Source organism: Oreochromis aureus, linkage group 1, assembly GCF_013358895.1.
Source record: "Oreochromis aureus strain Israel breed Guangdong linkage group 1, ZZ_aureus, whole genome shotgun sequence".
Classification (NCBI taxonomy): domain Eukaryota; kingdom Metazoa; phylum Chordata; class Actinopteri; order Cichliformes; family Cichlidae; genus Oreochromis; species Oreochromis aureus.
Window position 1 is genome coordinate 1,536,046 of NC_052942.1, and position 72,089 is coordinate 1,608,134.

At 42.6% G+C, this 72,089-nt stretch overlaps 2 protein-coding genes across 2 annotated transcripts in view; both read left to right on the forward strand.

The window, feature by feature from the left end:
* The first annotated feature begins 7,910 nt into the window (after positions 1–7,910).
* On the forward strand, positions 7,911–58,131 carry LOC116326348 (nuclear receptor ROR-alpha A-like). The gene is made up of 11 exons (XM_039618551.1): positions 7,911–8,020; positions 30,460–30,545; positions 33,765–33,906; positions 37,464–37,720; positions 37,806–38,004; positions 51,370–51,491; positions 51,874–52,006; positions 52,195–52,302; positions 53,815–53,925; positions 54,071–54,183; positions 57,064–58,131. Exons 1-11 carry the CDS (start codon positions 7,993–7,995, stop codon positions 57,226–57,228), a joined length of 1,464 nt encoding a protein of 487 aa, XP_039474485.1. The 5' UTR covers positions 7,911–7,992; the 3' UTR covers positions 57,229–58,131.
* A 10,308-nt stretch (positions 58,132–68,439) lies between these two features.
* Positions 68,440–72,089, forward strand: part of LOC120442294 — a 4,924-nt gene continuing 1,274 nt past the window's right edge. Inside the window, exons 1-2 of the mRNA XM_039618603.1 lie at positions 68,440–68,770; positions 69,728–72,089. The exon at positions 69,728–72,089 is cut by the window's right edge and continues 1,274 nt beyond it. The gene's annotated coding sequence lies outside the window, so the exon portion shown is untranslated. The remainder of the gene's footprint in view (positions 68,771–69,727) is intronic.

Here is a 72,089-nt window from a genome sequence, read left to right on the forward strand (position 1 = left end):
AGCGCCAGGTAGCATAGACAAGCTCTGGTAACAGAAAAAGAAGCATCCCATCCACAGTTCCATGCAGCCGCCCCCTACCACCATTTCATACGCTGCTGGAAACCAGTCACTACTTCCATGCTCTGCCGCCCCTCCATTGCTGTTTATCTCAGATAGGCACCAGGAAGCCAGTTTTTCTGTTTTCTATCCCTGCTTCACAAAGTGCAGAAGCAACACTTTTGGCACTGGGTTGCCAGTTCCTCTCTTCTCTATGCTTCATTATCAAAATGTAGCAGCAAACCTTTCTGGCACCGGGTTGCCAGCTCCTCTGCAATCTATCTATTATTTGCAAAAAACTACAATAAACATTACTGGCACCGGGTTGCCAGTTTATTGCTCTACTATCCCTTCTTTGCAATATGCAACAGCAAACTTTTCTGGCACTGGAATGGCAGTTTCTCTCTCCTCTATCGGTCCTTTGCATCATGGTATGTAGTAGTATGAATTGGCTTGGAGGAGGTCATTCACATTTTCCAGAACTGTCCACCGGACCAGATTGGAGTCTTTGCTGGTCCATTTTTGGTCTAGTCTATGTCTTAGTAATTATTCCCATGTCCTGTTTTGGTTTGGTAAATGTCTTTGCTCATGGGTTCCTCTCTTGATGGTTTCCACCTTTGTCTTGTCTCCATTGGTGTCTGTTTTCCCTCCTTTGTGATTTCCTGTCCCTCCTTCATTGCTTTCATTTGTGGACAGTGTGTCCTGGGTGTGTCAATAGGTATGTTTCTTCCATTGTCTGATGGCCATTCATCTGTTTTTCCTCCCATGCTAACAGTGTATGTATCTGAGTTCATCCTCTTCTGCTTAGTTTGGTTTTGTATGTTTCTCATATTGACTCTGGGTTTTTAACTTGTGTTGCTTAATTTAATAATCTTCTTTTTTAAAGACGTTAGGAACTTCTTTGAAAAAAAGTGCTGAGCAGAATTTTGGATACACAATCCATCCATTGCCTGAAAATGTTCAAAGGATTGATTTGTGATATCTTCAAAGGCTTAGCTTTTTTTCCTAGAACCTTCTTAAATGTTCAGTGGTGTTGAAGTTGGGTAACTGTGTATGAAAGTCCATGACTAGCAGGACTCCTTGGTCCTCTTTGGTCTTCAAGTAGTTCTCAGATCTTTGAGGTGTGTTTTGGCTCATTATCTTGCTGTAGTATGAATTTTTCTCCATAAAGATGAAAACTGTTGGTGGTTTTAGTTTTCTGAAAACCTGTGAACACGATAACTTGAGAAGGATGCCACCTAGGATTTTGAAATTGATAATGTAATGTTTGAATCTCAGGAGATCAAATTTTCTGGAAATCTTGTGAATGTGAGGCAGCACTAGCAATAACTTAATTAAGAAAATCTCAACATTCATGTCAGTTTTATTGTGAATTGTGTGTGTAATATATGAACCGGTTTTAAGACAAATAAGACGTGCTAGTCCTTTGTTCTCTGCACTCCAAACCCGAGTTTGGTGGATAGCTTTAGACTGGTGCTGCTGGAAGCCTGGATGTAACTGGCTGACAGATTTCTGCTGAAGCTGCGTCTCTCAGCGGTTTCTTGCTGCGTCGTCCTCTGTTATCTTCCTCTTTGCTTAGTTTTTGTTGTTCGTTCTGTCTGTCTTTGCATTGTGCTCTCTTCCTTCCTTTTCATGTCTCTCCTACCTCTTGTTTCTTTGAACTGTTTGTTTTGTCAACCACAGCGATGGAGGGCGGCAGCACGACACCACACGACTGTGTGCTTTTTTCTTTGTCACGTTCCTCTGCGTCTCTCCTGAAAGGGAAAAGTGTTTTTTTTTTTCTTTGCAGCAATACAACTCTAAATCCAACTCCAACAGAACATGAACTCCACCATCTTTTCTGCTAATCACTTTCAGGGCTTTTGTGCCTTTATTTTCATTTCTTTATTTTATTATTCTGTTTTTTCTTTGTGTTATTTCCTGTCTCTATTATGTCATTTTCCACGTCGTTGTGGACAAATGCGTCATTTTTTTCTCTGTTTGTTTCAAATGAAAAACTGTGATTGGGTGTTCTTTTGTGTTTGTTTGACATAATCTTGCTATTTTTAGGCATTATTCTGCATCTCATTTGTCTCTTTGTGATGTATCTGTCTCTGCACTGCTGCTGATCTAATGCCAGGGTTTCATTACCAAAAACTATCTGAACTAATTGACCTGCGACATGACAGTTTTTTTTTCTTTTTAAATTATGTTGTTTTCTTCAATTTGACCTAACGATAGCAGTGCAGTCTCACTGCTATAATGACCAAAATGCAAAGATAGCACAATAATGAGAAAGCCCGTTTAGTAACTTATTGGGAGAACCAATAAGTTATTAAACGGGAGAACCAGTCAAACATCTCTGGCATGTGGTAAAAAGTGAAACTGGCAGCATTAATCTGCAGCTGAGAAATCGGTAAAAATGATGCACCACGGTTATGTTGACATCTCAAAGGAAACTTTCCAACGTCTCAGTTAGAGCTGAGGCTGTTTGAGAGGAAAAAGGGGGCCCCATTTCATTTTAGCTGTTATTTTTAAGAGATCTGATAAACCCAGTTATTCCCATCTAAGTGAAACCTCCCGCCTCACCAGGAAGCCAAATGGAAGAAAATATGTGAATATAAATAAATAAAACCAAAATATTTACTTATTTTATTTAATTTAATTTATGTGCCCTTATTTTTAATAGTGTAAGAGACTCTGCTGCATTTTGTAGTCATTTTGTGCTCATGCTGGTTTGTGTGTGTGAGAGGTGGAGAGGAGGGGAATGATGCAACACTAAAAATGACTTAAAATTATACTCGGCGTAGAATCTGGCTTCCTTCTTCAGTGTTTCTCGAGTGTTCAGTTAAGGCTTGGTGTAAAAGCCTGTTCGTTTCCATACACTCTCCTGTTTTAATGTCCAACTGTACAACATTAAAAATCATGTTTGTACTGCAACGAATTTTTGAATCGTTGACTTTGGAATCAGTCTGGATTACCTCACTGACGTTACTGTTTAGTATTTCAGATTGCAACATTATAATTATCATATTGATCAGCACCATAATGCCATTGCTTTACCAGCGAATAACTGGTTAGGTCAAATAAAAACTGCTCTAAAAGTGTGACTGGAGGCATTTAAAAGCATCTCTTCTTGAGATTTTATTTTTTCTTTGCTGGATCAGCACCTCACAGGTGGTACAAGACTACTAGACTGCCTGACTACGGTCTACCTGATATTCCTGTGCTGGTGTTGTTCATGCGTCATCATAATGTTTGTCCAGGGTCAACATTGCAACTGGCCTCTCACCTCGTTGCGATGTCATATCTTTGGAATGTGGAAGAAGGAGAAAAAACATGTCTTTGTTTATGTAAAACTCTCTTCTGGAACAAGTGCTCAGCATTTCAGGGGGTTTTAAAAAAAAGTTCTTATTAAGTATTATCAAGTTAGGTTTGCTATTAACCAAATTTAGGTTACTCATGTTCTTTTGCTAGTAATAGTTTTTCATAGCTTTAGCTAACTTCTTGGCTAATGCTAAGTGCTTATACAATGTGATTGGTCAGTTGCAATGTTGATTCTGGACAAACATCATGATGACGACGTAAAGAACAACACCAAAATAAGAATATCAGATGGTGCTGACTACAATAATGTTGCAGATTGGTCATTTTGTTTGATTTTGTGTCCCTTTGTGGTAACTTTGTGACTTCCGGCGCCGCTCCGAGCTGGCAGCCAGTATCAGCAGCTCCGACCTGACCGTCCTTTTTTTCTCTTTAATATATGTTTCTTTTTGTTTTTGTGTTTATTGTTTTTGTTTTTCTATTGTGGAGTGCTGTCCCTCACAATGGAGCTCAGAAATCTATGGGCAATGGTACTCTTTATTACATTTTTTACAGCGTCTTTGTCCGGAGAGCGCGTGGAGGTCCGACCTCCCATTGTTTACAGCAGGGATCAGCTGTTAGCCCTCGGAGCCTCCGCTGCCCTGCCTACCGCCGAGCGCAGTGTTGCCAACTTAGCGACTTTGTCGCTATATTTAGCGAGTTTTCAGACCCCCTAGCGACTTTTTTTCTATAAAAGTCGCTAAAAAGACGGAAAGCGCAGCGTATAGCTTTTACTCTCAACAAGCAGCGGTGCTGTAACGCAGATCAGTTCTTCTTTAATCTTTTACTCTTATGCTGTTTTGTGGATCACAAGGTTTAAAACTACTTATAAACACACACAAACACAAAGTAACTCCACCAGAGTGCCTATTTCGGTCACTTTTGCCGGTCCAAGCCCGGGTAAAGGAGCAGGGTTGGAATTGTGACATTAAAAAAACAATAATTGCTAAAAGAAATTTAATTTGTAGTTCTAAATAAACTCTAAATGCATTTAGGACGTTTTTACTCACTTTATGTCTCTTCCACGGTGTTATCTCTCTCCAACAACATAGGTTACAATTATATTAGCGTGACCAATTATGCAAATTAGGTGATGACGTCATTTAGCGACTTCTAGCGACTTTTAGGACAGCCAATAGCGATTTTCCTTACTGAGGAGTTGGCAACACTGGCCGAGCGAGCCAACATCCCCTGCGAGGTGAGGAGGAAGAGATGCGGTACTCGGGCCGGGATCGGGCGTCGCAGTAAAGTTAGGAGGTACCGGCCAGCGATCCCATCTATTATTATGGGGAATGTGAGATCTCCCCCCAATAAAGTAGACGAACTGGCGGCTCTTACCCGACATCAGAGGAGCTACAGGGAGTGCAGCCTGATGTGCTTCACAGAGTCGTGGCTAACTGCGCTAACTCCGGACTCACACGTAAACATGGATGGTTTTCATCAACAACGGAGAGTGGTAAGAAGAGAGGAGGGGGTCTGGCTGTGTTTGTGAACGATAGATGGTGTAACTCTGGGCATTTATCTATCAAAGAGACGCTATGCTGTAAGGACATCGAGCTGCTAGCGGTTAGCATAAGACCGTACTATCTACCGCGAGAGTTTACACACGTGATTATGATAGCTGTGCATGTCCCGCCCTCTGCTAGCGCTGCAGCAGCCTGTGAGGTCCTGCACACTGTAACCAGCAGACTCCAAACGCAGCACCCTCAGGCCCTTTTCCTGATCTCTGGGGACTTTAATCACATCTCCCTGTCCTCCACTCTCCCCACCTTCACCCAGTATGTCACCTGCCACACCAGAGACAATAAAACATTGGACTTATTGTATGCCAACACCAAGGAGGCATACAGCTCATCACCTCTCCCTCCCCTGGGGGGCTCAGATCACAACCTGGTTCATCTCCAGCCTGTGTATAAACCTCTAGTACACAGAGAACCAGTTGTGAAACGCACAGTAAGGAAATGGTCGGCAGAGACTGAAGAGGCCCTGAGGGACTGTTTCCATTCTACTGTGTGGGACAACCTCTGCAGCCCCCTGGAGGATGACCTCAACAGCATCACAGACTGCATTACAGATTACATGAACTTCTGTGTGGACAACACCGTACCCATCATAAAGGTACGGTGTTTTTCTAACAACAAGCCATGGATAAATCCTGAAATTAAGGCTCTCCTCAAGGAGAAGAAGAGAGTCTTTAGATCTGGAGACAAACAGGAGCTGAGAGTTGTTCAGAAGAAGCTGAAATGGAAGATAAGGCAGGGAAAGGAAAACTACAGGAGGAAGATGGAAGAGCAGCTGCAACAGGACAACATCAGAGGGGTTTGGAACAGCCTGAAGACAATCTCAGGACAAAAACCAACCCCCAGGCTGCAGGAGACTTGGGGTGGGTGAATGACCTAAATAAATATTTTAATAGGTTTGATCAACCACCCACCCTCCCACAGCATCGCCCCCCTGCTGCAATCTCCTTCATCTTCAGGGACTGCCTGTCCTTCATCTCAGGACTTCACACCTCTCAGCTTCACACTTCCCAGCTCACAGTCATTACACCCACCCCGGCTTCTGTGGACTCCAACATACACCCCTCCCCAAAATCCACTCTTTCTATCTCAGCACTTCAAGTGAGGAACGAGCTTCGCAAGATCAAGGTGCGGAAGGCTGCAGGTCCAGATGGCGTCAGCTCCAGGCTCCTGAGATGCTGCACAGATGAACTGTGTGGCATCCTAGGTTATCTGTTCAAGCTGAGCCTGTCACTGGGGAAAGTACCACAGCTGTGGAAGACCTCCTGTGTGGTACCGGTACCAAAGACCTCCCATCCCAAGGACCTCAGCAGCTACAGGCCGGTAGCCCTGACATTGCATCTGATGAAGACCCTCAAGAGGTTGGTTCTAAACCATCTGCGCCCCCTGGTGAGGTCTTCATTGGATCCCCTGCAGTTTGCTTACCAGCCTGGCATTGGGGTGGAGGACGCCATCATCTACCTCCTGCACCGAGCTCTGACTCACCTGGAGAAGGCTGGAAGCACTGTGAAGATCACGTTCTTTGATTTCTCCAGTGCTTTCAACACCATCCAGCCACGACTTCTGAGAGACAAGCGGAGTTATCCGGAGTGGACCACCACATGTCCCAGTGGATACTGGACTACCTCACAGAACGCCCACAGTATGTGAGGTCACAGGGCTGTGTCTCTGACACGCTGGTCTGCAGTACGGGGGCCCCACAGGGAACTGTGCTGGCACCGTTCCTCTTCACCCTCTACACTGCAGACTTCTCCATCAACTCCCCACGCTGCCACCTACAGAAGTTCTCTGACCACTCTGCCATAGTCGGCCTCATCACAGGTGAGGACGACTCAGAGTACAGACAGTGGACTCTGGACTTTGTAGACTGGTGCCAGCAGAACCACCTGCTGATCAACACTGGGAAAACCAAGGAGTTGGTGGTGGACTTCCGGAGACGCAGACCCACCACACCGACACCGGTGAACATCCAGGGAGTGGACATTGAGATAGTGGACTCTTATAGGTACCTGGGTGTTCACCTGAATAATAAACTGGACTGGAGCCACAACACTGATGCTCTTTACAGGAAGGGTCAGAGCAGACTCTACCTGCTGAGGCGGCTGAGGTCATTTGGAGTACAGGGCGCTTTTAAAGACCTTCTATGACTCTGTGGTGGCATCTGTCATTTTTACAGTGTGGTATGTTGGAGCAGCAGTTTATCGGCAGCTGAGAGGAAGAGGTTGGATAAACTCATCAGGAAGGCCAGCTCTGTTCTGGGATGCACCCTGGACCCAATGCAGGTGGTGGGAGACAGAAGGACTCTGGCCAAAATAACATCTCTGATGGACAGAGTCTCCCACCCCATGCATGTAAATGTTGCTGAACTGCAGAGCTCCTTCAGTGACAGACTGCTGCATCCTCGATGCATGAAGGAGCGTTTCTGCAGGTCCTTCCTCCCTGCAGCTGTCACACTGTACAATCAGAACTGCTCCCAACAATCATAGATGTTTACATCAGCGCTGTAACTGCAATAAGTTAATCAATCGATTCGCACTACAACCTGATTTGCCTCTTATCTGTAGTTATTTATATTTAATTTAATAACTGTACAGTACTGTTTATAGTAACCATTGTCCTTAATGTAAATATGTAAGAAAAATTGTGTATGTTTCTGTTCTGTGTCCTGTGTACTGTTTGTTTGTATATGTGTCTTTCTGGCTGCTGTTACAACCAAATTTCCCCTTGTGGGACAATTAAAGGATTATTCTATTCTATTCTATTCTATTCTATTCTATTCTATTCTATTTCTTTGGTGTCATTTTGCGTTCCTTCTCATCAGTGGTTCATATTTTTGTGTTGGTTTTTTTGGTGGTTTTATATAATTTTGAGCTCGTACTCTCACGGTGTCTTAAAAGTGTCCTCTCATTGGCTGAAAGCTGTGTCAATAAGAGGGGCAGGTAAGTGATGGGGCGGGGCCAGATCGATGACGTTGCAGTCACATGTACCCTCATGCTGTGCCGAGCAGCCGGAGGATGACAGTGCTGAGAGAGCTGCCGCTGGTCTCACACAGGGAGCGGTGTTACTGTTTTCTCCACGAGCCTGGATTATAACTATGTATTTTGTCATTTCTGCCATGAAAGGTGAGTCTAAAAAGTGTGTGTGTCATTTTACTTTGGGTTTAGAGTTTTCTTTCAGCGCTTCAACGTGATTGTTGGTCCACGGAGAAGCTCCACTCTGCTTTTTGTTTTGCACGGTTTCCCTGGTTTGTGTGCGCTCATCCTCACCGAGCTGTCAGCGCTGCTCTACATGTGTTGTTGTGTCTGATAACTGTTGGAGCGCAGAAACGCAACACCCTCACTGATCGTGGAACTGCTATTTTGGGAAATGTGAGTCAAGTTAGTGGGACTTTAAAGGATGGGAGGTGAAGGATGAGGCGGACAGCAGACGGGGTGTGCGTGAAAGTTGACGATATGGTCCTGAGATGCGCTCCGTGTAAATGAAAGTTGCGGGGAGGAGGAACTATTTCTTTTTTAAAGCTTGTGGCATTGCTCCAGGTTTCTCCATGTGCTTTTGTTTGTGGAGCGCTTTGCTTCACATCGAAATGGAAAAGAAAATCGAGGTGTGGGCAGGGGCGGACTACAAGATGGTGTGTTCCTGGGCGGTCGCGCACAAAAGCCCCCCAACCAACTTAGACTTGCTGGATGTGCATGTTCTCCTCTGTTAGATAAAAATGAGACAGAGTTAAAAAGCTCCACTATATTTGTGGCTCTGTCTCATGACCAAAGCCCAAGTTTATGTATGCAGTATACATTCTGAAACATTTGGATGGCTGATGGGCATGCTGGGAAATCCACTGCTTATATTTCCTGACTTGTGTTTTTGTCAAGAACTGAAAGGCTGTTCCGACTTATATGCTGAAAATATGCAGTCATACGTATGTATGTGTGGACTTGTGTGTGTTTGATTTATGTAGAAATTAGTCCAGTGGAAACAGTTATTGAATGAGTTACTCAATGAATGAGTGTGCTTGTTTGGTACAATCCCCCGTCCACTCAGCCTGTGAGGACCTGTGGTTTATGGGCTTCGCTCATCTGTTCCATGCTTACAGACTTTACACTCGTCTTCAGGTTACAATAGCAAGGCTCAATCTGTAGCCGAGTAGTCGATTCAGTGTGAGCTTATAGCATAAACTTAGATAAATGTGTCCATTCGCCTGACCTCTGACTGCAGTTGTTGTCCATGGTACTGATCAGAAGCTGGAAAGATGCTGTTGGTATTATTGATTATTGCTATAAGATATTATTTTTCAGTTTCTCTGTGTGTGTGTGTGTGTGTGTGTGTGTGTGTGGATGTGTGTGAGAGAGAGAGTAAGTGAGTTAGCAATGTAACAATAAGGGCTCAAAACAATGATCTGCCCTGGGGTTGATCACAGACGTGTTAAGCTGGTGGCACACTCCGGTCTCATTTTACATATTACAGGGTTGTTTTTGTTCCACTTGTAGTGGTCAGTCATCTAATTTGATATAATTTAGCAAAACTGTGGTTTGTTTGTTTTTTTTCCCTTTTAGTTCTTTGCTTTATTTCTTGTGTAGAGATGTAACAATGCTTATATTCTGACATTATACACGGTATAAAAATGAAGTGCCTTAAACCTGCATTCTGTTTAATGGTTACTGGAAGGCCAAACCCTGTGGTTGCACTTTGGGTGTATAGAGGTTTATGGGAAATGGACCTTCAGTTCCCTTGCTTTGTGTGTTTCGGGTCTCAGTGAATCAAAAATGAAGTGCACTTTGTAAATTACTTTGGTCTTCTGAATGCAGAGTGAAATATCTTGCTACAGGCTTCAGCACTTTTACTGTGGTAAAAGTTTTCCCATCAAATACAAACTCCGGAGGTCTGGCTGATCACTTCTTCCCCACTGAGAGCGAGACCTAGAGCCGCACTGCCCTTTGTAAGGAGATTTGTGGGGTAAATTCCCTGAAGGGTTGTTGAACTGGAAGTGCAAACTCAGGTCTTTCATAATCTTTTAAAAAGCCTCTATCTGCAGAGTTCATCTAGAGTTTAGCTTCAAGCTAAATTTTTAAACCCAGCTGTTGATGTCACTGTGATGCGTCGGCGCTTCTGATACGAGGCCAGACTGTCATGTTTAATGTGTCTGCATTAAGCCATGCAGACATGATTCTTTAATTGAGTTCAAACTGTCAGTGCTTTAGTCTGCCCAGCAGATTCAAAACAGTCATTTTTCTTTATTTCTTGAATGATTTGAAACGCACGCCTACATTTGGCTTTAATCATCATTCGTGTAGCCAACACCCAGGTGCTTCTCCTTTAGTAAGAAACTTTGCAGTTGTTCAAGCTGATTTTTATTTTCTTGATAATTGCAAAGTGTGTGTGTGTGTGTGTGGTTTAATGCTGTCTGTTCCAGATTGCCAATCTGTGAGAAAACACTGCAGGAGGCATTTAGCCAGCCTGTTATGTCAGAGGATTACAACAGCCAGGAGATTATTTAACTGTTTCTTAGGGGGAGGGGGAGTGTGGTGACATCACTGGTGACATTGTGATCAAAAAGTGCGCGCAGTTGTTTACATAAACAGAAAAGACAGACAAAAGTATCATATTTAAAACAGTTGGGAAATATTGTAGATTATGGCAGAAAGCATTTTTAGATTCTGCACAACAATTCTAATCTCAGCGATTTAAAAAAAAAAAAAAGAAGAAGAAGAAGATGCTTGGGCTCCTCGCTGATTTCCCAAAAGGGCTCCAGTGGATGGATCCGCATGTTGATTTCCTTGAACTTCAAATATAAATTATGATAAAAATAACAAAGTGCTGTCTGGTAGCTGGAGCTCGATGTGACTCTTAGCCCGTGTATCCTACACTGCTGTTGTCAGCAGGTCCAATTGTGGCCTGTACCCGGCTCAGGCTACACATCTCAGGAAACCTGCGCTGTACGCATGCAGGGAGTGATTTAGAGCTGCGAACGAGGTGACAGACCCTTCGTGATCCAGAACAGAAGACTTTTAATAGCTTTTAGTTCCTCTTGATAGATCTAGTTGGCCAAAGACTTTTTTGTTTTCAAATGGTAAATGGCCTGTATTTGTATAGTGCTTTACTAGTCCCTAAGGACCCCAAAGCGCTTTACACAGCCAGTCATCCACCCATTCACACACTGGTGATGGTAAGCTACGTTGTAGCCAGAGCCACCCTGGGGCGCACTGACAGAGGCGAGGCTGCCGGACACTGGCGCCACCGGGCCCTCTGACCACCACCAGTAGGGAACGGGTGAAGTGTCTTGCCCAAGGACACAACGACCGAGACTGTCCGAGCCGGGGCTCGAACCTGGTAACCTTCCGATTACAAGGCGAACTCCCAACTCTTGAGCCACGATCGCCCCGTCATCTCGTCATCTTTTCAGTCATCTTTTTCTGTTGGAAGCCAGAATGGAAATTTCAGTTCAGTCCCATTAATTCATCAGCCGTAGCTCCAAGCGCACGTCAGATGAAATTACATGGACCTGATGATGTCATTGTTTCTGACCCAGCAACGTGTTACACAAACTCGTTAGCAACATTTTGTGAATGCACCACATGACTCTGCTGCATGTGCTGCACACTCAAACTGTCTCTGCATTCATGTGCAGGATACATTAACTATTAAAATACCTATGAGGACAGTGCTGGCTGTCTGATGTGTTGGTCTGGCAGGAGATTTGTTAGAGATATCCAGGAGTTATCCATGAGCACATGACTGAGTCTTAGGAACTGTCAGCTGTCATTTATAAATCAGCATGCTACAACTGACCCTGAATTATGCTCTGCGCTGTATGAATCAGCCTGTAGCAGAATATAGGACTGATGTAGTTTTTCAGGAGTGCGATAACCATAAGTAACCATAAGTTACTGTCCATTACAGTTTGGCCTTGTGTATAAATGGCAGCTGCCTGTTTTATATTTCCTGTAGGAAATAGTTGTCTTTTTTCTTAAGACATAGAATGAATTCATCCAGTTTTCTGGTGGATCCAAGTCTGGCCTGGATTTTTCACTTTGCATTTAGTAGCAGCTTTTTCCCCCCAAACAACTAAGTTGGTCACAGTAAATGATAAAACGTCACAAAAACAAAACACGTTTTGTGATGAAAATAATCCTTCAGTAAAGCAGAATGTAAAACCACGCATCCATTTTAACAGAAGACAAAGCAGAAGGGCTTTTTATTAACCACCAAACAAACCTTGACACATTTCTGAGGCTGAGCGGCGTCTGCTCAGCCCTCCTCTCTCCTGCTGCTTTGATCCAGTGTCTGAGAAACGCTATTTTTTTTCTTTCTTTAGAGCTCAGTTTCAGATAATTTATCCATTAGGGATTTGTTTTGCTCAGGCTTTAGCATTTTTGGAGTAAACAGCAGTGGCTCTTGTGATATTCTTTCTCGCTCATTAGCCTTCACTTAGTGCTGCTATCTTGCTAATTACACATTATACTGTGGTATCTGTACAGTAAGCAAATGCAGCATCCCGAGGGAAAACTCTGGAAGTTCATCTGGATTCCTGGTTCAAAGTGAAAGTAAGATATTTGTTGTGTACTGTTAAATAAAGTAAAAAAGCAGTGCAGCGTTAGAGGAGGTGTGGGGAAAAAGAAAACGATTTCTTCCAAAAATATATTTGAATTTTGTGTGTTTGATTTTCTTTCTGTTTTTCTGTTTTTAACCTTTTTGTATAATTCTGATATTTTTATTTGCTTTTTTGTTTTTTAGACATTTTTTTTTTGCTATTTTCAGTCTGAGAAGAAGGAGCATTTCAAATTAATAATTTAAAAATGAAATCTTCTTTCATGTTTATTTATTACTAAACTGTTCATTTTAATTTTTAATTTTTGTATGTTTTCCCCCCATTGTTAAAATTTTCCATGTTTATAGTTATTTGGGCATTATTTCACATGGTTCCCTTTTCTCTGTTTTCAAAAAAAAGGGTTAAATATCTTTTTTCTTCATTGTGTCTGCATGACAGTGACAGACACCGGGTCATTGTGGCTTCTCATGTGCAGAAATGTGGCTTCTGTCGGTTCATTTAAGGCCCCTGTATGAACCAGTGCAGTCCAAATCAGCAGTGAGGTCTTTGAAACAGAAATGTGGATGGTTATGCATGCGGAGGTGAAGCAGAGACCAGCGGTTTGGCGATTAGTGTGCCGACCTGCTAGAGAGGTGACTAATCGAACCACCAACTGTGGCTGATGAACAAGCTGCTGCTTCATCTGCTCACAGCCTGAATGGGCGTGTTGGTGCTCCATGTGTGGCGCCATATGTCTGCCGTTTTTACATCCACTCTGAGAATTTGGAAGCTGGACGAGGAGATTAAAGAACGGAGCCTGTTAGCAACGTCTGAGCAAGAGCAGTTGAGGCGAGATCTTGGGTCCTCCTGTGAGTGAGCATAGCCTTTGCAGTGTGGTGGACTGGGGACGAAACTCACGCTGGCAGCAGCTGCATTTCATCTGTCACTCACGTGACAGGTTCCCGAATGATCAGGATGAAATAGCCTTTATGTGACCTTGGGTTTGAATAAAATTACAGAGTGATAATTATCATGATATTGATTTTTACCCTGCAGTTTAAGTTGACCTTTGGTTTTGATAAGTAAGCTGTGACAACGTGCCACCCCCACCTTCTTCTTCTCACTCTTTACATCAGTAACCCTCGGAGGAAATTGTTTTAATGACTCATCAGCTGTCATAGATGCAGCCATCAAACTTTCACAAAGCTTTAATGTTTGTCAGCGTCTGCTCAAGTGTCTGCCTTGAAAACACCCGTCAACCTGCAGAGCATGTGGCAAAGCCTCTGTTTGTGAATCGGTTTAAGCAGTACAGAGTTAGACCTGTGTATGAAGCTCCCTCAGAGAGAGCTCAGCTTCTGCTTCACCCTTTTTTTACCCTTCATCTTCTCTGCTCCTCTCAGATAAAACAGTGTTCATGCTCTCTCTCATCCTTAGTGCAGTCTAAGCGAGAAGAGATTTCTGACAACATTTCACCAAATACCAAGGTGGAAGGAGGAAGACGAGGTCTGACTCCTAACACTCGTAACAGCAACAAATGAATTGAGAGACCAACATTTGTGCATTTCTAATCAATCTTCCAATGGGATGATGATCAAGGATTAGGGTTGTGTTGATGGGTGATGAAATCTGGGATACATTATGTTTAAAGTGATAGCCATGTTTTCCTAATAATGGAAGAAGTCCCCACTGACTTTGTTATTAGATTCAGATCTAAATCTGCCTGACTATGGTTTCATGTCAGCAAGCATGAATATGACCAGTGCTGTTGACACAGACGTGTTTGGGCAAGTTCGTGTGGTGTTTGTGCGCTCTTTGAAATGAATTTGAGTGCATGAAACAATTATACTGAAACCAGAAGAGTCATGTTTCTGTCTAATGTTTTGATTTTGGAAGTCCCAAGTACCGTATTTATGAAGAAATGCTATTCAGCTGTTTGTTTTACTGAATGTTTTACTGAATGTCCTGTTCCTGCTCAAACACAGTGGTGTTTCTGACTAGCTTATCTGCTTAGCAATTTAATTAAAAAGTTTTAGATTACATTCTTTTTTCCATAGTATAATCTTCATGTGCTTCATCCGAAGCACACTCTCTGTGTACTCACTACCTAATTTATAGCCAAAGTATTCACTCACTGTCTCTGTACTGTTTCGCTAGCTTAGCTTAGCTCGTAGCCGACTCGTTAGCACCATGGCTACTTCACCTGTCCCTCCTGCACTTTCTTGCTCATTGTGTCAGATGTTTAGCTACTCCTCGGCCTCCTTTAGCAGTAATGATACCTGTAACAAATGTAGCATATTTGCAGCTCTGGAGGCCAGGATTACTGAATTGGAGACTCGGCTTCGCACCCTTCATTCACCCGTAGCTAGCCAGGCCCCTGTAGCTGGTGCAGCCGAAGATAGCGCAGGCCCCGCTAGCTGTTCCCCGGCAGACCCCAAGCAGCTGGGGAAAGAGGGCGGCTGGGTGACGGTGAGGAGGAAGCATAGTCTTAAACTGAAGCCCCAGGTACACCACCAACCTGTTCAAGTGTCTAACCGTTTTTCCCCACTCGGCGACACACCCGCTGGGGTCAAACTCTGGTAATTGGTGATTCTGTTCTCAGACATGTGAAGCTAGAGACACCGGCAACCATAGTCAATTGTCTTCCAGGAGCCAGAGCAGGCGACATTGAAGGAAATTTAAAACTGCTGGCTAAGGGTAAACGTAAATACAGTAAGATCATAATTCACGTCGGCAGTAATGACACCCGGTTACGCCAATCGGAGGTCATTAAAATCAATATTGAATCGGTTTGTAACTTTGCCAAAACAATGTCGGACTCTGTAGTTTTCTCTGGTCCCCTCCCCAATCAGACCAGGAGTGACATGTTTAGCTGCATGTTCTCCTTAAATTGCTGGCTGTCTGAGTGGTGTCCCAGAAATGATGTGGGCTTCATAGATAATTGGCAAACCTTCTGGAGGAAACCTGGTCTTGTTAGGAGAGACGGCATCCATCCCACTTTGGATGGAGCAGCTCTCATTTCTAGAAATATGGACCAATTTATTAAACCCCCCAAAATATGACTATCCAGAGTTGGGACCAGGAAGCAGAGTCTCAGTCTTACACGCCTCTCTGCAGCTTCTCTCCTCCTGCTACCCCCCCAAAAACCCATCTCCATTGAGACTGTGTCAGCTCCCAAACAGACAAAAAACAAACTAAAAACCAGCAATAAACAACTTAAACATAAAAAATCACAAAGAAAGAACAATACAGTATCCACATCTGAACCAAAGAGTAAAACGGTGAGACCCCATTCCTACAAAACTGCTCAAAGAAGTCCTGCCATTAATTAATGCTTCAATCTTAAATATGATCAACCTATCTCTAATAATCGGCTATGTACCACAGGCCTTCAAGCTGGCTGTAGTTAAACCTTTACTTAAAAAGCCATCTCTAGACCCAGCAGTCTTAGCTAATTATAGGCCAATCTCCAACCTTCCTTTCATATCAAACATCCTTGAAAGAGTAGTTGTCAAACAGCTAACAGATCATCTGCAGAGGAATGGCTTATTTGAAGAGTTTCAGTCAGGTTTCAGAGCTCATCACAGCACAGAAACAGCTTTAGTGAAGGTTACAAATGATCTTCTTATGGCCTCTGACAGTGGACTCATCTCTGTGCTTGTCCTGCTAGACCTCAGTGCAGCGTTCGATACTGTTGACTAGGGATGGGTATTGATAAGATTTTCACGATTCTCTTATCGATTCTTATTTTTTAAAAAGGAGAACACTAAGGTCGATTAGCTTAGAACTTTGTTTTATATCTTCTCTTTGAACAAGATAGAAATTTAGGCATAACATGGCCTTACAAACCCAACAGTGAGATCTTAAGAGATCCACAGCCTACGGCTCTTCAATGGGGTGTCACAGGGTCCCCAGGAAAAAAAATTGTAAATGTAAAATAATAAAATAAATATTCTTCTGTAGCAATAACAAAGTATAACATAAATTATTCTGTAGCAATTACACAAGAATATCCAGTAATGTCCCTGCCTACAATTAAACACATTCACTTACCGAAAATCGGGGGCATCTGTTGTGGCAAATGGGTGCAAGCCTTTGACCACAAACTTAGTCACTGCTCGGTGACATTCGTCTATCCTGGCCTGAAAGGAGAAGCTACCGGTAGACTGCAGCGAGAACTGCCAGCCAGACTCTGTCTGTCTCTCTCATCATGGTCACCTAAATGCACAGTAATGGCAGGTTTTGTAATAAGGCAGATCGCGCTAACATAATATGCACTGTTAGCTTATTATTTACCTGCCGCATTAACGGGAGAGGACGTGCAAACGTTACCGCTGCTGCTGCTGGGTTGAGATTCACGAGTCCTGAGCGGAATTAAAAACACGACATTCATTTAAGGTCATCGCGTGTTTTGTGAGCAAATGCTTTTGCATATTCGTAGTGTTTCCTCCTTTAAATGAAATATCTACTTTGCAAGTATTGCAAGTTGCCCTGTTGTCATCCGTTCTCGTAAAGTATAACCAAACTTTTGAGCGTTTGAGCCGCTTAGGCGCCCTGCCAGGTAAATGACGCTCCATAGCGTGGTGACGTCTTTCGGGCGACTGGAATCGATAAGGGAATCGTTTGCAAAAATGGCAAACAATTCCAAGGAATTGAAACAGTGGGAACCGGTTCTCAACAAGAACCGGGATTCGATACCCATCCCTACTGTTGACCATAATATTCTATTAGAGCGATTAGAACATGCTGTAGGTGTTACAGGTACTGTGCTGCAGTGGTTTGTATCATATCTATCTAATAGACTCCAATTTGTACATGTAAATGGAGAGTCCGCTTTACACACTGAGGTCAATTATGGAGTTCCACAGGGTTCAGTGCTAGGACCAATTCTGTTTACATTATACATGCTTCCCTTAGGCAGCATCATTAGAAGACATAGCATAAATTTTCACTGCTATGCTGATGACACGCAGCTCTATCTGTCCATGAAGCCAGGTATCACAGACCAATTAGTTAAACTGCAGGAATGTCTTAAAGACATAAAGACCTGGATGGCCGCTAACTTTCTGCTTCTTAATTCAGATCAAACTGAGGTTATTGTACTCGGCCCTGAGAATCTTAGAAATATGGTATCTAAGCAGATTCTTACTCTGGATGGCATTACCTTGGCCTCCAGTAATGCTGTGAGGAACCTTGGAGTCATTTTTGACCAGGACATGTCCTTCAACGCACATATTAAACAAATATGTAAGACTGCTTTCTTCCATTTGTGCAACATCTCTAAAGTTAGAAATATCCTGTCTCAGAGTGACGCTGAAAAACTAGTTCATGCATTCATTACTTCCAGGCTGGACTACTGTAATTCTTTATTATCAGGATGTCCTAAAAACTCCCTGAAAAGCCTTCAGCTGATCCAAAATGCTGCAGCAAGAGTCCTGACAGGGACTAGAAAGAGAGAGCAGATTTCTCCTGTTTTGGCTTCCCTTCATTGGCTTCCTGTTAAATCCAGAATTGAATTCAAAATCCTGCTCCTCACATACAAGGTCTTAAATAATCAGGCCCCATCTTATCTTAATGACCTTGTAGTACCATATCACCCTATTAGAGCACTTCGCTCTCACACTGCAGGCCTACTTGTTGTTCCTAGAGTATTTAAAAGTAGAATGGGAGGCAGAGCCTTCAGTTTTCAGGCCCCTCTTCTGTGGAACCAGCTTCCAGTTTGGATTCAGGAGACAGACACTATCTCTACTTTCAAGATTAGGCTTCAAACTTTCCTTTTTGCTAAAGCATATAGTTAGGGCTGGACCAGGTGACCCTGAATCCTCCCTTAGTTATGCTGCAATAGACGTAGGCTGCCGGGGATTCCCATGATGCATTGAGTTTTTCCTTTCCAGTCACCTTTCTCACTCAGTATGTGCTAACAGACCTCTCTGCACTGAATCATATCTGTTATTAACCTCTGTCTCTCTTCCACAGCATGTCTTTATCCTGTTTTCCTTCTCTCACCCCAATCGGTCGCAGCAGATGGCCCCGCCCCTCCCTGAGCCTGGTTCTGTCGGAGGTTTCTTCTTGTTAAAACGGAGTTTTTCCTTCCCACTGTCGCCAAAGTGCTTGCTCATAGAATAGAATAGAATAGAATTCAACTTTATTGTCATTGCACATGTCACAGGTACAGGGCAATGAAATGCAGTTTGCATCCATCCAGAAGTGCTTTAGCCATGATATAGATATATTACAATATATATTAGCAATAATATAGATATGTAAGTATATTACACGGTCTATTATGGTATGTTATAATGTACACGGTATGAAGTATGTTATGAATATGCTATAACTATAAGTATGTACAGGCTATGAACAGGATATAAATATGAAATAAAAAACTATACAGAAATATGAGATATACAGAAATATGAACTATGCAAGTTATAAACAGTTGTAGGATTAAAAATGATCGTATGTACAGAATGATTATTTACACAGAACTATACAGTAGTGCAGTTAAGATAAGTGAGATATGTGGATAATTTCTACAGAGGCTGTATAAAGTGCTAGTGGTTGTGAGTGGTGGTTCAGTCCATGTTATTATTGTGTGTTTGAGGGTACAGTTGTCCATTGTGTGTGTGTGTAGGTGGTTGTGGGTGCGTGTATGTTCAGTCCATGAGTTTAACGTGGGTCAGATGTCAGGAGGCAGAGTTCAGGAGTCTGACAGCTGTGGGGAAGAAGCTGTTCCGGTACCTGGTGGTCTTAGTCCGGAGGCTCCTGTAGCGCCTCCCAGAGGGCAGGAGGGTGAAGAGTCTATGTGATGGGTGACTGGGGTCTTTGATGATTTTCCCAGCCCTTTTCAGACACCGCTTCCTGTAGATGTCCTTTATGGCAAGAAGTGGTGCTCCGGCGATGCGCTGGGCAGTTTTCACGACCCTCTGCAACGCCTTCCGGTCCGAGGCAGAGCAGTTCCTGTACCAGACTGTTATACAGTTGGTCAGGATGCTTTTGATGGTGCAGCGGTAGAAGTTCACCAGGATGTCTGAGGACAGGTGGTTCTTCCTCAGAGTCCTCAAGAAGAAGAGGCGCTGGTGAGCCTTCTAGACCAGCTTGGAGCAGCTGGTCGTCCAGATGAGATCCTCGGAGATGTGGACTCCCAGGAACTTGAAGCTGCTCACACGCTCCACAGCTGTCCCCTTAATGTAGATGGGTGGATGTGGGTCAGCATTCCTCCTGTAGTCCACGATGAGCTCCTTAGTCTTCTCGGTGTTAAGCAGCAGGTTGTTTGTGTCGCACCACTCAGCCAGACGATCCACCTCCTCCCTGTAGGCGGCCTCATCGTTGTCACTGATGAGGCCAATCACCGTGGTGTCATCTGCAAACTTAATGATGGTGTTGGAACCATCAGCAGGTCTGCAGTCGTGGGTGAAGTAGAGGAAAGGGCTCATAACACAGCCTTGTGGTACACCGGTGTTCATTGTGATTGTTGATGAGCAGCGGTTATCCAGCCGGACATGTTGGGGGCGGTTGGTCAGGAAGTCCAGTAACCATTTGCAGATGAGGGAACTGATGCCCAGGTCTGTCAGTTTCCTGATGAGTTGTGAGGGGTGGATTGTATTGAATGCTGAACTGAAGTCTATAAACAGCATTCTGGCGTAGGTGTTGTTGTTGTCCAGGTGTGAGAGGACAGAGTGCAGTGCGATGGAGACTGCATCCTCTGTGCTCCTGTTCTGGCGGTATGCTTAATTGGTGGGGGTCCAGGGTGGGGGAGACAGGATTTGAAGTGTGCTAAGACCAGCTCCCCTAAGCACTTAGTGATGATGGGGGTGAGTGCTACTGGGCGGTAGTCATTGAGGCTAGATGGGTTGGAGTTTTTGGGTATCTGGACGATGGAGGTGGATTTGAAGCAGGCCGGTACCACAGCGTGGGCCAAGGACAGGTTGAATATGTCTGTCAGGACTCCTGCAAGCTCCCAGAACACGCTCTGAGAACACGCCTGGGATGCCATCAGGACCTGCAGCCTTGTGGACATTGATCCTGCTCAGCACCGCTCCCTACATCGGTGGGGAGAGAGTCAGAGGTTGGTGGTCTGGCGTCATGTCTGTTATGGTTGTGGTTGTGGGGTTCCCTCGCTCAAAACGAGCATAAAAGTTGTTGAGCTCGTTGAGGAAGGAGACATCAGAGGATGCGGGGGAGGGTTTGGTGGTCCTGTAGCCTGTAATGGTCTGGAGTCCTTGCCACATGCGTCGGGGGTTGGAGTTGGAGAAGTGTTCTTCTACCTTCTTTTTGTAATGGAGTTTGGCTTTTTTGATGCCCTTCTTTAGATTAGCTCTGGCTGTACTGTAGGCGTGTGCATCTCCTGACCTAAAGGCAGTGTTGCGGGCCTTCAGGAGGAGACGAACATCCCGGTTCATCCAAGGCTTCTGGTTGGGGTACATGATGATCCGTTTCTGGGTGGTGACACTGTCTGTGGTTTTGGAGATGTAATCCAGTACAGATGAGGCGTACTGGTCCAGGTCTGTGTGGGTGAACATATTCCAGTCTGTTTTTAAATCTGTCCTGGAGCACTGTGTCTGTCCCCTCTGGCCACATTTTAATTGTCCTCACAGCAGGTTTCACACGTTGGATGAGTGATGAATACCGAGGTGTGAGGAACAGGGAGAGATGGTCCGATTGTCCAATGTGGGGGAGGGGTGTTGCTTTGTAGGCTCCAGCCAAGTTGGAATAAACATGGTCTAAAGTCTTGTCTCCTCTGGTGTGGCAGGAGACATGTTGGTGGAATCTGGGGAGGACTGTCTTTAAGTTGGTGTGGTTGAAGTCGCCAGCAATAGGGGGTCATATGATTGTTGGGTTTTGTCTGTTGTATTATCGTATGGTCTATCTTACAATATAAAGCACCTTGAGGTGACTGTTGTTGTGATTTGGCGCTATGCTCATGGACTGAACATACACACACCCACAACCACTAGCACTTTACCACTACTGTATAGTTCTGTGTAGATAATCATTCTGTACATACGATAATTTCTAATCCCACAACTGTTTATAACTTACATAGTTCACATTCTGTATAACTGTATATCTCAGATTTCTGTATAGTTTTTATTTCATATTTATATCCTGTTCATAGCCTGTACATAGCTTGTACTCACTACAGCCTGTACATACTTATAGTTATAGAATATTCATAACATACTTCACACTGTGTACATTATAACATACCATAATAGACCCATTTCTGTAATATACTTACACATCTCTATTATTGCTAATTTATATTGTAATATATCTATATCACGGCTAAAGCACTTTCTGGATGGATGCAAACTGCATTTCGTTGCCCTGTACCTGTGACATGTGCAATGACAATAAAGTTGAATTCTATTCTATTCTAATTCTATATAAATATAATTGAATTGAATTGAATTGATTGTAGAACTCGGCTTAAAGAAAAAAAAAATCACGTAGACTTGAATAAAAAGACTTGAGCACATGCTCGTGGACAGTTATGTTACAGTCCGAGTCATCATTTGTAATGCAGGTGGTTTGTCATTAAGCTGTTGTCACATTTTGGCACATTTTAACCCCTTATATTACCTGTACTTATTTATTGTAACTCAGATATACAGGGAGTGCAGAATTATTAGGCAAATGAGTATTTTGTCCACATCATCCTCTTCATGCATGTTGTCTTATACTCCAAGCTGTATAGGCTCGAAAGCCTACTACCAATTAAGCATATTAGGTGATGTGCATCTCTGTAATGAGAAGGGGTGTGGTCTAATGACATCAACACCCTATATCAGGTGTGCATAATTATTAGGCAACTTCCTTTCCTTTGGCAAAATGGGTCAAAAGAAGGACTTGACAGGCTCAGAAAAGTCAAAAATAGTGAGATATCTTGCAGAGGGATGCAGCAGTCTTAAAATTGCAAAGCTTCTGAAGCGTGATCATCAAACAATCAAGCGTTTCATTCAAAATAGTCAACAGGGTCGCAAGAAGCGTGTGGAAAAACCAAGGCGCAAAATAACTGCCCATGAACTGAGAAAAGTCCAGCGTGCAGCTGCCAAGATGCCACTTGCCACCAGTTTGGCCATATTTCAGAGCTGCAACATCACTGGAGTGCCCAAAAGCACAAGGTGTGCAATACTCAGAGACATGGCCAAGGTAAGAAAGGCTGAAAGATGACCACCACTGAACAAGACACACAAGCTGAAACGTCAAGACTGGGCCAAGAAATATCTCAAGACTGATTTTTCTAAGGTTTTATGGACTGATGAAATGAGAGTGAGTCTTGATGGGCCAGATGGATGGGCCCGTGGCTGGATTGGTAAAGGGCAGAGAGCTCCAGTCCGACTCAGACGCCAGCAAGGTGGAGGTGGAGTACTGGTTTGGGCTGGTATCATCAAAGATGAGCTTGTGGGGCCTTTTCGGGTTGAGGATGGAGTCAAGCTCAACTCCCAGTCCTACTGCCAGTTTCTGGAAGACACCTTCTTCAAGCAGTGGTACAGGAAGAAGTCTGCATCCTTCAAGAAAAACAGGATTTTCATGCAGGACAATGCTCCATCACACGCTGCGTCCAAGTACTCCACAGCGTGGCTGGCAAGAAAGGGTTTAAAAGAAGAAAAAACTAATGACATGGCCTCCTTGTTCACCTGATCTGAACCCCATTGAGAACCTGTGGTCCATCATCAAATGTGAGATTTACAAGGAGGGAAAACAGTACACCTCTCTGAACAGTGTCTGGGAGGCTGTGGTTGCTGCTGCACGCAATGTTGATGGTGAACAGATGAAAACACTGACAGAATCCATGGATGGCAGGCTTTTGAGTGTCCTTGCAAAGAAAGGTGGCTATATTGGTCGCTGATTTGTTTTTGTTTTGTTTTGAATGTCAGAAATGTATATTTGTGAATGTGGAGATGTTATATTGGTTTCACTGGTAAAAATAAATAATTGAAATGGGTATATATTTGTTTTTTGTTAAGTTGCCTAATAATTATGCACAGTAATAGTCACCTGCACACAGATATCCCCCTAAAATAGCTAAAACTAAAAACAAACTAAAAACGACTTCCAAAAACATTCAGCTTTGATATTAATGAGTTTTTTGGGTTCATTGAGAACATGGTTGTTGTTCAATAATAAAATTATTCCTCAAAAATACAACTTGCCTAATAATTCTGCACTCCCTGTAATGGTGCCACAGTTAGGCTCTGATTCATTCAGTGTGTAGCTGACTTCGCTAGCTTGCCAAACATGGTTTGCCAGCCAACATGATCATGGCAGATAATCTGTGTTATCAATGATGTTGATTCTAAGCAAAAAATAAGTAGTATAAGCGAACAGTCGCTTTCTCAAATAATAACGAAGAGCAGTGTTAGCCAAATTAGTTGTGCAGCATGTATCTGGTAGCTTTGTCATGTCCATATCAGCTTTGTTGCCTTTGTATTGTGTTACCGTATATACTCATGAAGGATACACACTGGCCTCCCAGTTGTACTATACGATAGATATAATACATACAAGGATGTAAAATAACAGTGCTGGGCAGTCTTGTGTATGTCATAGCTAATTTGTCTGATGCTAGCTTGTACCAATATAAAATATAACCAGCAGAAGTGAATGATTGTACTGTAACACATGAAGTTATGGTAATTAGTTTGTACTAATCCTGAAATCTTAGGTTGCTTCACACTATACTACAGGTAACCTCTTCCTGTGGTCTCTTAGAAAAAGAAGAAAAACACTTCACAGTTGAGTCTGAGGGGAAGGCTGATGGAAATGAAAACAACACAGATGTTTGTGTTTACTTAAATGGGTGCACATAAAGTAAAACACCAATTTTCTAAAGCAAGAATGCTTCAAAAAATACAGTAAAGAAGGAGTGATTTCAAATGATAGTCAAGATTTACCTTTATACCACATTTAAAGCTGTTGCCCAAAGTGCTGTGCTGCTAAAATAACATAAAAAAGAACAAGAAAAGAAAAAAAAGGGAAAATAAGACTTAAAACAACATAAATATTAAAGTTTAAGAGCAGTTACCAGTACTCACTCTTACCTCGCAAGGCTACTTGTCAAGTAGGTTGTTCCAGTTTACTACGTTTCTTCAGACAAGTCTTCTCTCTTGTAAACCAGTGTTTCCCAACCACTGTGCCGTGGTGTACCGTGAGAGATCCTCAGGTGTGCCATGGGAAATTATTTAATTTCACTTAATAGGTCCAAAAAATACAATTTAATAATTACTGGAAATAATAAAATCATTTCTGGGCATCTGTGCTTTCAATGAGGTGACTGGTAGAGTAATTACTCTTTCATGTCAGTGGGTGGGGGTGGCTAGCACAATATGACCTTGTTAAGTTAAGCCAATAGAATTAGTGATGTGCACGCTACGTGGTAATTGCAAGACGTACAACAAAGATGGATAAATATTTGGCTGCAGACTCTGAACTGGGGCCTGGACAAAATTCTAATCCAGAAGAGCCGAGTACGAGCGGTGGTCAAAAGAAAGCAAAAACAGTGAGCTCGAGGCAATACAGCGAAAGTTATCTGTCGTTTGGATTTACTTTCACTGGAGATCTGACTGCACTGATTCCGTTATGTTTGGTGTGTGGGGAAAAGCCCTCAAACAGTGCCGCGGTCCCAAGCAGGCTTAAACATCATCTTCGTACAAAACATCCCTCAAACAAGAACACAGACTATTTTGTTCGCTTACGTGAACAAGCTGAGAATTGAGTAACTTTAATGAGAAAAAACACAAAGGTGTCAAATAAAAAAATAAAAAAAACCCACACACCGCAGCAGAGACGTTATTACTACCTGCCTGCAATGCCATTGTGAATGAGATGCTCGGCCGTGATGTGGTTAAAGAAATTGCCAAAGTCCCGCTCTCAGACGTATTGATGACACGTCTGGAGACATTGAAAGTGTCTGCAGACGTTTTGAAGAAGATACGCTTCAGTGGGAAGTTTGCAGTGCAACTTGATGAGTCTACGGACATTAGTGGACATTCCCAACTCTTGGCCAATGTGCGTTTTGTGGATGGAGACTCCATCAGAGAAAACTTTCTATTTTGCAAGTCTCTGCCAGAAAAAACAACAGGAGAGGAAATTTTTCGGGTTACATCCAAATATTTTGAACAAAGAGGACTGAAGTGGGAAAACTGCACGGGTGTCTGCGCTGATGGAGCAGCATACACCCAGATGTTATTTTTACGCACTGTTTTCTGCACCGTGAGGTGCTTGCTGCCAAGACTTTACCAGCAGACCTAGCTCCTGTGTTGGATGATGGTAAACTTCGTCAAAACTTCGTTAAATTTGGATCTAAAATTCCTGCCAGAATATAATCTTTGTGTTCATCTAGTCAGGACCAGGTTTCACACTGAGTATAAACAAACTGAGGACTAACTTGCCATTATATGTACTGTACGCTACAGTGTGTGATTTTGGAACAAGTTTGGTTGGTGGTGTGCCACAGGATATTTTTAATCTATAAAATGGTTGAAAAACACTGTTGTAAACCATGATGTTGAGCTCTGGGGTCTACACAACGCCACGATCTACTTCAACACGGCTTATTTAATCTGTGGTTGATGGTACATATTTATGCTTCTGTCTGGATATTTAAGCATATTGGAGAAAAACTTCAGACCAATCAGAGAAGTCTACCTTTACTCCCAGTATTAACTCTATTAACTGTGGCTAAACCACCTGCTCTGCTTTCATAAGTGCAGTGAACAGAGAACATCTGTAATGAGTCACAGTGTGAATAGGAGACACTTTAATGTGGATGAGTGTCTCCTATGTGAACATAAGGTAGAACACTGCGAGGCTTAACCTGAGCCGAGGCTCAGAAAATGCAGATGTGCCAGATTCGAACCAACTATTCCTTCCTCTTCGAGAGTTTTCTGTAACCTGTTGCGATACCCTTTGTTCAGCCCTTTTCCATCCCCATGTAGCCCTCCGCTCAATGATATTTCCCAGCATTGCGAGTTACATCTGGTATAAAACCTTTACCTGTGAAATTTGACCCTCTAAATATTATCAGTGCTTTATTTAATTTTGCTATTAGCAATGCTGCCACATGTTTTAAACATTTAATCAGTACTGCAAATTAAAAAAATAACCCTTCTGCATAGCATTATAATAATTAGCTCTTAATTTGTCCTACTTTCCTCTAATCCCAGCTGTATGGACAGAGTGGCGTTAATCTAGAAAAAGTGAAGATGGAAATGATTAATTAGCTCAGCCGTGATTCAGACTGAATATTCATTGCGATCACTGGTCCACCCTGTTATGTGCTTCAAGTTATGTGTTTTCTAAATGTATTGTATATTTGAAAGCACATCATACCTCCTGTAGAGTTAGCTCACTCTGACTAAACGTAGCAAAGTTCAGTTATTAAAACCAGCGAGTTACATGACAAGTGTTTGTTTTTATTTTTCACAAAAGTGCCTCGATGGACTTTAAACACTTAAAAGGCACAAACAGCTTGCAGTGTTGTGTGGTCACAGAGTAACATCTTGTTCACACTACACTGATGCGTCTGCTCACGCTAACCACCACTTTATGAGCTGCTGAGCTTACCACATATAACATCTGGTTTGAGGGCTTCCTGTGCATTTCCAAGGACTTGAGAAGCGCTAACTCTGGGCTTCAAAGAATCATGTGGTTGGTCTACTGTTCAGGGAGCGCTGACAGCTGTATGCATTCTGAACTGAAGCTGTTGATCGGGTGTGATCAATGGGTGGTAAGCCCATCCATTGAACTGTGGGTTTTGAGATTGTCCCTTTCTATGGCGACCTTACCACACTGATTGTGTTTGTGCTGGATTTGATTTGATTTGTATAAAGATGATGAAGGATGAATGCTGCTCATAAAAGTTGTCTTAATACATAAGTGAGAACTTTACAGCAGTTCCAGCTACAGTAAAGGAAATATGATGTGTGTGTAGACACATTAAGTTTCACCCCTGTTTTAATACCATGCAGATGGGCAATGAACTTGTTGTCTCTGTCAGCCTTCAATTCCACCTGCATCAACCCAAACCTGACCACATTGTTTATTTGACTTGTAATCAATTTGTTTTATGTAGCGCCAAAGCAAAACAACAGTCACCTCAAGGCGCTTAATATTGTAAAGTAAACCCTACTATAATATAGGGAAAGCCCAAAAATTAGACAGCTCCCAGTGAGTAAGGATTTTGGTGAAAGTGGGAAGGAAAAACTCCCTTTTAACAGGAAGAAACCTGCAGCAGAACCAGGCTCAGGGAGGGGCGGGGCCATCTGCTGCGACCGGTTGTGTATTGAGGGGAGGGACAAAAAGACATGCTGACAACCAGGGATTAATAATAATTCTTAATTAATTACAGAGTGGTGTAGAAACACATGGTCAGTGAAAAAGGAAGGCTCGGTGCATGATGGGAATTCCTCAGCAGACTGGGCCTATTGTACAATAATTAAGGGAGGATTCAGGGTCACCTGATCCAGCCCTAACTATAAGCTTTACCAAAAAAGGAAAGTCTTTATCCAAACTGGAAGCTGGTTCCACAGAAGAGGGGCCTGAAAACTGAAGGCTCTGCCTCCCATTCTACTTTTAAATACTCTAGGAACAACAAGTAGGCCTGCAGTGTGAGAGCGAAGTGCTCTAATAGGGTGATATGGTACTACAAGGTCATTAAGATAAGATGGGGCCTGATTATTTAAGACCTTGTATGTGAGGAGCAGGATTTTGAATTCAATTCTGGATTTAACATGAAGGCAGTGTGGGAGAAATGTGCTCTCTCTTTCTAGTCCCTGTCAGTAATCTCTGCCAGGCTAAAGGCCTGTGGTACGTAGTCGACTCATAAAGACTGAAGCATTAATTAATGGTAGGACTTCATTAAAGTAAAAATTGTTTTAAAAAATAACCATTGTAACATTCTTTCTGTGCTGCTTTCTGTTCTATATTACTTAAATTGAAAAACCTGCATATGCATGCTGGGTTTACAAAGGATATAAATCTCATTTATCAATGAATACACACTCATGCAGATTATAAAATCATTTGAAATACATTTAAACTCTTCTACTAACGAATGTGTCATTTGCATTTTAAGTATTTGCATGGAGTCTTTGTTTTGTTGTTTTTTGTTTTTTTTTGTGGAAATGACCAAACTATCCAAACCCCACTTGTCCTCTGAGTGGCTTCTGCTAAGGAGGGCTGTTGGAGATTTTCCTAATCTGACTCCCGCTGTGGTCGACTGGGGGCGAGAGACTGCAGCGCCACACAGGTGTAAAGGGAGGAAGCAGAGTGAAGTCACGCCATACAAGCTGGGTGTGTGTGCGTGTGTGTGTATGTGTGTATGTGTGTGTGTGTGTGTTTGTGTGACTGGAAGAAACTAACAAATGTGCAACAGCTTTAATATTGATGTTGTTTTATGGTCATTTCTTTCTTTGTTTCTTTGTACTGAACTGACTATTTTGGGGTTGTTCAAGCAAAAGACATTTGAAGAAGTCGCCTTAGTAAATATGCAAAACTGTACATATCAATTAAGAATTCATGTTTTTTTAATTGATTGAAATATAATAAAAATAATGTTTCTTGCACTCCTAGTTTCATCCTTGCAGACTAGTGAGGCATTCTTTATGCCTTTTATTAATTTGGGGGTTTATGATAAGTAAATAAATCTTTTTTATTATTTCAAATAAATTCAGGGTGAAGAACAAACTGATTCAAATACTTAAACCAAACCTGATGATTTCCATCTTCTATAATTGTAGTTGAATAATTGTACAAAGGCGGTTCTTCTTTGCGTCTTGTTTGTTGTGTCTCTACGTGAAGAAAGCTTGTGATTGTGTGTGTGTGTGTGTGTGTGTGTGTGTGCTAATGTGGCTGCTCACTTACATAACTTTGCTCTGCTAAAAATAGCATCTCAGAGCTGAGCTGTCACTCTGTTCCAAAGTGCTGGGAGTATAAATACATGCAGTGAGTGAGTTTTCAGCTGTGCTGCTGTCTGAAAGATGAGCTCCTACAGTTTAATCAGTGCTGCATGTACCCGCTCTCTACAGTAAACCTGTAAAATGCTTAAGAACTCCTCACCTAATATTAGGGGCTAACTTTGGCTGGAGCCTGAGTGATATTAGACAATATTTGCCAATATTTTTGTATCGGTAAGTGAAAGAAGTAAAGAACAGACAAGAGAAACACCCTTCAACCCTTCATAGCTCCTCCAGAGGGCGCTCTGTAACTAACTCTGTAACTTCCATGTTAGCAGCTAGTGTTTGGCACAAATACATCCAGCCAAGCCCAGCAGAGTAAAACAAAATGTTGAAACTACATTATCATAGTTCGGACTACACATTACAAATGTTCAGAAAATCTGTTTGTTTGATTTGTCCCAGAGGATATATAATTGAGGTAATATGAAAATATCATTACACAGAGGCAGACATTTTGCTGAATAATGTTTGACACAGACTGTTTTAACTTCATAGAGTTACATCCACCAAACACAGCACAGTGATTACCAAGCACACTGTCCTGATTACTGCAGAGAGTACGCTCTGTTCTACACCTGGATGGACAGATGAGTCGACTCCAGCATTTTTCAGGGAGATTTTCAAAGTCTCCTTTAGGTTTGGAAATGGTGGCACCTCTTTCTTTTCTCCAGTTGTGACCACAGAAGCTTAAGGCTTGTGTTTGCTAAGGTCTTACAGTCTTTCATATGAAGCTAATTGGGCCTATTTTTTTGTCCTGAACTTCTTCCAGTATCATAGAAATGCTGTTCTGCACTAGACCTGATGCCCAGGGGTTGCATGATGTTACTGTGGCAGTAAATCACACTGGTACATTTTGTTGTTATTGTGTCTGGTTTCGACATTGTAACAGCTGGACAACTTTGAAATTAAACAATTCATATACCGCATGTAACAAGGTGTAGTGACAGCTGGACGGTTAAATGGGGCCAGTGGAAAACGCCTTTATTTGCACATAGATGAAACCTACATGACAAACTGTGATATACCAGCTGTTCAGATGTCCTGTGTGTGACCTACTGTCTTCATTTTCCCTTTGCAGCTCAGATCGAAATAATCCCCTGTAAGATTTGTGGAGATAAATCATCAGGGATCCACTACGGGGTCATCACCTGTGAAGGCTGTAAGGTAAGCTCCTCCTCCTCCCTCCTGTTGTCTGCTAAAGTCAATTTGAGCATATTATAACCTCAGTTAAACCTAACTCTAAAATACAGGAAAGGGTCCAAAATGTACGGCCTCCTTCTCATCGTCCAAAGTTATCCATTGAGTCAGTTTGGATTCTGGCCCACAGTGCTTATGTTTGACGTCCCTGCTTTAAATGATAAGCCTTTCCAAGTCTTTTACTTAAGTTTTCCCAGTCGTTCAAGCACAGACTGATCTTTGTTACATCTGTGCAACAATTAATGTTTGAGAATAGTTTGCACTTTGAACCCTCCGTATTTTGTCTTTTTTTCTTTAACCAGGAAAAGGCCTCTGCGATCATCCATCGCTGGCGTTTTTATGTGGCACAGCTCACCAGTGCATTTATTGTGGTGTTAAACCAGTTTTCACTGACAATGTAGTTGATCATTTGAGTTTAAAGTATTTACACGTATTGCAATATGATTTTAGACCGATACCTGACCAGGCACATGTGTATGTTTTGTACAGAATTTGGTCTGAAACATCAGTCACGAGCATCGGGCTCTAAACCATATTCTACCTGGTGAGAGCGGTTCTGTGAACAGGCAGGTGTGTTCAGCCACAGCAGCTGCTGATGTGACAGCTGGAGGCTTATTTCACAGCCAGCATGCAGCTGAAGCAGCCTCCAAACAAACCACAACATCTGCACTGAGTCGCACGTTAGATGTAAATGATCTGCTGCTAATATGACATAATGTCATTTGAGAGAAATCAGTGTTTTCCCTTCAGTGTTACTACTGTTCTCTTGAGCTTGACACAGAGTGGCATCATTTGTTAATTTAACTATGATTTGAATTACAGACATTTTCACATTTTATAATTTTGATGCATTTCCATTCAGATCTATACAGGCTATAGTGGTTCTATGAGAAGAAGGGTTATAGGCCATCTGTGATGCGTCTATAAACTAGTGTGATCAGGAAACGTGAGCAGGTGCTATAAACGTTCCGGGGTGGTGATCGTGGGCTGAACCCCAGTTTGCTTCGTGTATTTCTTCACACTTTCAAAGTGAAAACAAATCAGCTGTGAACATTTCTTTTTCACTGCATGGTGCTGAATATAATGTTGACTTTTATTCTTTAACTGATGCTGACATCTCTAAAGCATTCTCACACATGTTTTATGTGGTTCCCACATTTCTTGAGGTAGAATGCAATAGAATAGAATAGAATAGGATAGAATAGGCCTTTATTGTCATCGTGCATATACAATGAAATTCTGCTTTTTTTCCCCCATCAGGTTGATGAACAGTTAACAGCTCCTTTGTGCTCTGCATGGCACATGGTCTCCATTCTTTGCCTTGTGATTACATTCACATTTCTGCATTGCCTGTTAGATATTCACCGACTGCTTGTGAGAGTGAGCTGCTGGCCAGCAGACTGAAGCTAGCAGAAATAACTTTCATGTGTTTGTCATCTGATAGCCTTTGTGCTCCAGTGTCTCTGTATATGCTAATAGGCCAGTCGTCCATTACTCTGTAAACTCATACAGAGGTACACGGGTGGATACAGTTTGTTTGTTGTTGTTACTGTTGTCGGACATCCAATAGACACTATATTGTGAAGCATTTGCTCATCTGCCTTCACACAGTGACATTCATTTCTTAATCCAAAGGGTTTAACTGGATGGGCCTCATCCTTTGCAGCTGTAACAGCTTCAACTCTTTTGGAAAGACTTTCCACAATGTTTAGGAGTGTTTATGGGAATTTTTGACCATTCTTCTGGAATCGAAAGGAGGAATGCTACATCAGGTTAGACACTGATGTAGCATGACAAGGCCTGGCTCACAGTCTACACTCTAATTCATCCCAAAGGTTTTCTATTGGGTTTAGGTCAGGACTCTGTGCAGGCCAGTCAAGTTCTTCTTCGTCCATGTCTTTGGGGACCTTGCTTTGTGTACTTGTACACAGTCATGTTGGAACAGGAAGGGGCCGTCCCTACACTTTTCTAACAATTGTCTAACTCGGATGTCTTGGCCAAGATGTCGTCATCATCAGTGATGATGTCAACCCCAACCTCAGCTCCAGTTCCAGCTCCAAAGCCTAATCCTTTGTCTTTTTAAAAAAAGCATAGGTTTGAAAGAGTAACAAATTAATATTAAAGATGAATTTAAAAAATAGGGTTAGGATTAGGATGACTCTAAATCAACCAGTGGCCATTAGTTGGAGCCTGGAAGCGGCAACTTTAAGCTGAGTTTTGACAAGATAACTGGCTTTGATGAAGAGGAGCCGTGGCTCTTGATATGATTGGAGACTGATGCGACTGCCTTGGCTCCACATACTTCCATATTTCAACCAGACCGTGCTCTGTGTATGTTTCAGAGAGTGAAATGTAGTGTTGTGTGAACAAGTGTTTTAAGTCTAGGAATGCTAGATTAGTAACTTTGTACATATTGCAAATATTCTAAGTATATTGTAAATACTAAAAAGCAGTCCTAGGGAGGCAGTTTAGAGGTCTGTAATTTAGTTCAGTTTTTATGCTGGTAGGTTATTTAGTTTTGTTCTATTTTTTTTCTACAAAATCTCACAGTAGCTCCAGTCCTTGTGTGGGAGTCACATTTGCATTGTGCTCCAGAGTGCAACACAAGACAACCCCCTAGACCCCAGACAGTCACCCAGATTCTGATGATAGTCTGAAGCATTTGTCTCTTTGGTCATTTCAGTCTGGATTAGTTTATCATTGCAGAAAAAAAAAAAAAAAAAAAAAAAAAAAGTCTATTTTTTGAAATTTCATTTTTTCTTATTACTTTTTGTTATGAAGAATATTTTTGTCATTCAGTACACGTGTTTGTGAAAGACTTGATTTTATGGGGGGGTTTTCAGTATGTTTTTGTTTCCAGTAAGAATTAGAATAGAAATGAAAACTTTCACATGAAGAAATGAAATGGTAAGCGATAGTGGGGCTGTGCACCCTTCAGGAAATTCATTTTGAATTGTAGCTCCATCAGCGCACTGAAGATGCCAAAAGATTGTAAAGCAAAGAGTAACCAGATTTGATGTTTTATACTGGGGGAGGTCTCACAGTGACGCACATTTCATCCTTTGCCTCTATGATCTCAGACATGAGCACAAACATGAAGGCTTGACTGCTGTTTCAGTGACCTGTCATAGAGATAGTTTTGTATGAAAACAATGATTTTAATAGAACTCTTTCTTGCTCTCTCAGGGTTTCTTCAGGCGTAGTCAGCAGAGTAACGCCACCTACTCGTGTCCTCGCCAGAAAAACTGTCTGATCGACCGAACGAGCCGAAACCGCTGCCAGCACTGCCGTCTGCAGAAATGTCTCGCTGTGGGCATGTCCCGAGACGGTGAGGCAAACACATGCACAGCAGAGCTACACGTTACGAACATATCGAACCTACCTCTATGTCCAGAATCACCGCGAAATACAACGACTGTGTGCTGTATGTGTATGTTAATCCTAACCCTGACTCTGATCCAGTGAATTCATAAAATGTAAATAAAAAATATATGTTTGATATAGGGATGCAACGATACCAAATTGTTCAAACCGATACTTGGATCGAAGTACTTGGCGATACTTCTACTACACACACACAAAAAATGCAATGAATTGGATGACAGTTTTTATTTTATTCTCTAAAATAATAATAAAAATGACCACAAAAATAACATTTCAATTGAAAAATAAACACTTCTGTTAAATTATTGAATTACAAGTGTCCACATTATAATTCAATAAAATATCAGTGAACTATTTGGCACTGTCTCCAGCTTTCAGAATAATAAATACACACTTCTGTTTGGAATAAAATCAATAATTCGTTGCTTTTCCAAACCCTGAGTTAAAGTTGGCTGTTCTGGTCTTGCGTTAGCTTTAGCAAACTCGGTGCATGATGTGCCCTTAGATGTTTTATTAAATTGCTTGTATTGAACGATTCCCTCCCCTGGACATCTTACCGGTACACAGTTTGCACTCGGCCTTGCTTCTGTCTTCTTCACATATTATAGGTAAGTCCACACTGCTGACATTTTGTTTAGCGTAGCTACAGCAGCCTCCAGTTTGTTTTTTTATCTGGAGCCGCCAGTCTCACTCGCCTAACCCTGTTCTTGTTTAGCGCGACATGTCCTCCCAGTGGCCAATCTAAAAAATTACAAACAAAATGACAAGCCACCCTCTGACTCATGAAATAAGTTGGTATCGGTTAACTTTTACAAGTATGAGTACACACGCATTTTAGGGTACCGGCCTGATACCTGATACCAGTATTGATATCAGTGCATCCCTAATTTGATATAATATAGATTTTTTTATGTTGTTATTACATGAAAAATATACCAAAAATTGCTAACTTTTGTTTTAGACTAGAAAAGCACTACATATGAACCAGTGTAGGATCTGATATACAGGGTGGGCCATTTATATGGATACACCGTAATAACATGGGAATGGTTGGTGATATTAAAGTCCTGTTTGTGGCACATTAGTATATGTGAGGGGGCAAACTCCTCAAGATGGGTGGTGACCATGGTGGCCATTTAGAAGTCGGCCATCTTGGATACAACTTTGTTTTTCAATAGGAAGAGGGCCATGTGACACATCAACCTTATTGGTAATGTCACAAGAAAAACAATGGTGTGCTTGGTTTCAACGTAACTTTATTCTTTCATGAGTTATTTACAAGTTTCTCTTTGTTCACAGCCATTGACATGTCGAAGAGGTTAACTCGTGAGGAGCGGATCGAAATTGTGTTGATATCTTGGTGAACGCAGTAACCGGGTCATTGCAGCAGATTTCAATGCAAGACACCCTACGAGACCACCCATCTCCCATGCTACAGTTAGCAAACTGCTTGCTAAGTTTCGTGAAACTGGTTCAGTGTTGGATTTGCCAAAATGTGAACGCAAGAAAACTGTCACTAATGAAGAAACATCAGTGGCTGTCCTAGCTTCATTCAGCAAGAGCCCACAGCGTAGCACTCGCCGCATGTCACTGGAGAGTGGCATTAGTCGAACATCCTTCGGCGGATATTAGCTACTCACAAATGGCACCCTTACAAACTCCAGCTACTGCAGCATCTCAACAAGGATGACCCAGATCGGCGCACAGAATTTGCAGAATGGGCAAAACAAAAATTGGAACAGGACCCTCAGTTCACGCAGAAGATTTTGTTCAGTGCTGAGGCAAACTTTTATGTGAATGGTGAAGTTAACAAACAAAACCACCGCTATTGGTCTGACACTAACCCACATTGGATGGATCCCTCCAAGACTGTTGGAACAACAAAAGTGATGGTTTGGTGTGGTATATGGGGTACAACGATAGTGGGTCCATTCTTCATCAATGGAAACCTCAAGGCCACTGGATATTTGAAATTGCTACATGATGATGTGTTTCCCTCTTTGTGCACTGAAGCTGGCACGTTCCCTGAGTTTTTCCAGCAAGATGGTGCACCACCACATTATGGGTGCCAGGTCCGAGCATTCCCAGATGAACAGTTTCCTGGAAAGTGTATTGGTCGTCGTGGGCCAGTTGAACGGCCCCCAAGGTTTCCCGATCTGACCCCCTTAGACTTTTATCTTTGGGGTCATCTGAAGGCAATTGTCTATGGTGTGAAGATACGAGATGTGCAGCACCTGAAACTACGGATACTGGATGCTTGTGCTGGCATTTCTCCTGCGGTGTTGCTATCAGTGTGTGAAGAGTGGGAGAAGAGGGTTGCATTGACAATCCAACACAATGGGCAGCACATTGAACACATTTTATAAGTAATAATAATAATGCATTGGATTTATATAGCGCTTTTCAAGGCACCCAAAGCGCTTTACAATGCCATTATTCATTCACGCTCACATTCATACACTGGTGGAGGCAAGCTACGGTTGTAGCCACAGCTGCCCTGGGGCAGACTGACAGAAGGCTGCCATATCGCGCCATCGGCCCCTCTGGCCAACACCAGTAGGCGGTAGGGTAAAGTGTCTTGCCCAAGGACACAACGACCAGGACAGAGAGGCCGGGGATCGAACCGGCGACCTTCCGGTTACAGGTGCCCTTCCCAACCCCCTGAGCCACGGTCGCCCCGTGGTCAGAAACTTGCAAATAACTCATGAAAGAATAAAGTTGCGTTGAAACCAAGCACACCATTGTTTTTCTTGTGACATTACCAATAAGTTTGATGTGTCACATGGCCCTCTTCCTATTGAAAAAACAAAAGTTGTATCCAAGATGGCCGACTTCTAAATGGCCACCATGGTCACCACCCATCTTGAGGAGTTTGCCCCCTCACATATACTAATGTGCCACAAACAGGACTTTAATATCACCAACCATTCCCATGTTATTACGGTGTATCCATATAAATGGCCCACCCTGTACTTTCAGTGTCTGTTATAATTTCTTTCTGTTTTCTACAATGAGATGTTCTGTAATGTTGGACTCGTGTCTGCAGCATAAAGGTGTTGATTTGCAGACGGCTGTTGGATCAAAGATGACACGCCCCTAACTTCAATATTTAGGTGAATGAGAAATTTCAAACAATCCCATCTGGAATATTACTCAAGGCTGACACTATCCACAGTTAACATGGGCGTCTGTTGGGTCTGACTTGCTCTCACGAGGTCTCTGCTGGATTGTAAATGAAATCCTACCTTTCTGTCAGCTTGGTGATCTAGTATGAAGGCAGATAAGGAGGCTAATCAGTGTCAGCTGCTAAGGGGCTCTACTTGAACACTGGTGGTGAGTCTTGTTAAGCGTATGAGTGCTCCGCCTCTGAAACCATAACGGCTAGCTTTCACTTTGGCTGAACTGTCACTCAGACAGAAATCAGCACGTTTTTGTTTCATTGTTCCCAGGTCTTCGTTCTCTGTCAGGTGGCTAACTGAAATCATTTCCTTCTCTCCTCAGCTGTAAAGTTTGGTCGCATGTCTAAAAAGCAGCGGGACAGTCTGTACGCGGAGGTGCAGAAGCACCGCCTCCAGCAGCAGCAGCAGCAAGGTCACCACCTCTTGTCCCATCCCAGCCTCGGCAGCCCGAGTCCAGTCGAGTCCGAGTCGCTGTCCTCTCACTACACCCTGTCCTCCACCGGCCTCACAGAGCTGCCTGATGAGGGGGCGCACTACGTGGAACAGAACTCACCTGAAGGCGGATCTTTGTCATCTAAGGTTTGTTGTCTCTATTTTCAGGACGGCTGATAAACTCGATGATATTTCCTTTGTTTTCTACGTCAGTCTTTTCCTCCACAAACAGGGAGACTCTGCAGGAGGAGGGGAAGGAGGTGGTGGGGGGTTCTACTTGGATATCCAGCCGTCTCCGGATCAATCCGGACTTGATATTAATGGCATCAAACCGGAGCCCCTGTGCGACTATGGATCCAGTAATGGCTTTTTTCCATATTGCTCCTTCAGCAACAGAGACGTGCCACCCACGGTGCCCATGGCTGAGCTCGGTGAGTGGAGGACTCAGGACAGTGAGACGTTTGTGCACATTTTACTGAAGATTGTCTGTAACCTGCCTCTTTAGCTCCTTTCAGACCTGCTTCCTTTACTTAAACTTGTCTGGCTTTTCCATTAAAGTCATCGATGTGGCTCAGTAGGCACAGAGTTGTCCACCTATCGAAGGATGGATGGGGTAATCGTCAACAAACATGCTTTTGTAACCCAGTGTTAAAAACGGGATTAAAAGCATAAATACTAATACTCATTTGATTAAAATACTAATTTCATAATGGTAATCAATATTGATAAAAAGAAGTTAAATATAATAAATACTGATAAAAAGCATGTAAACATAAGTTTAATTGATATGTCTGTATGTATATGTAATATATAAATGGTGTGGGGGCAGGACTTAGTCCTGTGGAGTGTGTTAGATCCACTGAGCGACCAATCATTGGCCGGTCTGACCCTCCCCCAGTCTGTGTGCGCTGCTCAGACACCTGTGTGTGCCTGCGTGCCAGTCAGAAACGCCAGAGACACAGACGGTGAAAGATTCGGTTACCCATGCGGTGAAGAAGCTAGCTGGATAGTAAAAGTCCTGTTTTCGGTGGAAATAATAAGAGTGATACTGTATTCCAGAGGCCGTGAGCCAGCGTGATCACTGTGAAGCCCCGTGTAGCATTTGTTGCTTCACATGGTAAGTCCCAGGCAGTGCACGTGCGCTAGCATAGCATGCTACTTGCCGCTAGCTCCGATGCTAACTTCCGCTAGCCATTTTGCAATGAAAGTGCCCCTTCGGAGGCTAAAGCCATTAGCACTGAGTCTGCTGCACTTTATACGAAATGTTCTTTAACGGTTCATGTCATAATACTGTGGTATTGATGTATAATGTATGGTTTTGTGCGAAGCGGTTGTTATGTTAGCACATGTTCACTTTTCTCATGGTGCTAATTATAGTTCTGCACACTGAGTGTTAGCAACGTGAAATTAAGTGCCTTCACCTGCACTTTACTTAGCTGAAACTTGATAAGTCTCAAGCCAATGTGTGTTTTAATGCACTGCTGAGCTATTTTGGTATTATTTTAAATGTGTGTTTCCTATGCACTTTTGCCCTTGAAATTAGAATAATTTGTTGTACAACATAGAATATTTTGAAAGAAATTTAGAAACACTACAAGCAACTAGTAGTAGTAATAAGTTATAGACATGATAGCTAAATGTTGAACTACTGTGTTCTGGCCTGGTCCCCAGGTCAGGTTTTTTTCCCTTGCTTATTTGGATTGGATTGGTTTTGAGGACCTGAGGAGAATCGAGGATCCCTTTTCCAGTACTGGATGGCGAGCCCAGCCCAACGAGCCGGATGAACTGGTAGATTGTAACCCGACTGGTTACAAACACACTGAGTGACTATTGAACATTGACAGACTGAAATTGACTTTAAAAAGGACACAAAAGACAATATATCTTTGGGCTCGACCATTTGTGGGGTTTATTTTATTTTATTTTGTTTTCAAAAGCGCTCTACTTTTGTTAAATGTGCACAACCTGCTAAATTTCAATTATTGCTAATAAATGCAATTGTGTTTTCCACACCTACTGTGTACAAGTCCTCTGTTGTCATACACCCTTGGCTCCTACGAATCTAGAACCTGTCTGATCTGGCCCATATCTCCCTTCTGTCCTCGCACTGTGGTTAAAGGTAATTACACTGCTGTAGTATATGCAAAGAAGGCAAGAAGTAGCACCACCAGTGTTACATGAGTTACAAAAGTGGCGAGCCAGCCAGGAGCCTAGAGTGTTGTGTGACAACATTGGAATCCTCTTTGACCTATGATCAGACGCCACCTACTGTGACAATGGATTTTGTCGAGAAGTATGCCGTTAAAGTACCAAATGCCATTATTGTTAGCGGTGTTACAGATAAAGAGAAAGACAAAGAGGTATTTGAGTTTCTGGAGCAACATGGTACTATTCGTAGAGTACTCGCTGTCGATGATGACTCTTCTGCATTCCACAAAAGTCAGATTGTAGAGTTCGAGTCCGGTGCAGCCGTTGAAATATTAGCACCTAAGCTGCCTTACCTCTTACAGTCCACTGACAATCCAGATGTCAGTTACCGTGATTCGAGCCTTAACTGACGCTATACTAAGACCGTAGGGGGCAGTGTTACTGAGGCTTACATTAGCAACCTGAAGGGTTTAGCCAAGTTAAGTGGGAAGGATTTCAAGAAGTGTTGCGGGAGGCCATGTCCACAATAGGGAAGACCATTGAAGCTGCTGAGACAGCTGAGATAAACCCGAAAATGATACTGCTGATCAGACTTGCCCTGTGGTAGGATCCACACGACTTGGAGCCTCACCTTCAGTCTTAACTGAACTGCCTCACCCTCCTGAACCCATTCAGGGCCCATTCCAAAGCCCCATGAGACCAAACGTGACACCTCAAATGTTGAGCCCAACTGACCTTAACCCACCAGAGGTTCAGAAAATAGTTGTTGAGCATGTTGTCAAGAGTGTTGAGAAGACATCACATGCTCACTCTACATTAAGACTCAGAGCTTTCTCTGGCAAGATGCCCAGACCTTACAGCGAAGCTGACTATGAAACATGGCGCTATCACGTTGACTTGTTGATGGAAGATGCTTCTTTGTCTGAGTTGGAAAAACTCGTAAGATTCTTGAAAGTCTCCTTGCTCCCGCTTCTGATGTCATTCGCCCTCTTGGGGCCAGAAGCCACTCCTGCAGACTATCTTAAACTTCTGGATTCAGCTTTTGGCACCGCCGAAGATGGTGAGGAACTGTTTGTACGCTTTATGAACACCCTCCAAGATCACGGTGAAAAGCCCTCTGCTTATCTGCTTCGCTTTGCAGGTGGCGCTCAATCACACTGTGCGCAGAGGTGGGCTTGAACCACATGAAGTAAATAAGCAGCTTCTTAAACAGTTTTACAGAGGCTGCTGGGATGATAACTTGCTAACGGAGTTGCAGTTGGAGCTAAAGCATAAGGAGCCACCCACTTATGCGGAGCTATTGCTTTTCCTGCACTGCAGAAAACCGACAGGAAGTTAAAAGCACGCGAATGAAGAAACACTTTAGCGCCACAAAACCAAAAGCCGTGTCTCATGAACAGACAGTCACTGAAACAAATGCAGATGTTCGTCAAGCAGAGTCAGATAGTCTGGAAGAGCTGAAAAACAAGTTGCCGATCTAAAAGCCAACTAGCTGCCGTCGTGAAGCCAAAGAAACAAGCAACAATGAAGACAGTTCGAACAAGGAAACCTGAAAATAAAAAACCTGACCATGCCAAACCTGAAAACTCACCTCCACCCAGCCTCCCCAGTACTAGGCCCAAGCCCTGGTATTGCTTCCGCTGTGGGAGGATGGACATATAGTAGCCACGTGTGAATCAGAGCCAAATCCTGCCCTTGTACTTGCAAAACGAAAGGAACTAAGAGTGAGAAGGCAGATATGGGACAGGCAGAATGACCAGCTTTTTTTAAACTAAATTCTGCCTCTGTTATGGGACAAATGAGGCTGATGCTTTGTTAACCCGTCCCACCCAGGTTAAACAAAAAGCTTCTCCTAAAAAAGCGTGCCAGCCTAAAGTCACATACAAGAACAGATTCCTTTGACCTTCCTAAAGGTCTAATTGGTACAAAGAGTACTGCACAAGTGAGAGTTAATGGTCACACAGTGAGTTGTTTGCTAGATACTGGTTCCCAGGTGACTACAGTCCCCGAGTCCTACTATCGTCAGCATTTGTCCTCTCATGAGATTAAGCCATTGTTTGAACTTTTAGAGGTTGAAGGTGCCAACGGTCAGTCTGTGCCTTACTTAGGCTACATTGAACTGCATGTCACTTTCCCAAGAGAATTCCTTGGCATTGAAGCTGAAGTGCCGACACTTGCTTTAGTTGTCCCCGATGTGCGCACAGCTTCTCAGTCCTTAGTGCTAATTGGGACAAACACATTAGATGTACTTTATGAGCTGTACTCTGACGCATGCCATGAACTGCAGCTGAACCTGCCATATGGCTATAGGGCGGTTCTAAAAGTTCTTGAGTCACGTCACAAACAGTCCAAAGACAGTAGTCTTGGTTTAGTGACGATGCACAACAAACAGCCACAGTTGATTCCAGCAGGCCAAACTGTTGTTCTAGATGGTGCTGTAGCTGTGTCAGCTGGTAACGGTGAAAAGTCCGTCTTGTTGGAGTATCCACGAATGTCAGCCTTACCTGGTGACATCCTTGTGAAACCTTGTCTCATCGACCTACCTGAGCGAGCACCTTACCTTGTTCCAGTTGTACTCACCAATGAATCCGAACATGACGTGACAATCCCTCTAAATTGTGTCATCGGAGAAGTCAGTGCATATCAAAGAGTTCTATCTCAAGAGCACTCAGTGAGAACTCAAAGATCCCGAACTGAGCAGAAGTCAAATGTAACATATAACTTTGACTCTTCCCCTATTAGCGCTGAATGGAAGGAGCGCATAACTGAAAAGCTAAGCCAAATGCCCGAAGTGTTTGCACAAAATGATCTCGACTTTGGAAAAACGGATCAAGTGAAACATGCAATCAGATTGTCAGATGAAACACCGCTCAAGCATAGAGCGTCCCATCCATCCGAACGACCTGGAAGCAGTCCGTAAGCACCTCAAAGAACTGCAAGAAGCTGGTGTGATCAGGAATCTACCTCCCTTTCTCTTCACCCATTGTAGTCGCGGCGGAAGAAAATGGTGAAGTCCGCCTGTATCGACTACAGAAAGCTTAACGCGCAGACTATAAAAGATGCTTACGCTCCCCAATTTGGAAGAAACGTTTTCCACCTTGATCGGGTCGCAATGGTTCTCTGTCCTGGATTTAAAATCGGGTACTACCAAATTGAGATGGAGGAGCTGGACAAACCCAAGACGGCGTCAGATGTCCCATCGGCTTTTGGGAATTTAATAGAATGCCCCAAGGCATTACAAACGCCCCAGCACGCTCCAGCGACTCATGGAGAAATGTATGGGCGACATGAACCTGCGTGAAGTGATCGTGTTTCTTGATGACATCATTGTATTCTCTAAGACACTTGAAGAACATGAGGCTCGCTTAATGAAAGTTCTTGATCGCCTGAAAGAGTATGGGCTCAAACTCTCCCCCGAGAAATGCAAGTTTTTCCAAACTTCTGTCAGATATCTCGGGCATATTGTGTCCAGTAAGGGAGTGGAGACTGACCCTGAAAAGGTGGAAGCCTTAAGCACCTGGCCTGTGCCCCGTGATCTTAAACAGCTCCGCTCATTCTTAGGCTTTTCAGGGTACTACAGGCGGTTCATTAAGAACTATTCGAGTATCGTTAAGCCCCTCACTGACTTAACATCAGGCTACCCTCCTTTGCGCAAAAGCACAAAGCCCTAAAGCTAAGTCTGTAAAGTACCATGACCCCAAGACACCTTTCGCGAGCGATGGACTCCCTCTTGTGATCTTGCTTTCAAAACCATCATTGAGAAGCTCAGTACTGCGCCTGTATTGGGTTTTGCTGACCCTAAACTGCCATATACACTCCATACCGACGCCAGCACTACAGGGCTTGGCGCGCGCCTATCAAGAGCAGAATGGCCAGACCAGGGTGATAGCTTATGCAAGCCGTGGGTTGTCCAGGAGTGAATCTCATTATCCCGCCCATAAGTTAGAGTTCTTAGCCTTGAAGTGGGCAGTGACGGAAAAGTTTGCAGATTACTTATATGGAAATCAGTTTACTGTCATAACAGACAGCAATCCTCTGACGTACATATTAACTACTGCTAAGATGGATGCCATGAGTTACAGATGGCTAGCTGCCCTGTCAACGTTTAGCTTTAAGCTCCAGTACAGAGCAGGCAAGCTTAACTCAGATGCAGATGGCCTTTCTAGACGACCACATGGCGAGTTGCTTAACGACGCAGTGTCCCAAAAAGAGTTCGACCGCATACAGCAGTTTACACAGACTCACCTGTCCCTACCTGACAGCAGTTTAAGTCCTGAAGTAGTGTCTGCTATTTGTGAGAAACACCTTGTATGCAGCTCTCAAAATGACACCATCCCTTTGGTTCACTCGCTAGCCATTTGTGCAGCTGCCATTCCAGGTGACTTTGTCAATGAAAATGACTGTGGTGGTCTTCCTGTTATACCCCATATGTCCCCTGAACAGATCACAAACGAACAAAGAACGGACCCTTGTCTGAGGGAAGTCATTGCACAAATTGCAACTGGGGAGAAGGTCCCACCAACTGTGCGAGCTGAACTTCCTGACATCAATCTTCTACTCCGAGAGCTCAATCGATTGGAGATGCATAATAACATCCTGTACCGAACTCGCCAAGATGGAGGAGATGTTACTTACCAGCTTGTCTTACCTGAACAGCTCCGTGACTCAGTCTTCCAAAGCCTCCACTGTGACATGGGCCACTTAGGCACTGAGCGCATTTTAGATCTTGCCCGAACAAGGTTCTATTGGCCTCGCATGGCAGCATATATAGAACATAGGATCAAAACATGTAACCGCTGTGTAAGACGTAAAACTCCTCCAGAAAAAGCAGCTCCACTTGTGAATATCAAATCCAGCAGACCTCTCGAATTAGTCTGCATGGACTTCCTGTCCATTGAGCCTGATCAAGTAATGTGAAGGATGCTTGTATTAACTGATCATTTCACGAAATATTCATTAGCCATCCCTACCAGCAATCAGAAAGCTCAGACCGTTGTAAAAGCCCTTTGGGACAACTTCATAGTCCACTACGGGATACCCGAACGATTGCATAGCGATCAAGGTCCCGACTTCGAGTCCCACATTATCCAAGAGCTTTGCAAGATCATGGGCATTCGCAAAATTCGGACAACACCCTATCACCCCAGAGGGAACCCGGTAGAACGTTTCAATAGAACGTTACTAAGTATGCTAGGTACTCTTGAGGAAAAGGACAAAACTCAGTGGCACAACTATGTCAAACCACTTGTTCATGCGCATAATTGTACGAAAAAATGATACAACTGGTTTTGCCCCATATGAGTTAATGTTTGGCCGTCAGCCAAGATTGCCAGTCGATCTAGCATTTGGGCTGCCCTTTAACAACAAAAGTTTCAAGTCGCATTCTCAGTACATAACAAAACTAAAGGCAACTCTACAAGAGACCTACAAACTAGCAACAGACCATGCTAACAGAATAGCAGAAAGAAACAAAACAAGGTTTGATATGCGAGTGAAACCCTCAAAGCTAGAGCCAGGTGACAGAGTTTTGGTGCGTGCAGTCCGTCTCAGAGGCAAGCACAAGCTAGCCGACAAGTGGGAGACTGATATTCACATTGTGGTGAACCAAGCAGGTGACTTGCCCGTCTACAGTATAAAACCCCAACGAAAGAGGGCCCAGTCCGCACAGTCCACCGCGATCTCTTGCTCCCTTGTGGTTTTCTTTGTCCCTGTTGAGGAGAAACCTGTCCAACCAACTCATGTACGCAAACCAAAAAACAAGACAATCACCTAAACAACATGAGGAATGTGATCATTCAGAACTGGAGGATGAGGATGTCTGTTGGTTCAGAGAGGAACCTATTCAAGAGCCCATGAAGGTCACTCGAGTCTTTGAGATTCCCCAGCCAAAGACACACCCTAATGATCACAATCATGCTGGAACTAACTTACATGAACGTGACAACTTGCCTGGACGTGACAACTTGCCTGGACATGACAACTTGCCTGGACGTGACAACTTACATGAACGTGACAACTTGTCTGGAGGAGACAATTTAACCGGATGTGACAACTTACCTGAAAGTGGAAATCCACTTGGATGTGGAAGCCTAGAGGAGAGTGAAACCATGGTGGAACACTCAAACACCGACAATGAAAGCGAGAGTGACTCTAACTTACCCGATGGACCTACCTGTGATGGGCCAGTGGAAGAAGACAACTCAAATGATAATCAAGCAAACTCAAGTCAGTCAAATACTGAGAGTGAAGCCACAGCGGCTATAAAGGCGCCAGAGAGAACAAGAACCCAACCAGAACGACTACAATATAGTCAGTTGGGAAATCCCCTCGTTTCCATTGCCCAGTCCCTGTTTCAAGGTCTAAGCCTGGCTTTTACCAGTGCCTTGACAGAACAAGATCCTGTGGTCATCCCCATGAATGCTGGTTCCCCTGTCATTACCATTTAGCTATCCCATGCAAAGGGACTTGCATGATTCTAAGGGGGGATAGTGTAACCCAGTGTTAAAAACGGGATTAAAAGCATAAATACTAATACTCATTTGATTAAAATACTAATTTCATAATGGTAATCAATATTGATAAAAAGAAGTTAAATATAATAAATACTGATAAAAAGCATGTAAACATAAGTTTAATTGATATGTCTGTATGTATATGTAATATATAAATGGTGTGGGGGCAGGACTTAGTCCTGTGGAGTGTGTTAGATCCACTGAGCGACCAATCATTGGCCGGTCTGACCTCCCCAGTCTGTGTGCGCTGCTCAGACACCTGTGTGCCTGCGTGCCAGTCAGAAACGCCAGAGACACAGACGGTGAAAGATTCGGTTACCCATGCGGTGAAGAAGCTAGCTGGATAGTAAAAGTCCTGTTTTCGTGGAAATAATAAGAGTGATACTGTATTCCAGAGGCCGTGAGCCAGCGTGATCACTGTGAAGCCCGTGTAGCATTTGTTGCTTCACATGGTAAGTCCCAGGCAGTGCACGTGGCGCTAGCATAGCATGCTACTTGCCGCTAGCTCCGATGCTAACTCCGCTAGCCATTTTGCAATGAAAGTGCTCCTTCGGAGGCTAAAGCCATTAGCACTGAGTCTGCTGCACTTTATACGAAATGTTCTTTAACGGTTCATGTCATAATACTGTGGTATTGATGTATAATGTATGGTTTTGTGCGAAGTTGTTATGTTAGCACATGTTCACTTTTCTCATGGTGCTAATTATAGTTCTGCACACTGAGTGTTAGTAACGTGAAATTAAGTGCCTTCACCTGCACTTTACTTAGCTGAAACTTGATAAGTCTCAAGCCAATGTGTGTTTTAATGCACTGCTGAGCTATTTTGGTATTATTTTAAATGTGTGTTTCCTATGCACTTTTTGCCCTTGAAATTAGAATAATTTGTTGTACAACATAGAATATTTTGAAAGAAATTTAGAAACACTACAAGCAACTAGTAGTAGTAATAAGTTATAGACATGATAGCTAAATGTTGAACTACTGTGTTCTGGCCTGGTCCCCAGGTCAGGTTTTTTTCCCTTGCTTATTTGGATTGGATTGGTTTTGAGGACCTGAGGAGAATCGAGGATCCCTTTTCCAGTACTGGATGGCGAGCCCAGCCCAACGAGCCGGATGAACTGGTAGATTGTAACCCGACTGGTTACAAACACACTGAGTGACTATTGAACATTGACAGACTGAAATTGACTTTAAAAAAGGACACAAAAGACAATATATCTTTGGGTCGACCATTTGTGGGGTTTATTTTATTTTATTTTGTTTTCAAAAGCGCGCTCTACTTTTGTTAAATGTGCACAACCTGCTAAATTTCAATTATTGCTAATAAATGCAATTGTGTTTTCCACACCTACTGTGTACAAGTCCTCTGTTGTCATACACCCTTGGCTCCTACGAATCTAGAACCTGTCTGATCTGGCCCATATCTCCCTTCTGTCCTCGTACTGTGGTTAAAGGTAATTACACTGCTGTAGTATATGCAAAGAAGGCAAGAAGTAGCACCACCAGTGTTACATGAGTTACACTTTGCATAAATACAATCAAACCATAATTTCTTCCTTTTTTTAGGTCAGCTGTCAGTCAGTTTGTGTTCCTCCAGATTAACATAATTAAAAACCACTGAAACTAACGTCAAAATAAAAGATTTAGAGAACAAATTCAAAGAAACTCTGTACCTGAAAAATATTGTCAATTGTCTGTTACATATAGCAAAAAAACAGGAGGCAACACGGAAGGAGCACAGGACTCGTATCGATGGCCTATTCATGAAATGGAGCCGGAAAGGTTGTGCAGCAGGTTGGGAGGATTAAGCAAGGAGATGGAAATGTACCAAAGAGTGAAAGGGGAGTGTTGAGAAGATGAATGGAGCTGATGGAAGACAGTGGAGGACGGATGGAGGGCAGTTAGTGAATCAGGAAGTGTAGGTGAAGGTTAGGAGTTGCACTTTGGGGATCTACAGGAAGCGTGTTAGGATGCCAACAGAGGGACTGTGTAATTGTATGAGGAGGTCAGTAGTGGCAGAGACGTACAGTGGCTTGCAAAAGTATTCGGCCCCCTTGAACATTTCCACATTTTGTCACATTACAGTCACAAACATGAATCAATGTTATTGGAATTCCAGGTGAAAGACCAATACAAAGTGGTGTACACGTGAGAAGTGGAACGAAAATCATACATGATTCCAAACATTTTTTACAAATAAATAACTGCAAAGTGGGGTGTGCGTAATTATTCAGCCCCCTTTGGTCTGAGTGCAGTCAGTTGCCCATAGACATTGCCTGATGAGTGCTAATGACTAAATAGAGTGCACCTGTGTGTAATCTAATGTCAGTACAAATACAGCTGCTCTGTGACGGCCTCAGAGGTTGTCTAAGAGAATATTGGGAGCAACAACACCATGAAGTCCAAAGAACACAGCAGACAGGTCAGGGATAAAGTTATTGAGAAATTTAAAGCAGGCTTAGGCTACAAAAAGATTTCCCAAGCCTTGAACACTTTTGCAAGCCACTGTATGTTAGACTGGTGCATGACATGTATGATTTTTACCAATATCAAAACCCACTTTTTCAGATGAAGGGCACACCTGAAAAGAAGTGAAGAGGAGTTATTTGCATTGTTTTAATCCTACAAAGCTGCTCAGCGGCTTGAGCTTCAGTTTCACGTTTGATTTCCATTAGGGCCTCTCATCATCGATTTAAAAAAAAAAAAGTCCTCCTCTTCTGACTGTGCAGTGCTGAGAACAAGACAAAATAAATACAGTAATAAAAAGACTCACCATTTGGTCGAATGTTGTCGGCAGCTACACACAGATGAGGAAATATCTTGAAATAGGTGAAGCAAAAAGAAAAGAAGGGGAGAGATGGAACGAGAGGCTACAAAGGGAGTCAGACAAAGAGAGAGAGAGAAGTGAGGGGCAAGCGGAGACAGAAAGGTGGTTTAAAATAGCAGGAGGTTGGAAACTCATCTTCAGAGCTCATTAAAATCTCTGTGTGGTAATTAGCTGTCTGTTAATTGGGGCCAATTGGGACGTGGCAGGGCACTCGTTGGGGGAAATCATCTTTTTTTTGTCCTGGGAGATTTTGTGATTCACTCTTTATTGTAATAACCCCCACCCTCATCCAGTGAGTCTTTGTTATGTGAATGTATTATTTTTTTTTTAGCATGTATTGAGTTGTTTTGGTTTCTCGTGTTGTTTTATTTTTGCTTATGATAAACAACAGCACAGCAGGACAGTCAGTGTTTATTCTGGGTTTGAGCTGCATTCACAAACATTTTGTCAACAGTTTTAGACTTTACAGTAAAAAGTTCAACATACAGCTGGGAGTTCAGGATATTAGTGTTAGCTTGATGTAGAAGGAAGTTTGTGATTGGAATTATCCTCACTTATACATGGACTGACTTTCATTTTGGTCACAGTTAAAGACGGGCTGGGCTAATGTCATAAACAGTTTCACTCTTCATGTTATCTCAGTGGTTCTCAAAGTGTGTGGCGCTCTGACCGGTGGGACACAAGTTACCTGGCAGAGAAGTCATGCAGAACTAATGTTTAACATCAAATCATGTTTACGGCGGAACAAAGAAATTCGTGGCAGTTACGTTAATAATATGTCGACAGCCGCAATAAAGAAGTGTAGTGAAAAGTGCGAACACGTGGTCGGGTCTGTCGTGCATCGTTTACGGTGGTGCTGAAACCCAGGATTGGGGCACGAGTGACCCGACCACCTGTTCGCACTTCTTTATTGCGGCTGTCAACTTACACATGCGGCTACAGCCGACACACGTCATCATCATCATCATCATCAACAGCAACAGCAACAACAACAGCAACAACAACAGAACCCAGTTCATTCTGTTTTAAGCCAGTGTTCTGGAAATCCATCCTACCTGACAAACCATCCTACCCATTGTCTTTGCGCATGCGCACAACACGAAATTTGGTGGCAAATCGTCCTACCTTTGTTAATCTGAGCTAGAAACATACTCTGATGGGTAAAATGAAGTGCCAAACCATGCTACCTTTGTGAATGTTACCTACAAGCATACTTTAACGGGCAAAGTTACATGGCAAACCGTCATACCTACTGAAATTTGTGCTGGAATTACTCTGTGACAGCAGAAATGTGCATTGTCTCATGTCTCACCTTTTTATAGAATTTTCACCCCTTTTACACTCTCATGCTTCATGGGATCCGGTTAAAATGAAACCCTGAGCCTAGATATGCTGCTGGGCGAGGTTACCGTTTCGAAGCACACTGTCTGAGGCCGCTTGACATGGCAACATATCAGAGCAATGGCACTTGCTAGGATCCAATATTGAGACCAATCTGATGTAAAATATTGTACGTGACAGCTTCTTAAAGTTATTGTGCGCCTCGCTACAGCGCATTCGTTTATGCTCCTGCCACCCATTGAATTAAGGAAAACTGGGAACTGCACTCAGAGATGGTGCCTGGTCTTTTGACTGAAAATTACTTCCAGTCAAACCGTAAAATTCCTTTTTGCTGAAATTCTGTTTCCGTCACACATCTGGCACCTACTCTGCTCAACTTGGCTTTTAGGGTTTTCCATTAGGCGGTAATACCTGGTACAGGGTACTTTTTTGGAGCGCTGATTGGCCAGGCAGTGACATCGCTGTAGTCATGAGAGCCACTCCTTCACAAGAATCAAACCCACTAACAAGGGAAGTGGCTGCAAACAAACTTCCTTTACCCCGAGTCTGACAACAGCTGAGCAGCAGGTATATCATCACCTTGTGATGATATGCCACAAATGATGTCACGGGCCCTGCTGTAACAACCCCACCCACAGTGAGGTGGTATTCATTCATAATGGAAAGGACCAAAATTAGAGTCCATGCGAGTTGAAATGAGGAGGTGCTAATGGAAAAGAGGCTCAAGTTCTTCCTCATTGTGTCGGTATGTAAACTCTAAAAACCAAAAGTCCTTTCTGAGTGAGAAATGTAAAACTTGACCTTATCAGAGGTTGATCGTGTCTTGTTTACAGGTTTCCAGACTTTTCTTTTAGAGTTGTTGTCTCTCACACTCGAGTCTCCCGTGACTCTAAAATTTGCAGGAATCCGAGTAGGCCTAAAACTCGTGAGCAGCTTTACGTTCAGCTACTGCGTTTGCTTTGTTTCAGATCACTTGGCCCAGATCATCTCCAAGTCTCACCTGGAGACATGTCAGTACCTCAGGGAGGAGCTGCAGCAGATGAGCTGGCAGAGCTTCCTTCAGGATGAAGTGGAAAGCTACCAGAGCAAGGTGCGCTTAATATGTCCACCCATGAATCCCTAAAGCCAAATGCCTAGTGTCAGGTGATGGTGGCAGCAGGATAAGCCGGGTAGTTTATCCATTTGTCTCCTCAGCGCCTTTATTTAGGTCCCCCTGGAGAATCCTGCTGCGGTCCCTTTAGATATAAAATAATTTAGCATGTTCTTAACTCCACGCAGAAAACATCCAAAACACATCTGAACTGGATTCTTTGACCTACATCTAGGCGCAGCAGTAATACTTTGCTCCAGTAATATTTTTATTATTTTAAGCCCATTTATATTTTCTAGAGATGGTTAGATGTTCCACTTTGACAAATTCTTAATTCCCTTTTGTTGAGCTTGTTAAACTCTTGCTGCTCTGGTGTGCGCAGCCTCAGGAGGTGATGTGGCAGCTCTGTGCTGTGAAGATCACAGAGGCCATTCAGTATGTGGTGGAGTTTGCTAAACGCATCGACGGCTTCATGGATCTGTGCCAGAATGACCAGATCGTACTGCTGAAAGCTGGTGAGAGCACAGATTGGATTCATTTTCATTTATTATTTTTTTTAAACTTGTGAAAAGCACAACAGCGACATCTCAATAATCCAGATAAGGAATTCCCAGCAAGTCGATTTAATCCGCCGGGTGTTTTCAGCTGGAGGAGCCTTTCCTCTCAGTTTGTGTCCTCAGCATCTCCTTGTTTTCTCTGCCAGGCTCTCTGGAGGTCGTCTTTCTACGAATGTGCCGAGTGTTTGACTCGCAGAACAACACTGTCTTCTTCGATGGGAAGTTTGCAGGTCCTGAAGTCTTCAAAGCTTTAGGTGAGCAGAGTTCATTTTCTATTAGAGGTGGATATCATCGATAAAAACCCTACATAAGCTCCAATTATAAATTAAAACCCAAAATGTATAAATTTAGGGTTAAAATAAATTAAGAGTATAAATTAAAAGTATAGGTGTTTGTGTGGGCAGTGCTACTTTCTAACAGCTGATAATAATCTGTGCTAGTATAGAAAGTCTGATCGGATCTACTTATAACTGAGATGTGTCAAAAAACTCTACAGGTGTGCGCCTATAGCACAGTCAGCTGACTGGACACAGTCACTCAAACTACTTCTATATCTAAACATGAGGATTTTCTAAGAGCCAGTGCAGCTCACCGGTCTGGGCCGGTATCCACACACATTCTGAGAATCCTTTCAGAGAGTTTCTAATGTGGGCACGGTGGTGCAGTGGTTAGCACTGTCACCTCACAGCAAGACCAAGTGAATAGTTCAAAAAGTCAGCCATCTCTCCATCTCTAACTGTCTGCAGGTGGAGAAGGACCATCCTCTGAAGCTTAAACACTGCAGATATTCTTCTTCCCCCAGTACCGTTACACTTGGTTCTTCTGACATTTTTTCTCTCCTAAAGAAACTCTTAAGCCTCCTAAAAGTCTTCCTCACCCCTCCTAACAGTTTTTCACTTTAGGAACTCTCTTAAGGGCTCAGATGCTTTGTGAATAACTTTTATCTCTACCAAGATTCAGTGCTAACTTTCAGGGGAAATATTTTCTTGGAATTTCATCACTACAGGCTTCTCTTAGTATTTGGAAGCTTTATCTGTTCCTGTATTGATTCCTGAGAGTCGGGTGAGGTCGTGTAACACGGAAACGGAGTTGGAAAAAAGCCTCAGGTGTGCAAAAGCTGGTGCTGTCCTTGTTTTTCACTGATGAAAGGGGTTTGTAAGGTTGGACCAGGGGGCTTGTTTGGTTCAGGTTCCTGGTTTTTATGCGTGGAAAAGTTGGCGTAGCATGTGACCTGAGCAATTAACCCTGCTCAGAGTAATACAGGAAGTAATGTCACATCTCCATCAGGTTTTCTTCCTGATTTTTCATCCTTTCCTGTGCGCCCTCTGAACAGAGAGGAGTCAGATGCCTGCTTTTCTTTCTTTCTCAGACTAAAGTTTGAACGCCCGTGCAGCTGCTTTGACTCGCAGCCTGCCACAGAGGAAGACCATGCCTCAAAATAACATGTCCTCCTTCTCTTTAGTGCTTCTCTTTGACTGAAGATGCGTTTTTTAACATTTTTTAATTACTCCAAACATCTTGAGATGCATCAGAAAAAAAGCCACCCAAAAAAAAGTAACAGGGAATGTTTGGCTGCTTCTTTGGATCATTGATCACAAAAGCACAGGAATGATGTTGCAGTTCTTGTCTGTTGGGTTGTCTTAAATAATAAAATATGTGTTGATGTGATAAGTACATTTTCTACAATGCTACTGATGCAATCTGACGTTTCTGTTGGCCTCTGTAAGTCACTGAGCATGTTTCCGGTGTTTTCCGTGTTCTCCCAGGCTGTGATGATTTCATCACGGCGGTGTTCGACTTTGCTAAGAGCATGTGCTCGCTGCGCCTATCAGAGGACGAGCTTGCTCTCTTCTCAGCGTTCATTCTGCTTTCTGCAGGTACGTCCTTCCTTCACCACCTGATCAGATGTTCTACACTGACTTGTTAAGTTAAATAACAGAGTGTGTGTGTGTGTGTGTGTGTGTGTGTGTGTGTGTGTGTGTGTGTGTGTGTGTGTGTGTGTGTGTGTGTGTGTGTGTTTAGACCGGTCGTGGCTGCAGGAGAAGCTGCAGGTGGAGAAGCTGCAGCAGAAGACTGAGCTTGCTCTGCAACATGTGCTGCAGAAGAACCAGAGAGAGGACGAAGTGCTGAACAAGGTACCCGGGCTGCATGCAAACCTGTCAGCGACACACACACACACACACACACACACACACACACACACACACACACACACACACACACACACAGAGTACTTGAATGGAGCGTAAACATGCAGACGGAAATTAAACTAAAAGTTATACACAAATTTGAGCCACACAGACTTTTCTGAAAAGTCAGATCAAGCTTAACATCCAAAAAAGTAAAACAGTAAATTTGAAAACGAATAGATAACAATGATAACTAAACATTTAAATATGATTTTGATTAAAGTCCTTGAGCAGACTGTTAGATTCATGATTACAGAAACATACACAGCGATGTCTGCAGTGAACGCTTTGTACTGTGCATCCAAATGTTTCAACTTATATTCTTTACAAAGGTCAAATGCAGAACGACCCAACTATTCATAATGTTTGAGTTTTGTCAGATGCTTCGTTTATTGATGATGATGTGCTTGTCAACTCGAGTTTGACGCACAACTAAAAGTTTTTGGAGTTACAGACTTTTGTGGTTATCTGTATTCTTTTGTTGCAATGAGCTGGTTGGAGATGCAAAAAATCATAATAATGTGCCGACAGAGAAAACGAACCAAAAACATGATAAACCTAGGCCTAGCAGCCTGACGGCTGCAGACAGGAAGATACTGCCAATACCGGAAACGTGCTCATCATCTCCGAGCATGACGTGAGGAGAGCCTTCAAGAGAGTGAACACCAGGAAAGCAGCAGGACCAGACGGCATCTCAGGTCGTATCCTCAGAGTCTGCACATACCAGCTAGCTCCTGTGTTCACTGAGATATTCAACATCTCTTTATCTCAGTCGGTGATCCCCACATGCTTCAAGGAGTCCATCATTGTTCCTGTCCCGAAGAAACCCCAACCTGCTTCTCTCAATGACTATCGCCCTGTAGCCCTCACCTCAGTAGTGATGAAGTGCTTTGAACGCCTGGTCAGAGACTTCATCATTTCTTCACTACCAGACACACTGGACCCACTACAGTTCGCTTACCATCCAAATCGTTCCACAGACGATGCCATCTCTCATCTCCTCCACACATCACTCACTCACTTGGACACTAGAAGGTGGAATTATGTTAAAATGCTCTTCATCGACTACAGCTCTGCATTTAATACCATAATTCCCACACTCACCACCAAGCTGGAGCACCTGGGACTCAGCTCATCTGTGTGTCAGTGGATCTCCAACTTCCTAACTGGCAGACCACGGGCAATAAGGATGGGCGGACATGTCTCAGCCTCCACCACTCTCAGCACTGGAGCCCCCCAGGGGTGTGTTCTGAGCCCCCTGCTGTACTCTTTGTACACATATGACTGTGTGGCCACTACCAGCTCCACCACCATCATTAAGTTTGCTGACGACACCGTCGTGGTGGGCCTAATCTCTGACAACAACGAGACGGCCTACCTGAAGGAGGTTAGGAATCTGGAGAACTGGTGCCAGAGGAACAACCTCCTTCTAAACGTTAGTAAGCCAAAGGAGCTGATAGTGGACTTCAGCACTAAGCAGGAGAGGAACTACCGGACCCCCGTCATCAACGAGTGCCCAGTGGAGAGAGTGGACAGCTTCAAATACCTCGGAGTTCACATCACGCAGGACCTGTCATGGTCCTGTCACATCAACACCGTGGTGAAAAAGGCCCGACAGCGTCTCTACCACCTCAGACCCTTGAGAGACTTCCGACTGCCCTCCAAGGTGCTCAGGAACTTTTACTCGTGCACCATAGAGAGCATCCTGACGGGAAACATCTCAACCTGGTTCGGGAACAGCACCATGCAGGACAGACGAGCTCTACAGAGGGTTGTGCGATCAGCTGAGCGCACCATCGGCTCCGAGCTCCCTGACCTGCAGTCAATCTACAGCAGGCGGTGCTGGACCAAGGCCAGGAGGATCGTGAAGGACCTCAGCCATCCCAACAACGGACTGTTCTTTCTGTTGAGGTCAGGAAAGCGATTCCGCTCCCTGAAGACCAACACAGAGAGACTGAGGAGGAGCTTCTTCCCGCAGGCGATACGGTCTCTCAATCACACCACCACATAGTACTGACCCACACATATGGTTCTTACACACACACTGGACATTCTGGACATTTGTTTACACTAGTGGCCACTGCACAACTACACTGCGTGGTCATCTAATCAAATCACTTTATCACTTAAATCACTTTAAGCATATTTGCACTGCACAAGACACTTACACATGTCGATTGCACAACCCTGGACATTATATTTCTTCATTTCCATTTAATACTTGTACAGCTGCTGTTATTGTTCTATATTTCATCATATATTCTTATATAGTTCTATATTGTGTATTTTGTTGTACAGTTATTTTATTTTCGACTTTAATTTTTACATTTTATTTTATTCCTTCCTAGTTAAATTTACCCTTTTTAATTTTCATATTTATTTCCTATCCTATTCATAGTCTTTTATTTTAGGTCACGAGCAGTTGTCTAAGCATTTCACTGCATATCGTACTGAGTATGACTGTGTACGTGACAAATAAAATTTGAATTTGAATTTGATATAATCCAGCAGGGCATGCCTAATGGAGAAATAGCTCTATGGTGCCCTGTTGTGGACAAGTGTGGAAATACAACTCTATAACTCATATTTCTCCACTGAGCACCAGTGAAGTTAAGGGTGTAGAATACTGTGTGGCAGACTCTTTGTGATCACATTATTCTAAAGAGCTAAACATTAATTTATTCCCACTTCCTTTCTTCGTCTTCCCTTTTCCCTTCTCCGCTTCTATCCTAACTTCTCTTTATTGTCTCCTCTTGTCTATTCTTGTTTCCTTGTCATCACCTCTCCTCCCTTTCCTTGCTTCTTTCTTCTCCTTTCTCCCATCAGCTCAGATGTAAGGCGTCAGCGTTGCGTTCGCTGTGCAGTCGACACACGGAGAAGCTGTGCACATTCAGAGCCGTTTACCCGGACATCGTTCGAACGCACTTCCCTCCTCTTTATAAGGAGCTGTTCGGTGCTGACCTTGAACTGACCCTGCAGAGCAGCAACTGAACTGTGACTGGCACCAAAGCCGGTGTCTCCAGACAGACTGCGCCCAGTTTCCATAGACACTGCGGACGGGGCGGCGTCTCACACAGCCGAAGATGGCGACTGTGCGGCTGCTGTACTTCATCTCCTGGACACCTGACACAGACACAGGGAGACATCTTCATCTTCTCCTCAGTTTGTTTTTCCTCCTCCTCCTCCTCTCGTGTCTGTGAGTTTGCTCTGAGGAGTCAGGTGGTCTCATTAACCCACGTCGTGTATCCAGGCTTCTGAACCTGGATCAGACTCACCTCTAACAGTACTCAAACTGAAACTTGTTTTTGTTTTGTTTACCTGATTGTTAAAGCTTTGAGTTTTCTGCATTGTTTTTTTCACTGTTTGTTGGAGAGGATGATGTTGGATCCATTTACTTGTCCACAGACAGTTTTACTTGATGATCAAAAGATTAAAAGGTAGCAGAAATAATTTCCTAATTTTAATTTACGAAGTAAAATTGTTCTTATCCTTTGTGAGAGTGAGTGCATATAAAAAGCACCACATTCACACAGCTGCTTCTACAACTTTGGATACTTTGTGGAAATGTTATTGATTGTCATTGATCATAGTGTCAGCTGATATTAGAGCAAAATGATCAAATAATCCCAACGTCCTCTTGAGTTCCATCCAGTGACATGAGTTGCACCATTTTCAGTGCTATTTGTAACTGAAGATACTATATGAGTCATTGCTCAGATACATAGCACAGCACCACAGCCGGGATCTCCAGCGTGGAAACAGGAAGCCAGTTCCAAAGTGACAAAAACTGCAGTTCCTGTAATCACCACTTGAGGCTAGAAAGTGAGTCGGTGCACAGAGACTCCTGTGTTGGAATGCCAAACTTACAAAACAATACAAACATTTATTTTGGAATCTGTAGTTGTTTTTTCCCCCCATCCATTTAGCTTAGTCATTCAATTCAATTTTATTTATACAGCGCCAAACAAGTCGTCTCAAGGTGAACTGAAGAAATACTCAGTGCATCATGGGAATCTCCCAGCAGCCTATGCCAGCATAACTAAGGGAGGGTTCAGGGTCACGTGATCCAGCCCTAACTATATCCTACTGTCATGGCTGCTTAATTGATGGCTGTCTGCCTTTATTGAAATTATGTGACAATTAGTATGTGCTGCTGTGAGGTGCAAACCGTACAAGCTTTGTGATTTGTTTTTGGTGAGTGAAATTATAGTAATTTATACGTCTATTACTAACTAGCAGATGGCACGTGTTTCTGTGCATTGCATCCATAGCAGCTTGCTAACCAAGCTTGCTACCATCAGCTGATACCTCATACGCAGGTTCAAAAGGTTCAAAAACGATGGGTAATGTCATGCTGGTCGTCCATCTTTTATATACAGTCTACTAGGCCCACTAAGGAAATATCAAATCAATAACTGAGAAAAGAAGAAAACTCAAATGAATCCATGTGTTAAATTAAAGCTGTTCCTGTTTCTGCAGTGGTCTGGGACCAGTCTGCGTTTGTTTCCAGTGTCTGTGAGGCACACAGTGCAAAATCTGGTTCTGTTTGTGTGCCACGATGTTCGTACTGCCATCAAAACAACTCGGCGGTTGCACACCACACTTTTGTACCAGGGTGACGTGTTCTGGTGTACATGTGTGGGCCCCCTGTGTATGCAAACCTTATATTTGATGTTATTTTTAGCTCGAGCTGTCTGCCGTATCGAAGAGTTGTAGAGCTTTTACGTCATGTTGTATCCGCCCTGTGTGACTGTCATTAACTCCGTCCTAACTTTCACTGCAGGGCCCAGGGTGGAGCTGATGAAACAACACAGGATAAACACAGATTCTGCTTCATCAGTCACTATTTCTTTGAATTTACCTGAAGATGAGTTGTTTCTTTTGTTTTTTTTAATCTGATTTGATGATTAATGAACTGCTGTGCAGTGCTGTCAGCAAGATTATATTGGGGCCTCATCCTTCCTGAGGCATCAAATCCCCAAAGTTCTCTGTTTTAGATGTTAATGTTGTGTCTTTTCTTGTAGCCAAGGAGACAAATTAAACAGTAAACATGAGGAAGACAGCTGATTAATTTTACCCATTATAACGAAGGATTTTTATCAGTTAAATTGTGTGTAATTAAAACACCCATGCGGCAGGTCCTCCTCCCTTCAGCAGCAGAGATTTAACAGCCATAGATCCAGTCTCTATGATTTCACCGTGACCCCCCCATCCTCCCTCGCATTCACCCAGCCGCCTCCTCCTCAGCTGCCCATCTGTTGCATCTGTGTCCAGGCACCTCTTGCAGATATTCACAGCAGTAAATCTTTAGCACCACCTGGTGGCTGTGACACTGAGGAGCTGTATATTTTACTTTGTGTGTACTTTTTACTCTGTTAGATGCTGGAAAAAGAATGCAACATTTAAACTGCAGCTTTCCCTTCCCTGTAAAGTAAGAATATGCAGCAAGCCTCCACTCAGGTTAGCAGACACACTTTACAAATTACACAGAGGATTACAAAAGTAAAAACCAAGAAACAATTAAACATGTGTTATCCCTCCTGTATTTTCAAAAAGAAAAATCATGTTAACATGTAGTCAGGTAGAATTCTACATAATAAGAGCAATACTACAAAAAACAAGCTTTGAGGAGCAATACTGACCCTGCCTCATAGGAAGAAACAACAACTATGCAGTGTGAAGAAAGGGATGTTGCACTAAAGGCAGTCTCTCCACTGCCTAACGTGTGTGTGTGTGTGTGTGTGTGTGTGTGAGAGAGAGAGAGAGAGAGAGCGAGAGAGTAAATGTTCAACCATATTCAGTGTTTGGATCACCGAGCCCTGGAAGAAGTATTTCCATCATCCACTTTGTGTTTGAGAGCAGGATTAGCGTTTGATTAAGGTCCACCCCTGTTTATGGAATTTTTACCCATGTGAAGCATCAGAACAGAAGAAAGTCACAGTGAATGAATCCACGAGACTTGCTGTCAAATATCTTCTGTTTGGTTGTTTTTGTGCCTCTTAGGCAGCAAAAACACACCAGTCACAGGTCCCAGACTGTGGAAGTGGGCTCCTCTGAATCTTAATAAAAAAAACCCACTAGAAACACAACGCATGGCTTCAGACTTTAGGAAGTCACAGACAGCATTACACCAAAGAGCAGAAGTTACCAAGACTACTGATTTTACTTTGGAAACGGGATGATTCAACAGGTCAGTCAAGCCTGACTCTAAAAGAGAGTTTTCCATTTGCCAGAAACTGATTTTTAACTTGAGAAATGTCTCGTTCGATCTAATGAGAATTCTTTTTTTTTTTTTTTGTAAGTTCATTATATATAAATATTCTTATTTACATATTAAAATAAATGTTTTATGATACATAAGATACTGGCAAGCGAAAAATCCAGGTTTCAGTCTCTGTGATCAAAGTCACAGAGATGTAGAGTTTGATGGATTCCTTTGACATCCTGTTGGACTCGGCCGGTGCAGGATTGTCCAACATCCTCCACTCTCTTCCTCCAGAGTCGAGCTCTACGCCCACATCACCGATCTATGACGAGTTACATGTCAGAGGGTTAATTATATTTTTACTAATGACCTAGTAAAACTAAATTTCACCTTATTTGAAAGAAAACTACCTGGATGATGATCATCACTGGATAATCTGCTGGGTGGTAGGATCGTCTGTATGTTTTGTGCTGTAATTTAAAGAAATGTATACATTTATTTTAAGGCTGAAACAGTGTAGAGATGCAGAATCATACATGATTTATTACCTGCACCACCTCCCAGGTGGCTCGCTCTGTGGCCGTTCCTGGTTGATTCTTTGTCAAGTGTGTCATCAAAACATCTAAAACTGAGATTAATGCTGATACTTCGAATTTAATTTGCAATCTTTACACAAAGTGATATTTTTGTAGCTCAGGATGCTTTTCTGTTAAAACAGGATGTGTTTGTGTTGGTTACCTTCATTGGTTACATTTTCAGAATGTACCTGCTTTACCTGCTGGTCAAGTTTTATTGTAAAAGCACATTACAGATGATTGATTTTGTTTAATGGGTCACAAAGCTTGCAGGCTTCTCCACCTACAGACTCGACTCTTTCAGTCAGTTCTATCATAGTCCTAATCATATCAGTCCACCTATGTTGGCTGCCATCCCTATTGCTATTGTACAATCTGCTTCATCTCATCACGTCTCAGTCTTTAGCCCAGTAACAGTAAGTATTTCTATACCTAACTTTAGCCATAAATTATGTAAAGCAATAATGTAAATCTTGCCATTTTATGCTTTGTCTATTGGTTAGAGTACAAAAAACCATGTCAATGCAAATTTTAATTGATAAGTTGGGAGCAGGCCTAGACTCCACTGTGGACACAGGAGCTAACAGCGAAGTAGTGTTTTTGTTATCTGGTTGTTAAGTGATGACGTATTAATCCTGCTTCCAGGTCCAAGCTCCTACTACGTTCATCAAGGGTCTTTCCTTTTTAACGTGTTGTGTTACTTTGTATCTCGTTTTATTTAATATAAAAAAGCCACTAATAACCCGTGGTCATTGTCAGCTTCTGTGGGGTTGTGTTTTTTTAGTTGTTTTTTTAGTGCTATTCACGTGCAGCACCTTTTTATGCTCATATTTAAAAATGTTACTATAGCCCATTTGCTCACAGCTTGCCAGAAACCAATTATTATTAAGAAATAGGTGTTTAAGTTTTATTATTGGAACGCTTCAGAAAAGAGTCACTCTGTGCAGAAGATTTCAACGGGTACATGAAGCTTAGGATCAGGAATTTTCCTCGTGTCTTCCAAACCAGCATAATAAAGTGGACATGAAATGTATTAAGGCTAATTTACACCATAGAGCCCTACTCTAAATTAAATTTCAGGGTTGTCCAACTCCAGTCCTTGAAAGCTATACCGCCCTGCAGCTTTAAGACGCATCCTTGTTCCGACATGCCTGAATCACATGAATGGCTTGTTATCAGGCCTTTGCCAAACTTGATGCATGCTGAAGAGGTAATCCAACCATTTGATTCAGCTGCACTGGAGTAGGGATAGAGCTAAAAGCTGCAGGACAGCAGCTCTCGAGGACTGGACTGTGACACCCCTGCTGTACGTGAAGCTGGATTTAAGAAATACGTGTTTAAGTTTTTAGAGCATGTTTAGTGCCATCTTGTGGCAGTACAGAACGTGACATTACTGGGTTGGTTGCAGCTAATAGACTTGCATTACTTTATGGTAGATAACTCAGCAAACTAAGGGGTCACTTTTGTACTGCCTCTGACTATAACAGTGTCTTTTATCTTAAAAAACCAAGTATATGATGTCCACTTTTACTCTCTCCCACTGGGTCTTCGTTGTTGGCTAGCTTAGCTGAATCAGGAAAATCCACCTGTTAGCCAGGATGTTAGGGTTTGTTGAGCATTTTATGAATGAAAGCAGTGCGGAGGAGAGCTTGTTTGAGTCTGGTGGATCACAAATTTGAGTTTATTGAGCAATGTAACCAGATGATGTCCAAAGACGTGATCAGACCTGTTTTATACAGTACAGTAGTCTTTCTTTTACTTAGCACATCACAGCAGTTTACAGATATAACAGCTTACTTACATGCACATCAAACCACAAACATAACTACCCTTCATACTCAACTCAACAAGGAAAAATCTCTTGTGTCAGTGCTGTACTGGCACAAAATGGCGCTAACCATGTGTTTCACTTTAATGACTAACCTTGCAGATGAATCAACCAGATGAATCGGGTGTTCTGGCTCGTTTTCCAAGTCTTTTTCCCTGCCGTAAGGTTTCCTTTGTCCCTGCCCATTGGGGATGCTCACATGAACTTTTATTGAGGGGAAAAAGTTGTCATTCATCCCCTTTACCTTTACTGTGTTAATATTATCCTAACGGTAGCTCTGTAGCTAGCCACCAGCTAGCCCAACTTCAAAAAACCCTGCAAACATTGCTGCTGTTTAGTTTTCTGTCTTCATTTATGTCCAAAGCGACAGAGGAGTCTGAACATGGTTTATCATCTTTAGATGGAGAGTAGTGAGCTAACTTCCCGTCATCTTCAGCTCTATTTGTAAATCTTCTTTTTCATGGATGTTAAACTTTATAGCAGCCACAGGTAAACATTTCATTGAAGATGAACATATTTGGGCCATTCTTAACTCTCAGTATTTGAGTTAGGAAACCAAGGAAGAGTCTGGACCCTGAAATGGCTAATGATGCCAGACTTAAGAGGTGGATACTTCTTTGAAGTGTGCCACCTGGGTCACATGCTAGTCGGTGTGTTGTAATATGAATTCTCTGCCGATGAGTCAACGCAGATGTCCTTACTCAGGCTCACTGTTTAATGATGAATCTGACCGTAGCAGACTCACAGACATGAAAATTCTTCATTTATCTATTGAATACTTCTGTGTTATCACTTTACGTTTTTTGTTGTCATTATCCATCACCTAAATGCATACCCTCCATGTCCGCCCCTCGTTCTGTAAGTAACGTCATCGATTTCTCTGTACAGGCCACAAGAAAATACTGCTATAGATGCTGCTGAGCATCAGTCTTTTTAGAGTACATGCTGATTTATATGCATCATAATGTATGATACATGGTTTGATATGCACAGCTCTATCTTTAGTAACAGTTGTTTTTGTGCTTTTGAAATGTGTAAGGTGCTAGGTTAACAGGGTCTCAGTTTTACCAGCTTTGCTACATGTATGTTTCCTCACAGGGGGACACATTAAAGGAAACCCATGTTTTACTGTCCATTTATTATAACTGTCCAACAGTGACATTTAGACAGGTCGCCATGTTCAACTTTTTAACTGATCAAAATTTTCCATTCAGTTTATATAATGTGAGCTTTCACAAAACTTTCACTGTCAGAAATAAAATGTGCAATCTGACGATATGTTCCTTCTAAGGAATATGCACCTGTTTACTGTCCTTAGTTGTACAAAAAATGAATTTTCCTTTAAATTATCAAATGTAATTATGATTATGAAATATCATAGTACAGTAATGTTATTTCCCAGCCTGTACCTGTATCAGTGTGTTAGGCCTGGGGCTGTCAGTTTCTCATTTCAACTGGTCAAACATGACTGCTTTTGATACAAACAGAGCTGCTGTATGTGAAATGTAAAAAAAAATAAAACTGGGAAAGAGATTTTTTGGCTTTTTTTTTCTTTTTTTTTTTAATTCCTTTTATTTTTGCTGGGGGTGAAAAATAAATCCCCAACAGTTGGTCACACTGTTTTGGATTTATTCAAAATTAAAGGCACACTGAACCATCATGGCTACCACAGCATCCTGCAGCGACATGCCATCCCATCATTTATTTTTCAACAGCACAATGACCCCAAACACACCTCCAGGCTGTGTGAGGGCTGTTTGACCAGGAAGGAGACTAATGGAGTGCTGATGGCCTCCACAGTCACCTGACCTAAACCCAGTGGAGATGGTTTGGGATGAGATGGAGCGCAGAGTGAAGGCAAAGGACCAATCAGAGTTCAGCATCTCTGGGAACTCCTTCAACACTGTTGGAAACCATTTCAGGTGACGACCTCATGAAGCTCATGGAGAGAATGCCAAGAGTGTGCAAAGCAGTAATCAAAGCAAAGGGTGGATATTAGGAAGAATCTCAAATATAAAACATTTCACACTTTTTTGTTTATTACATAATTCCACATGTGTTCATTCATAGTTTGGATGCCTTCAGAGATAATCTGCCATGTAAATAGTCATGGAAATAAAGAAAAACCATTAAATGAGAAGCTGTGTCCAAACTTTGACTGGCAGTGCATATGTGTATATTTCTTGGTGAAATTGCATCAGGTCATGCAAAGCAATGATGATTGTAAAGGTGATGAAGAAATGGAGTTCACTGCAACAGTTGCACAGATCAGGAGTGGCAGCGTCCGTTTAAGCTGGGTGGAGTACCTCAGTATTTGTAAATTCCAAACAATGACAGGAACACTTTGTGCTTCTGTCTGTGTTGCCGACCAGTAGCGGTTACTGATACGGGCGACACGGGCGGCTGCCCGGGGCGGCATCACGGGCATCGGCAAAAAAAAGAAAAAAAAAAATTGTCCATAGTCATGCTGCCCCGACATCAGCAATCGCATACTGGGGATGGCATAGGCACCGATCGGTTTTCTATCGCCCATTTGCTGGGAGTAAGGGCGCCCTCCGCTTGCGAGGTGCGCCTGCTGCTTGCGGCACAGGGAGGAGAGGGCGGGGCGGCGGGGGATTCTCTGGCTGGCTGGAGCAGCATCTAATAATCAACCCGCAAAATAAAACAAAATAAAAACAAACCAACAAACACGAAAACAGCAGACATCATGATACAGACTTTTAATTTGCACCGATGTTTTTTCGAAATTCTATACGCGAAAAGTGAGCGCGAGAGTCCTCGGTGCGCCTGCTTCAGGGGCGGATCTAGAGAAATTTTCTTAGGGTGGCATGAGGGTGGCAAAGAAATCAAATGGGGTGGCAAAATCAAAGCCTTTTTTTCCCAAACACATATGCAGGTGGTTACATATGGTTAAAATGATTCAAATGCAGGAATACACGTTTTTCATATAAATATAGTCTATAACTTAATTATTGTCTGTAGCCCACATAATTAAACACTTTAGTTACATAAAACATGTGAGTTTTGATCTTATGTACTGTATAGCCTGTATAATAAATAAATATGTAGCCCAATAAGTATAAAATCCAGAAAGCTACACAACATGGGGCGGTTCATTTACAAACACAAGTCTAACTTAAGTTTCACTGTTTTTTGTTAGAAAACAATCACATTGTTACAGCTTAAATTACACAAAATGTCAGAAATCTGCACTGTCATGAACAAACATTTAAACCTAATTTTTCATGATTTGTTGGATTAACCCACTGAGGTCTGAAATACAACCGGCCATTTTTGACTCCTTTTGAGTTTACGTTTGTATTTCCCCCTCAAATTGTTTCATTTTATTTTTCCTCTTGCCTTGTTTGGTATCTTTTCAGCTCAACTGAATTTAGTTGTTTTTTCACTGACATACTGCATTAGTATCACTGATCTGAAATCACACAAAGAACTTAAAATCCTAGTAGTATTTTTTACTGTAAAAAAAACAGACATGTTGAGTAAATTTTTATAACTTGAAATGCAAATATAAATTATACATTTTGTAAACATATACAACTATTTATCTAAAAATGCAGCCAATACACCTGCTGTTTTTTCATTTTGTACAACCATTTAAAAATATTACTAAAACTAAAATGAGAGAACAATCAGGTGTCGCAATAAGATGCCCCACAAATGATGTGTGCCAGTAAAAAAAGGTTTTCCACCAAAAGACAGAGGAGAGCAGCACAGGGACAAACCTGCAGGCCTGACAACAGCAGGTGTATCACTCCGCTGGTTTTCTACTTAGTGACAGTGTTTACGTTGCAAATGTGCCTTAGTGACATTCATTAGTGCCCTCACTGACACACAAAACAAAACGACTACACAACAGAACAACTACACAAGACAACACAACACACTAACTATACACTCCACACTTAACGTCACAAATCTCCCACATCTAAAAACTCTCTCTCACTCGCTCCCTCTGTCTCGCTGCCGTTACCGTCACTCCCAAAACTTTTCCCTCTTCCTAAACAACCAAATCCCACGTGTTGACTTTTTTTTTTTAATTGGTCGACATGGTGCATTTTTCCACCGATAGGAAACAGGTGGCTTTTTTCCTTTCTTTACTGTTTTCGCGCTTTCCTTAGAAAACGCTTAAAACCCACACACACAAAAAACGTGACGACAGTATTTAGTAAAAAGCGTGGCTTATATATATTATCACAACTCTGGATTTACTGGCCTGTAATTAAAATTTAAAAACTTTGAAGTCCGAACTTTCAATGTGGGCTGAAATAGAGACTCAGCGTGGCTGCAGCTTGTTGCTGCGTCAGCTTAAATCAGTCATGTGATTTGGAGGTGCAGCGTGTCCGTGGACCACAGAGGGTTAATAACACTCACCTTCCTTCCATTTCCAGAGTGTAACATCCAACCATCTGTGTAAAATCCGAAATTCCCATGGTGTTGTTCAAAATGTGCTCTGGCACAATCATAAGCATGGCTTGCTACTGAAAACAAGAAAAAAGCCGGTCCTGCTATGGGCTGAACCATTTGTTAATGGTGGAGGGGGGGAACACTATCCAATATATTCAGTTTTAGCATTTATATTCACTGTTGACTGTAACTACGCTCAAACTGTTAATGCTATCTTATTTTAATAAACAACACTGTCATATGCAAAACTGGGGTGGCACTCGGGATGGCAAGGGATCATTTTAGGGTGGCACTTGCCACCCCATGCCACCCTTCTAGATCCGCCCGTGGCCTGCTTGCTGCTGAAGTCAAAGTAAACTTTATTGTCATCTCCGCTACAGACAGTCCAGTATATAGAGAGACGAGACGACAAGGCTCCAGTTACAGCAGTGCAAGTAAACAAACAATAAATATAAGAAGAGTAAGAAAATAAATATACACTTTAGGACCAGGGGTAAAGGGATCAATAACAATTTAAAATTTATAATTTACAGTTTGATGATTTAAAGTCTCACACACAACCCGTTGGGGGGGGGGGGGCTGCTTTCAAATAGAGCACATTTCATTCATAATGTTGTAAATCCAAGCCCATTTTGTATTCATGATTTGAATCCTGGGTTGTGTGAAATCTCAGAAATACACCCTAGACAAAGTTAATCTGTGAACTAAGGTGTAGGTCTATTAGGTTATGTTGTGGTGATCCTCTGGTTGGGGGATTTGTGTTCATACTGGAGTGCAAAAGTAAAACTGATAGAAGATGAACAAGAAAAGTTCAAAGCCATCAGGTGCTCAGTTTAGAAAAAAGAGAAAAGAAGAGGAGGAGAAACGAGCAAAAGATACAGGTAAGCAGATGTGTGATTGGATAATGGCAGGTCATCCTGAAACAATCAGAATCAGAATACTTTATTAATCCCTAAGGAAATAATGTGGGTTACAGTTCCTCCAAGAAGAAATGGTAAAAATAGTAACAGTAACCTACTAAACTCCAAACAATACATTATGTTACAGATTTTAATATTAATTAGTCATTGTCAATTTGTCCTGTTCTCATTGTATGATGAATTAAGATGGCTGTTTGGTAGCTGTTTGCATACTATGCATACTCTCTCTGTTATGCCTTTTGGTCAAAAGTCAGTAGTTAGTGCAAAATCTGATTAAGTTACGTAACTAAGGTGATAAATAAGTTCAAAGTTAAGAAATATTATAAGTAATTCATGCTAAAAACAGTTAAGATGTGTGTGTTTGAAATTTGCTCAGAGTGAGACATCGTTATCACAAGCGATCTTTGTATTGTATGTGCGGAAATGGGAGCGAGGGAGCGCTCTGATCATTCACCTATCTTTGACGTATTTTCTCCGTTAATGTTGTGAAAAGTGCTTCGGCAGTATTAAAACTGTGAATAAGCTCATGTACACGCTAAAAGTACTCTACACGCTTGTACCTTGGGAAACGTTCGTCTTTGTGAGTATTAATGTGTTCAGAAACAACTTTTATATGTGTTTACCTGGAGTTAACTGTGATGCTAATGTAACGCACGTGTTAAGCTAGGCTAATCATTAAGTTTGTCATTAAGACGTGTATTAGCTAGCAATTTATTTTCACTTTTTGTATATTTCAGTTACAAATAAGAAATAGCAAGGAGAAGCCTTGAGAGAGATAAGGCTTTGAAGGATCTTCATTAAAAGCAAGAAAAGCAAGCTTTGTGTGGAAGATCTCGTCTATTTTGTTCGCTGGCTGTCTAGCTCAGTGTTGCCAACTCCTCAGTAAGGAAAATCGCTATTGGTTGTCCTAAAAGTCGCTAGAAGTCGCTAAATGACGTCATCACCTAATTTGCATAATTGGTCATGCTAATATAATTGTAACCTATGTTGTTGGAGAGAGAAATAACATCGTGGAAGAGACATAAAGTGAGTAAAAACGTCCCTAAATGCATTTAGAGTTTATTTAGAACTACAAATTAAATTTCTTTTAGCAATTATTGTTTTTTTTAATGTCACAATTCCAACCCTGCTCCTTTATCCGGGCTTGGACTGGCAAAAGTGATCCGAAATAGGCACTCTGGTGGAGTTACTTTGTGTGTGTGTGTGTTTATAAGTAGTTTTAAACCTTGTGATCCACAAAACAGCATAAGAGTAAAAGAGTAAAAGAAGAACTGACTGTGTTACAGCAACCGCTGCTTGTTGAGAGTAAAAGCGCGCTTTCACGCTTTTCACGACTTTTTAAGAAAAAAGTCGCTAGGGGTCTGAAAACTCGCTAAATATAGCGACAAAGTCGCTAAGTTGGCAACACTGGTCTAGCTTCACATGGTCACGTGTCGTGAGGGCAGCACACTCTCTCTCTTCATATGTGTGTGTGTGTTTCTCTGGTGAAATTCAGTATGGTTCCGACAACAGTTTTATGTTAATGTACAATCCTTAGAGGGAGTGTTCGCCCGGGGCGCCAAACAGGCTAGGACCGCCACTGTTGCCGACTCATCTAATCCTTCCAGGTGAGGAGCAGAACCAGCTGTATGTGTGGTGATGCTGAGGCTACAAAACAGGTTGTATCGATGAAGTATGGCACTTTCCCAATAAGACAGACACGCTGTTTAAAAATTACATCAAAACTTTTTTACAGTATAAGCAGGAGGCATCCAGTTTCTCATTCCCAGCATACCGATGATTTGTCACGTCCCGAGGCATCTTGTAGTAAGGCAAAAGGTACCCTTCGGTGTCCTTATGATCCGCTCCGGATTCATAATTGAATCCAGTAGAATGCTGCTCGTGGCGGTAACACACGCTCCAGCTGTCTATTCCAGCTCTAACCCTAACCTTAACCCTATCAGACAGTGTTTTCCAAAGCGATCATGATCGGAGCGTAAAACACATTTACATGTATAGATTCATTCCAAGTGGCTCTCATGGCACCAAAGGCGTAACATACAGACGATTGGTCCCATAGCGTCGGTGTTGTGGATGGGTGTAGCTTTGGGTCATGTGGTGTCGGTAATAGTGATCGCTATATCACCTGTTCACGGCCTGAGGGAATTTTTGTGAATGAGTGGGTGATGGGGGAAGTCGACTTTTGCTGACCGCTCAAGCTTAGAATGTTTTTTGATCACTGTTTTTCTACGGATTTTAAGGATTTGATAACAAATAAAGGAGTTTTTAAGTCTAGAACTTTGACTTACGTTTTAAACAGCGGGCGCGTCAACATTATTCCCCTATTCAGCTGCTCGGCGACTCAAAGGCTTGACAGTCGCCAATATTTGTCAGCAAAAAGTGCGACGGCAATGGAGCCTCCCGCAATCAGCGCTGAATAAACGCCGACGCAAGCCCACACACCGCCGCCACTACATCCATAAAAGCGGCTAGTCTGACAGATAAGGAGAAGACAACGGTAAACTGTAAACTGTGTTTTTGTGCTGCGTATTGTTTGAACGCAGTTTGGATTCTGACCATACGAAGATGTTTTTGTGACACGCCCACCGCTACGTTTGCTGTTGGACTTGGTGTGTGTGTGTGTTGTGGCTCTGCAGGCGTTCAACTGAGTTTGAAGGAATTGCTGTTGCCTTTGTTTTGGATTTTGGCATGCTGCTTATGTTGAATGCTGAAAATGAGTGGATCACAGGCTGCATCTGTTGTTGGAAAAACTGAAAAGGATAAAAGATTAATTTCTCTCACTGAGAAAACTCTTGCAAACAAAATTGAAACCATCCAAACAGATCGGAAAAGGCATGTAAACAAAATGAAAAGTGTTATTATGTCTCTTAAAGAGCTCATGAAAGATGATAAAAATTATTCACAAGTCAAATCACAGTTTGATGAGTTAACACACCTGTTTAAGGATGCCAGTGCATTGCATGAATCTTTACTTTCTCTAATCTCATTTGATGAGAAAGATAAACAAAATACATGGTTCTCAAGCATCGCTAAATACAATAAAGGGTTTATGGAGGATGTTAAGATCTGGCTTTCTGAAACTGATAAACGTATGGGGAGGCCATCATCCGACAAAGCACAATCACAGGAAAATTCCCTGGGAGGAGAAATGGAGGTGCGAGAGCACCCTGGAAAACAACCTCAATCATCTCTTAATCCCCAGAATGATGTTAATGATGACGTGTTGCCATCCGACAGTGTGTCAAATCAAGGCAGTAGCTCAAGAGTATCATCTATTTCATCTGCACGTCCCAGGGCAGAAGCTGAAATTGCCGCCTTGCTCGCACGTCAACATATGCTGAAAGAAAAACACTCTCTTGAAAAACAAGAGGAACAATTGAGGAGAAAGAAAGAACAACTTCAGCTTGAAGCAGATATAGCTGCAACTGTTGCAAAGGTTAACGTGCTGAGAACTGGATCCACTATACGGAGCATCGCTTCACGGAAATCTAATGTAATGGAATCATATTTTAAAACAAAGGGAAACAGCCTTGAAATTCTTAATGCAGATGCAGAGACTTTTGTTCCACAGACGCTTACAAAAGGAAATGCAATCACTGGGAATGCAGAGCTTCAAGTAAAAACAGTGCAACAGAATATGAAAAGGGAAAGGCCTGCACCCGCTCTTATGGGGCCTTCTGACGCTTTTGGATCAATTCCACCTTTGCCTAAGCCACAAGCTGCTCATCCAGTAGCCAATGAAAATCTGTTGTCCATTATGGAAAAACAAAATGAATTAACTTGTATGTTGGTCCATCAGCAAAGTCTTTCTTCACTGCCCAAAAGGGAGATTCAAACCTTTGAGGGCGACCCTTTACATTTTCAGGCTTTTATGCGCTCGTTTGAACAGGTCATCGAAG

Bases quoted from the DNA above. Each gene is read 5' to 3' on its own strand.
- LOC116326348 (XM_039618551.1), top strand. From the start codon at position 7,993: ATGTATTTTGTCATTTCTGCCATGAAAG. The intron at 52,007-52,194 runs GTGAGAGCACAG...TTTCTCTGCCAG, and splicing joins GATCGTACTGCTGAAAGCTG to GCTCTCTGGAGGTCGTCTTT. The intron at 54,184-57,063 runs GTACCCGGGCTG...TTCTCCCATCAG, and splicing joins AGGACGAAGTGCTGAACAAG to CTCAGATGTAAGGCGTCAGC.